The 72,089-nt window shown below is 40.2% G+C and overlaps 1 protein-coding gene and 1 pseudogene across 4 annotated transcripts; one reads left to right on the top strand and one right to left on the bottom strand.

Moving 5' to 3' along the window:
• Positions 1 to 16,542: 16,542 nt before the first annotated feature.
• On the bottom strand, positions 16,543 to 57,706 carry LOC129767361 (dynein beta chain, ciliary-like). 4 transcript variants are annotated; one of them, XM_055768149.1, is made up of 23 exons: positions 57,313 to 57,706; positions 45,724 to 45,894; positions 41,666 to 41,754; positions 41,265 to 41,601; positions 40,937 to 41,202; positions 40,174 to 40,872; positions 39,821 to 40,115; positions 38,806 to 39,760; positions 37,489 to 38,750; positions 33,717 to 33,746; positions 32,022 to 33,404; positions 31,694 to 31,960; positions 31,461 to 31,496; positions 24,505 to 24,837; positions 23,724 to 24,436; positions 21,468 to 23,589; positions 20,682 to 21,407; positions 20,121 to 20,624; positions 19,901 to 20,067; positions 18,779 to 19,837; positions 18,457 to 18,721; positions 16,768 to 18,395; positions 16,543 to 16,706 (listed from the first exon to the last, which is right to left on the bottom strand). In XM_055768149.1, the coding sequence occupies exons 1-23, from the start codon at positions 57,613 to 57,615 to the stop codon at positions 16,607 to 16,609; spliced, it is 13,710 nt and encodes a 4,569-aa protein (XP_055624124.1). In that variant the 5' UTR covers positions 57,616 to 57,706; the 3' UTR covers positions 16,543 to 16,606. The 4 variants fall into 4 exon arrangements, with proteins under 4 accessions (XP_055624124.1, XP_055624132.1, XP_055624142.1 ...); XM_055768157.1 differs by lacking the exon at positions 33,717 to 33,746; XM_055768167.1 differs by lacking the exon at positions 31,461 to 31,496.
• Positions 57,707 to 60,042: 2,336 nt separating this feature from the next.
• Positions 60,043 to 60,114, top strand: LOC129763803 (U4 spliceosomal RNA; annotated as a pseudogene).
• Positions 60,115 to 72,089: the final 11,975 nt, after the last annotated feature.

Genomic DNA, 72,089 nt, shown 5'->3' on the forward strand with positions numbered 1-72,089 from the left:
TTCTTCTCATCCTGCCCTCTCGGGGTGGTCTCGCCCTTACCGCTCGAGTCCCATCGATGTCAAAACACTAATATTTTCACAGTTTCTCGCTAATCGAATCCAGCTATTACAAAACCGGCCCCACTTCGGATCAATAAATCTCCCCCAGCCATCAGTATAAAATCGTCATTCTCCGGCCACCAAGTTACGCGCGGCCGTAGCGGCTGACCACGGGGGGTCAATAAAATGAGCTCCCATTCAGTCGCAGAGCCGCGGAAGGATCAAACGAATGTGGGTGCAGCGTTGTCGCGCCATCTCCGATTTATTGCGGGTCATAAAAACGGACAAGATGCAACACGGCTGCACCACGCCAGAAGAATCCTGAATCTTGGTTGCATTGTAAAAATATACGACGTTTCGTTCTTAATTTCCTTCAGTTTTTTTTTTTGTTGTTGTCATCTCTAATGCTGTGATTGATGGCGAGACTAAAACTGTTCGGCTCAGGTGTCATTCGCACTTCTGCGCCGTCAAACGGGAGGCATAATTAAGTGATGCTTCATTCATTAGGTTCTGTAGTGGGAAAAAAGTTGTTGTTGTTGTTTTGTGATTAATTGTCACGTCTTTCGTAATAAACGCCGCTGTCGATCCGAGGTAGCAATATCTGTGAATGACCGCGCGTAGAATGAAGGTGAAACTTGGTCTTAGTCTAAAACGCCTTACACATGCGGGATTTTGGAGTGGTTTATAGATTGAGTATGATTCATTACGTCTTTCAATTCTGTACGGAGGTGTAATTTCAAAGTTTCGAAAACGAGAGCGTTACGCCGGACCAAGAAGATTTTGAGCGTTAACACTACCTAATCAACTGAACGAAATGGTATGATAACCACTTCATTCTCAACATAAAATGTCGACGCGTTATACGTTATACCTGTTAATTATTGTTCCAAAAACTTGTTTCAATAGCTTAAAAATTGCGTTGAAAACAGGCTATTTATGATTTCTGATTTCACACAAATCTGTATATAAGGAAATCCAATCAAATACAAGTGCCAAGTCACTAAAACAAAATAGAAAACTAAATATTCAATTTGAAGTCAAAATTATAGCAAAACTAGGTTCAGTAACGACAGACAACAAAGTTGGAAAGCGAATGCTGCTGTATATCTTATAAACAAATAACAAATATGTAAATCCATGAAAATGTACAATAAAATCAGTTATTAAGTAAGTTTGTAAGGAGTCCACTCAGTTATAATTCTACATCGGTTAGAGCATGTAAACGCTGCTACAAGATTAATGTGGCGAAGCTAATTCGTTCATCAAGAAAGCGCTGATGAACAGTTCACCATCAAGCCTACCTACCTCCCCGTAGCTACCGAGGAGTAAAAAAACAACAACCGCTGCCCCAAAAAATAAAACTCATACTTGCTGCTGTGAAGAAGGTGACCAGCAGCTGTCCGAAAGTAAAAATTAGCTAAATTTTCGGAAATTAATAAAATTATTGTCCCGTGTTTTTATCAATCTGTACCGTACTTTGAGTATAAAAAGAGAAATATTATGTCATGTTGTACTATGCGATTTGTCCGAAAACCCTGCCTCAAACTATAGTTGCTTTTTACCTGAGAACGGTTAGTGTCCTTTCAGACATATCTCGGCCTTGCTTTTTCATATATTGGTAATTTTATTAGAACTCTTCAACGCGAAAGGGGAGAAGTATTTTTGACTAGCGAGGTGCAAACTGTTCTTTAAACTCTAGTTGATTCTGGTGAAATATAGTACGCTAAATTTATTGAAACCGTGGAAAAATTTTCGATGCTGAATAGAATAATGAACCATTCTATTGACGAATTTCATGCCAACTCGTCTTAGGAGTTGGCAACAGCATCTCAGATAGCAGTGAAACGTTGTGGGTGTAAAGACATGGGTCATTTAAGCAACTTTGCATACTTGAAATATTCGAAAAAGAATTAGACTACTTTTTGGAAAAAGCCAAATTTTTTTTCTTAATTTTTTTACAAAAAATATAACTTAAAAACTATGATACCTACGAAATTCTTGTCAAAGGATGAAATTGTTTCCATAAAAAATACCAAAAATTTTTAGGAAAAAAATTTCCCTGACAAAAAAGTTATTTAAAAAATTAAAATTCATTTTTCTCAAAAACGTTTTTTTTAATTCCCAAAAATATATATATATATATGAATAGGCCTTACAATTTCCAACAAGTCGTCCATACATCGGAAGATGGGCACTTTTACAGGGAAAAAGTTTTTCGAACAACAACTTTTTCATATTTTCTTTGAAAAAAATACAACTTATCCTAATTTTGTTTAATATCAAGATGGCAATATAATGTATTCGACAAAGTTTTAGATCTTGTTAAAATATAAACTTTTGTCGAAGACATTAACCTTCTATCTTTTATAGTTTTTGGAATATAAGTCATTTTTGTATAGAGACTCCTGAAAAAAATAAAGTATTGCTTGTAACATTTTAGTGTATAAATTCTCACGTTTGACATATTTTTAATTAGAGAAAAGTAAGCAGAGCATTTAAAATGCGATAATTTATAAATAAAAATGTAACGAATAGAACATAAATAGTATTTTTTGAAAGAAAAACATGAAAAAGTTGTTGTTCGAAAAACTTATTCCATGTAGATGTGTCCATCGTCCGATGTATGGAAAACTTGTTGGAAATTTTAAGGGCTATTTATATTTATTTTTTCAGAATTTTGAAAGCTTATGTTTTCGATAAAAATGAATTTCAATTTTCAAAATGTTTTTTTTCAATGAATTTTTTTTCCAAAAAATTCTTTGGTAATTTTTAATAAAAACCAAAATAATTTCCTACATTCCATTCTTTGACTAAAATTTTGTAGGCCTGATAGATTTTTCTGTAGGTTTCTTTTTAAATTTTGAGTTTATTCAACTTTTTTTCGAAAAATCTTAATTTAAAAACTATAAGATCTACAAAAAAATGTTCAGAGAATGAAATGTAGGAACTTACTTAGGTTTTCATTAAACATTATCAAAGATTTTTTTGGAAAAAGAATTTCATTTTAAAAGAAAAATTTAAAAATTTAAACCCATTTTTCTCGAAAAAATATCCTTTTAAAATTCTGAAAAAATAGATATAAATAGCCCTTAAAATTTTCAACAATTTTTCATACATCGGACGATGGACACATCTACATGGAAAAAGTTTTTCGAACAACAACTTTTTCATGTGTTTCTTTGAAAAAATGCTATTAATGATCTATTCGTTACATTTTTTTGTATAAATTATCGCAATTTGCATGATCTGTTAACTTTTCTCTATTTAGAAACATGTCAAGAACATGTCAAACGTGAGAATTTATTCACAAAAATGTTACGAGCAAATCATAATTTTTTTCAGGAGTCTTCATACAAAAATGACTTATATTCCAAAAACTATAACAGATAGAATATTGACGTCTTCGACAAAAGTTCATATTTTAATAAGATCTATGACTTGTCGAAGACACTATATCGCTATCTTGACTTTAAGCGAAATTAGGATAAGCTGTATTTTTTTTTAAATATGAAAAAGTTGTTGTTCGAAAAACTTTTTCCCTGTGAATACATCTTCCGATGTATGGACGACTTGTTGGAAATTTTAAGGGCTATTCATATATATTTATATAAAAAGTTGTTGGTATTTTTTGTGCAAATTTAAACAATTTCCTACATTTCTTCCTTTGACATGAATGTTGTAGGTATCATAGTTTTTATGTTATAATTTTTTTTTGTAAAAAATTAAGAAAAAAAAATTTGGTTTTTTTCAAAATGTAATCTAATTATTTTTCGAATATTTCAAGTATGCAAAGTTGCTTAAATGACCCATGTCTTTACACCCAAAACGTTTCACTGCTATCTGAAATGGTGCTGCCAACGGTCAGTCGAGTTGGCATGAAATTCGTCTAATGTGTTTAACTCAAAACATGCCCTCACTGATATTTTATGGGAAACTCCTTTCAATTTACCAATGAGAGTGGAGTGGTGCTATGTCGAATTCATCAAAATGAAGATATGAATTTTATGAAATTTCAATCCATTGACGAGTTTCATGCCAACTCGACTGGCCGTTGGCAGCACCATCTCAGATAGCAGTGAAAAGTTGAGGGACATGACTACTTTTTGAAATGAGCTAAAAATTTGTTCTTGATTTGTTACAAAAAAAATTAACTCAAAAACTCCCGCCTCCTGCCCCTGCTTGAACAGAAGGCTTGAACAAGACGAATTATCTGGAAGATTATTTTTCTCAGCATTGAAATCAGTGAACTGATTTTATTTACAGATATAAGATTAAAAAAATTTCAAGTGGTCCAGCAGAGCACAAGCCCAAACTCCAGCCTTGTTTTGGATTGACTATGAATATCCTCATCCAGAGAAATCGAAAAAAATTCCTTTGCGAAAAATTTCTAGTTTAAATATCAAATACCAAATACCATTTTGTTCTTATTTCGCTGAAATTTTTTTAAATAAAAAATCATTTTTCTTGAAAACGTGTTTTTTCAAAATTCAAAAAAAAAACATTATAGGAATAGCCTTTACAATTTCCAACAAGTCGTCCATACATAAAAAGACAGGCACTTCTACAGAGAAAAAGTTTTTTCAAAAAGCATTTTTTCCATGTTCTCTTAAAAAAATAGAACTAATTGTAATTGAAATATATATATATATATATATATATATATATATATATATATATATATATATATATATATATATATATATATATATATATATATATATATATATATATATATATATATATATATATATATATATATATATATATATATATATATATATATATATATATATATATATATATATATATATATATATATAGTATTTTTTTTTTGTATACAAAAATGTTACCAGTAAAACATAATTTTTTCAGGGGTCTCCATACAAAAAAGCGCTATATTCCTGAAACTGTAAAAGATAGAAAGTTGACTTCTACGACAAAAGTTCATATTTTAATAAGAAATAAAACATTATCGAATACTCGCGAATTGACTTTAAACCAAATTAGGATTAGTTGTTTTTTTTCAAAGAAACATGAAAAAGTTGTTGTTGGAAATATTTTTTCCATGTTAAAGTGCTCATCTTCCAATTATACTTGTTGGAAATTGTGAGATCTATTCATATTTTTTTTTTTGAGATTTTTGAAAAAATAAGTTTTTGAGAAAAGTGAATTTTGTTTTTTCAGCGAAATAAAAACAATGTAATTTTTTATGAAAATTATTTCCTACTATTCATCCAATGGCCATAGTTCAGAAGGTATCATAGTTTTTGAGTTATAGATTTTTGTAAAAAAATAAGAAAAAATTGTTTGGCCCTTCTCAATAAGTAATCTAATTTTTTTCGAAGATTTCAAGTACGCAAATTTGTTTCAATAACCCATGTATTTACACTCACTGCTATCTGAGATGGTGTCGCCAACTCATAACACGAGTTGGCATGAAATTCGTCCATTGAGAAATTGATGCCATTTAGGAAAAATAAAAAAAATGGAATGTGTAATTTTTATACGATGTCGGAACCTTAAGCTTGTTTTTCAATCCTTCACAATGAAGACAAATTTACGCGAATTTTTGCGAACTTTTTCCGCCAATAAATCAAAACGAAGCATGGGATCTCTTGCAAAAGATCGAAAAAAGATAGAACTTCCCAAGCTTTTGCTGCGATAAAATACGAATTCGCGTTGCTTTGACAGTTGCCTCTGTCCACATTCTGAAGTTGGCACAAGACAATCAAGATGGGTGCAACAAGATATAAAAAATTTCGTAAGCAATATTCAAGCTTGCTGCAGGAAAATGAATGATTTTCCGAATTTCTATTTATACTGTACTGAATTTTCTAATATTGAATTGTATCGATTTCGAGATATACTTGAACTTACATTTGTGAGTTATATTAATCTGTTTCACCATTCTCGTACAACTTGTTTTCGTTGTAAGGACGATAGTTTGACAGATTCGCATGATTTCGTAATTCGATGTGAATGACTTTAGTGAAAATAGTTCGCAAGAACCAATTTCGCACCTGAAAAATTCGCTCATTCTAGAACAAGGCTTAATCGTGATGTTCAGCAGCAGTATATTCCTTTTTCTATTATTTCACAAAGACTTTTACATGATATGAAATTGATTATATCTCAAGAACGGTTAGTCACGGCAATAAAAATTGTGATTTCGGATAGTTGCTACATGGACTACATAATTATTGCCGGCGAGGACAAGCGTTGCAGAACAAACTTTCATTCTCAGTTTTCACCGAAGAACACAGCTCTCTCTTCTTCTTCTTATATGGCACTAACGTTCCTAGAGGAACTACGCCGTCTCAACGTAGTATTACTTGCGTCATTTTCATTCGTACTTAGTTGAGATTTCTATGCCAAATAACACGCCTTGAATGCATTCTGAGTGGCAAGCTCTAGAATACGCATGACCACAGTGCAAGTCGGAGGAAATTTCTTTGACGAAAAATTCCCCCGACCAGAACGGGAATCGAACCCGAACACCCGGCATGTTAGGTTTGACGCTAACCACTCGGCCACGGGAACACAGCTCTCTACCTTCATTAGATCCGACTTAAAATACGCTGCACTTTGAAGCCACTTGTAACCCGGAAACAACACACAGCATTCTCTGCGTTTTTCATTTTGCAAGATGCCAACCTCTTGCTCCGCCTGAAGCTTCCAAAATTTCTTCCAACTTCGAGACGATACGCTGCACTATTGACGCCACTTTAACCCGGAAACAAATGCTTGAGTTCCCCACAATTGAATGATCGATCGGAAAAATTCACCAATAAGTCCGATCACACTCTTGAATTTGCAAAAACTTTTTCTTGGCAAAAAAAGGAGCACTCTCACCAGACGACATGAAAGCCAACCCGGTGGTTCCATCGAACAAAATTGCATTTGCCCGTTTTTATTTCGGAACTATTTGGTCAGCCTATCGTGGGAAGACTAACAATCAGGAAAAAATAACCAATATAAATATAAATGATCAAAACATCTGGGTGTTATGCCTAGAAATTAATTTAACAGTGGAATAAAGTTCAATGTAAATGATATGATTTTGATTCATTCATACAAACTGTAAACATCATTTTATCATCAAAATTGAAAACAGAATCAAACTTTCTTTTTCAATTTCAAATAGGACAGACTCTTGTATCAACAAAAACAGCCTTGGTATCGTTCCAGAAGCAGCAATTCATTCGAATGTTATTACTCACAACACGATGATTCATCATCATGCGGCATCTTCCCGTGCGTTCAGTTGTTTATGTTGTTATTTAGGTAGCCTCGAAGATTAATCTGAAGCAAGCTATGAGAGCACACTCGAGATAACCTCTCTTCCAGGAGTGACGCGCTGAAGCTGAGCCCAGCTCAAGTACGATACACTGTATCGCTGTGATCACCACCTTTTGTGGGTCCGCTCGAGACCTCCCGCATGGACTGGTCCGCAAATCTCATAGGCACGAGTCTTGCGAACCCCTAATCAATAAAATTGTGTGTTTGTTGGAAAATTTTCACACTTTTCGCACACTTTCAATCCAAAGTGAAATTTAAAATCACGAGTCTCGAATCTCGCAGAATTCCTTCTCGTTTGTTGATTGTTAATATGCGTTCGCCCATGTCATCGAGGACAGGGTACACAGGAACGGGAGTGGGTAAGTATCACTTTGAGTACCTTCGGTGTTTGCCAAATACAATCGTGGCTATTGATTCGTTGGTTTGTTGGAAAGACCTGCGACGCAAGGTACGTTTCCCTCGTATCTCATTCATCGTCTTGGGTGGTTAGCTGAAATCGGGTGCAAAAAGTTATCTGCTGTCTGAGAACAACCCTAGTGGCTTCCCTCGAGGTGAGAGTTGAAATTCGCATGTAATAGCGAAACGCGCAAATTAATTGAATTGCTACCCGATAATGGGACGGCTCACGTTTCCTTGGGATTCACTGCGGCACAAGCGATAACTTTTACTGTTAATCATGAAAGATGTTCTTTATGTTCAAATCGGTATAGGCGCGGTGTCAACCTACTGTTCCGCTTTCCAAGAACCATTATTTTTCCCCCAATGGGACCACCCAAGTCGTGCGGTTAAATGTCTTCTCGTTGCGTAGGATTAAATATAAAATTTCAAGTAGTCACATCAATTTACTGGATGGTACTTGAAAACTCGACCAAAACTTTTTGTTCGCCCTTGGGGGAAGACTCTTCTAGCCCAGCCGATTGAGAACTGACTGATACGAATCATGCTGCCTCAGAGCAACACATTTTGCACCATCATCAGAAGAAAATCTCCAGAAGTGGGCACCGGTTTCGGATCAAATGTGCCGACGAGTGGACCTGTAAGCGGATCAGGTGGCGCATACTCGGCTTCATAGAATTTGGAACATGTTTAGCCTTATTGTGTTGATCAATACGGGTGTCTTGTGGAACGTACAGTTTGCTTTGTTCTGTTAATTAAATTAAACGTTTAACATTTCGGTAATACAATGAAGGTCAAACAGGAAGATTAGGTGGTCCTCGCCCCTAACGATTATTATTAGTTTCTAAATTTGAAACGATTGCTCCTGGGGCAGAAATTCATGCGCCGTGAAACCGTCTCTCCAAAAAGGAATACTGGGTTAATATCCCTCATTGGACAATACGAAACAGTTAAGGTTAAGGTGCGTAAGTAAATCGAAATGGAAGACAGGCACTAGACTATTTCGGTGCATTAATTAATTCATACACTGAAACAACTTCAATTTTATTATCTGGTCTGGCAACAACATTCTCATATCTCATTGGAATAACTCGAGTATGGTTCGATTCCACACTGAATATTCGCACTCGATCTAGCGGCAGTTTTAGAAATATCGATGTGGTTAGTGTCTTAGCTGAATCATGACACCTATCTCAAATACCAGCAATAGATTTCAATACCAAAGAAGCCAGATATAAAACCATGTTATCATTTTAAAGCCATTTCAAATAATGAGAAGACATTAATGGACTTTTCAAAATTATGTGACATCCTAAGAAAATAATCAGAGAAGTATCGATAATGTTGTTGAGTTCCGCATGTTGGCGCTATTACTTCGGAACTCGATTCTTGATAGCAAAATATGAATGTAGCTTCGTGCTTTGTGGAGTTTTTTCTAAAAATCACCTGGCATCCTTGCTTATTACCTCCTGGTATGCCACTGTTTACTGAAAGTTCCACCAGAGCAAAGTGATGCATTTCGATCGTTCGTGTCGAATGTCAAGGCTTTCTCATACTGAGCAATTAGGGGAAGGTCGGGAATGACGGACAGGGCGGGTCATCTATGTATAATTGATAGAATTAATTTTTATTTTTACATTTTAATTATGTCCAAACTTGCAATACAGTGCATCAATTGATTTGACACTCACTGTGTACACTGCTGGCCGTCTGTTAATATTGTGAATATACACATAAAAGTGATCTGCAAAGAACAATTCGGCGTAAGTCTGCAGATAATAATTAATTTCCAACAAGTAATTTTTTGGAAATTTTTCGTTACGTGAGTGTATAGCTTGACTTTCCTTCCATTTCATCGATTCAGCGGTAAGCTTTCTCATTTTTACACCAGAAATATTTAAAAAAAAATACTAATCAAGTTGGGTAAGACCGAAACTTCAATTTGTTGACGTAGGACTACGTCTAACCGGAAGATATAGGGGGGTGAAATGGAAATCTAGGCACTGAACAAGTAGGAAAAAATGCAAGATTTGGAACGCTTATAACTCGAGCATTTCTCAATAGATCGCAAAGGTTTTTGCATCAATTGATAGGAAATATATCCACGCATCTATCATAACGAATAACATTTCATTTTTCTTGAGATAAATAATTGAATAATTTTGAAATATCAAGCATTGTCCAAATGCACTATGTGCCCATTTTTGATTGGTCCATTTTGTGCTCCTCAAATCGTACCGACCAAAACGGGCAACCAGAGCAGCAGCGAAATAGAATGAAGCACGATTGGAAAGGAAAAAGAAAAGAAAAAGGAACGAAACATTGGTCGCAGTCTCACACATGCGTAATTCTCGAGCCAGCCAATCAGCTTAAAAATCCCCGCTCCGCTGCCGTAACGATCTTTCAGCCCTCTTTTTCAGCCATTCTTTGTGTGGACACCGACTGGACAACATCGTTGCTGGACGAGCTGGACGGCGAGGGATCGAATGCCTTTCTCAAGGCAAGAGAGCGGAGGTGTTAGCGCTAGAGTAGAGTAGTAGAGTAGAGTAGAGTTTTCAAAGGGCCTTTCTCAAGGCTAGAGACGAATGAACTACAAAAGTTTAAAGTCTCTATAATACAAAACCTTCCTTCCTTCCGTAACGATCATTCTCATCCAAACCGTACACCACATCGGTTCGCATCACAACACATCAACAAACCAACCCAAGCAGCCATGTCTGGACATGGTAAAGGAGGAGAAGTGAAGGGAAAGGCAAAATCCCACTCGAACCGTGTTGATCTGGAGTTCCCCGCAAGGGTAGCTAGGCCGAGCGCGTTAGTACCAGTGCACCAGTCCACCTAGCCGGCGTTATATAGTTTCGGCCGCCGAAGTGATCGAGTTAGCTGTCAAAGCTGCTCGCGACGATAAGAAAACCCACATTCGGAACAGAACACGTTCGGTTCGGTGGACATCAAGACAACAGGCAGTTGCAGCGAATGGCGAGTGGCAAACGCAATCGCAAAACAGCAGCTGGTAGCAGAAGAAAAAAGTTTGTTCTTTATACAAACTGCTTTGGTGGCAAATCCAGAACAAGGCGGCATCGAGGGCGTTCGAAATGGTTTTTTTTTTAAAACCACGAGTACTAAGTTTTCTGAATTGGAACCATTCCATAAAACACGGCGCTTATCAGGGCCATAAAACCTTTCAAAAAAGAGTTTATGAAATACAGTTCAATGCTTTCTAAAATAATATCCAAAATAATAATAAAACACAAATTGATTTTTTCATAATTTGTTTGCCAGGATCTGATGAGTATGTGAATTTGGCAGTTGTTCTGAGCTTATTAATAGTTGGGGACTTTCCTGAAAATTCAATTTTGACAAATTCTTAAATTGTTTCCAGATTGAAAGTACAGTAATTTACAATTAGTTCGACATTTAACTAATAGGACGGACATGTAATGCGACATATTTAGTTGGAGATTTTTGTAAACATAGAGCTCCAAATTATGACCCCACATTGAAAGTCGACACTGTACCACTGTCATCGCAAATGTTCAATTACAGGTTAAAATCGCCTCCAATGCGACACTGAGTGGTGCTTCGGCACGTCGCATTGAATGTAATTTACTGTACAACATGTCACAAAGCTGGATGAGAAGAAATTTTCCACCTGTGAAAGCTGTGGCGAGTGGCAACAAATCGCTAAACAGAAAGGTTTAGCCGAACAAGATGGGGATATCGAGTGATAAGTGAGTGAGTGCATGTGAATCCAACGAGCGAACAAATCGTAATGAATGTATTTTTCTTTCTTTCTTTCTTTGTTTTTAAGAGGCTTTAAACTTTGAAGTTCATTCGCCTCTAGCCCAGTGGAGAGCCACAATAAAACCAGCCCAGAGGGGACTGTCGAATGGGAAACCAAAAAACGCAAAAACACAACACCAAAGGTTCTTTTCAGAACCACCAACATGTTCATAAAGAGTAAACAGTACACTAATCCATTTTTCAGGTAGATAGGTAGGTATTGACGTAGGAGAAGAAAATAAAACAATATATTTGAAATATATATTTAACAAGAGCTGTCCCATTTGTATAGTCCTACGTCACTCCAGTTATGTCCCCGACATTACCCACCTGTCTTTTTTGAAAATAATTTGATTTTCTTCTCCTAATTTTTTTAACAAATGCCCACTAACTACTAGAGACGTCGGTTAATCGATCGATCAATTCAAATAATCGAATATCTGCAATTATATTATCCAACAGCGACCATCTAACATCCGATAAACAACGCGACCAGAATGACACCGTAATGCAAAAAATCATGAAATGGTAAATTTATCAATATACTGAAATACCATTTCATTCCAAAACCATTATTCTGCTCCATGTTTATTTTTTAATTATATTAAATTTAAAATTAATATTATATTACTTTCAAAATTATGGTTTATTTTTTTTTATTATCAATGTCTGTTCATTATTATTACAAGAAATAAATATTAGATCGATTAATCGAACACTGAAAAACAATTATTCGAATGAATCGAATATTTAAAATTGGCCCTACTATTAATCGAAAATCGAATAAACGAAACATTTAGACATCTCTACTACCTACGTTTGCAAGAGCAACCAGATATCATGGACGAATAAGCCGAACGGTTTTTGAAACGTAATTCGTATCCGTCATTCTGAATGCCGGAAGCTATTTTAGACATGAAAAAATGAAAAAAATTACAAGCTCTTCTTGGTGATTTTAGTCAAATCTTTTTCGATCATTTTTAAGGCTTATTTGAAGTTCTCCGAAACTTATCGAGTACATAAACTTGAACAAACCGTCTTTCCCGACTTTTTCTTATTTTTTTCAAAGGACACATTAATTTTCTACGTCAACAATGTGGTTGGACATAACCCCCTATAATTTTTTTCAAAGTTATTGAAAAAAATAATGTTCTCGGACCGATTAGGTCAGCGTTTGTTATGATTTCACGAACAAGAAAAAGTAAACAAAGACGCGGATTCTGTTATGGCAGTATTCTAGTCTTTGAATAAATCAAAAAAATGTAAGGGGTTGTATCTAGGACACGACCGCATATTTTCGACGTAGAACTACGCAATTACATTATGCAATCCACTTGTTTACCACTTCGAATATTATGTTGAATATTATGTTGAATTCCGAAAATTTTGTAATAGATTATGTTCTTCGTTACAAATAAATTTGATGAACGTCCTTTTATGGTTGATATGATGCCTAGGACTACCAAAATATCTGAACGGAAAAATTGTCAAACGATCTTTGTATTCTACATTCCCCTCTGAAATTATTGCACATCTCATGTTTACGTAGTTCTCGAACCGCGAAAGTTCAATCGCCTCTAGCACCTGAAATGACGATTTTCCCAGGCTTCTCAGTTTAAAAGTACTTTTTAAGGAAACATATTCCGGTCTGCACAACGACAAGCGAGTACAAAAGTACTCAACACCACAAAAATACTCCCGACTTGCATGTATTTGCTAAGCGGATTCCCCCAGGTACATTTTGAAGTTCATGTTAAGGAAAAACAGCTCTGTAGGAACAAAAATACCCCTGACTGTAATGTATATTCGCAAAGCGGATTTCCATAGGTACATCGATTTTGAAGTTTGTGTTGGGGAAACCGTAAATCGGGCCAATCAAAACTTGGCAGTTAGGGCGTTTAGATAACGCCCTAACTGCCATATTACAGTTATTCAATTGTTCATCTCAAGAAAAAAAACATTTTATTAATTGTGATAGACGCGTAGAAATATTTCCTATCAATTGATGCAAACATCTTTCCGATCTGTTTAGAAATGTTCGAGTTATAAGCAGTCGAAATACGGGTAGGGTTAGCACACAAATCAGCAGAAACTTTTTTGAGCCCCCTCACTTCATTAGCTTGTAACTATTGTATATATGAATATTTTTTTCCGTTAATTTTTGGTTTTATTGTTAAAAGATAGATAAACAAGTAAAGATATAATGGATAGTAAACATATTCTTTGTTTTATTTTTTCAGAGCTCCAAAAACGTCTGAAACATGTGCCCTTACACTAGAATATCCCCTTAGGGCATTCCAATAGTCTGGTAATGGCTGTCATGAGTTGGGTTAAAAGTTAATGTTTATTAAACAATTATAGGAGGTTGTGCCCAAGATACGACCGCATTGTTGACGTAGAACTACGCTGTTATTTTATATAAGTCGCTTGTTTATACCTTGGGATATTATTCTATAATGCTGTGAAATTTTAGAAACAACTGCTTAGTAAAAAATCTCTGAAATGGTTTTTCCATTGTAGAATCAGTTCACGATAATTGATTGATGATTCATTCTTGTCCTCGCAAAACAATACACTAGCTGATCGTATGTCGCAATTTATTTCATGTCAATGCATTGAAAATTTACCTCGAACGCTATTCCAGTGGCCTTTTTCGCAATTTTCATATACTCGGCTACAGTCGATTATATACATGTTGCACCAGCACCATTATTCCACATCTCATAACTACATCAATAGATCTTTGGCAACGCATGGAAACAACAACAATGACAATACTTGCAAGTATGAAATATCATGCTATATGTTATTTGGAATCGCACCTCTAGGCATCGTTCGAGACAAGCGCCGCTGTCATCCTTAGTGGAGACTGTCATGCTACTGTCAAGCGAAACCAAATCACATACAAAATACCAGAACGACATTTACTTCCTTGGTGACTCCATAAATGAAATGAACTCTTTCTGTTAACCACATTAACCTCGAAAAGAGAAGCAGTGCTTCATTGTGATCGAGATTAGTGCAAATGCAATCCTAGTTGAAGGGAGTTTTGCGACTGGCACGCGAACCCAAATAACTTATAACATTCCAGTAAGACATTCAAGATGCTTGGTATTCCCCAAATAATTTTTTGGCGCACAACCTTAACGCCTGCTTCGTCATAACGTCAGTTTAATGCATTGATGCATTCTCAAAGGCACCAATGAAGCCCTCATGATGACGGAAAACAAACAATGTTTACTGCTTGAAAAAAAACTGAGTTATGCCACACAGCTTATACTCTGCTGTAACACCCATCGATGCGAATTCGCTGATGAGTTTGTCAAGAGCGACCGTCTTCATCACCAGCGGGGGGAGCTTGATTTTGGTTGCTGTCTGGGTAACGGCGTTTACATTTTCGATCGACGCGCCGAAGTCGCCTACTTCGCTGTTGTTCGAAGCGGTGTCACACTCGCGAAGGCTCGGTTCAGTGTGAGCCCTTTTCACTGCACCAACATCGCGTGCATCATTAGATGACGCTTGCCTCGAAATTTTATTGCCCCTGGCAATGCGTTCGTTTTTTGCTGGGCTCGAGCCTGCCTTCCTCTTCTTCTTGCTTATCACATACTACGCGAAGCGTCCAATTTATGACGCCGAAAGAAAAATACACGATACGAATAATGCCAAAAACGAACAGAAAAACCAAACGACGATATCCAAGTTGGATTACCACTGGTGGGGTCCAATCTTAGATCGAAGCGCAGCAAAAGCAAAGTGAACTGGATTGCTCAACAGTCCGATACCGAATGAAAGTTTGCCTCAACGAGATCCACTGTTTATACTCTAGGCAAGTATTCCCCTCTATTCTTCTACTTTTCCTTTGTTCACGGAGACTTCAACTCCTACGATTTCCCCTTCGTTGGTCTTCGATAAGTTGCTCGTAATTGACAGCTCTGTTCGGGACAGCACATAAATGGACAGAACAAATGTATGGGAAAATGGAAACGCCTAAAGTTTCCATGAATTTTAACCATTTACAAACCTGGGGATTCTGATGTCTAGTATATTAAATAAATCTTAGGGAATTTCCGATTCGTTTGGTATGTAAAACGCCAAAATCCGTTCACGGCAAAAGTAGTTATTAACGTTAACTTTATTTCATAAAAACGTGATCTGTTTTCTGATTTGGCACCCTTAATGAAAGACGTAATTCTACGTCAAAAAATACATCACGTCAATCCACATTCCTAGTAAACGTTATGGCTTCCGTTTTTTTACTGTTAGTCCCTGTCAGTCAGCGCTTTCTCACCAAAAAGCTCAATGTCAGATCCTAGGGAACGAAACGGGGCTCAGTGGATAATGAGTGTAACAACGAAGAACAGAACACGAGCTTGGTGATAATCGGTAATGCAGAGCAATGCAAAGAAATACATCGAAATTAGAGCTTTCGCTGGAAAGTTTCTTGCTATGATCGAGATAGAATAGCTTTTCCTAAAACATAGAAATTCGAAGTTCGATATGGTTTAGATAAAGCTAAGGATGAAATTAGAGAATGCACATACTACTTGTATGTTATCTAATGTTTGTGATGGTCTAATGTTTTCGAAAAAAATGATTCGTAAAAATAATTATCAATTTTCTCAAAATAAAGTTATAATGAGCTTTACAAAAAAGTAATTTGCAATTTTTTATGTTCACTGAGCTGACCCTCACAAATATTTATTTGAGCCACTACCCTTTTATTTCATTTTCTGGTATTGTATTAGGAAAAGATGCTTCGAAATAAAAAAAAGTTCCTCACTTCCATAAACATATAACACGATTGAGATCAATTATGGTTTTTTCATTTGATAGAGAGATTAATACTGTTGGATGAATGATAACGAATAGTGATTTCATTTGTTATATTAAAACTTTTAAACTTCGGCTCTATTAAAACTCATCATTCCCAACAACTGAAACAATTCTCAAACATCGAAACTTTGGAAAAAGAAAGATATTATTATGATTACAACTTACGATCGAACTAAAATAAAACAACGATCGTCAAGCAAATTCGAATTTATAATTCTTCACAGCAAAAATCACTAACAATCAAAACATGATAAGGCTAAACCTGAAGCAATAAACAAACGCCTCCCAAAGTCCATTTAGCCGGCTTCTCTTTCGATTTCAAATTGAACGTCCACACGTAGGTGGGTCCACGATCCCTGGAAAACGAAACGATAATTACTCAAAAGAATAAATTTAGGACCACTCGTTCATACAGACCTTGTCTTATAAACGGGACATTCGTAAATATTTTTTGTTTCCTGCTTATCCTGGGTAATCGCCTTGATAAATATAACCGGCATTTGGGGGAACAACTCCTTCAATCGCGAGCTGGCGATCGACCCGATGTTTGTGTCCCAGCGAGCTCCTTCCATATACAGCCCAGTAACATAAGCACCCTCTCGCGGTGGCGCACTGATATCCTCCTTCCACTTCTTGGTTACGTCGCAACTCAAACACATCTTATCCAGTGGCCATTCATTTTTCCGAGCGGTCTGTTGCATAATCGCCGTCAGGAAACTCTGCGGGTTGAAGAAGCCGGCCAACCAAACGGTAGAGGGCAGATTGAAATCGTTGGACCATGCTTCGAGCTCCTTAATCCGAATCGTAAGGTCCGCGAACCAAGACTGCAACCCGAACATCGACGGGTAGGCGCGCCTTGTCCAGCTATCGGGAACATGGTCGAAAAAGAGCGAAGCCTCGAGGTCTTCCATGTCCGAGGTGATGGTGAGTTCTCCCTTAAGACCAAGCATCAGCTCCCGAAGAGATCGTTTCATCTCTCGCACTAGAATATTCATTCGTTCACACTCCTGGAAGGCAACAATCACGAACGGGGTTCGATCTTCAACCCGCGCCATAAGTTCGGCCATATTAAATTCCTCGGGCAGTTTGTCCGTGAAGTCTTCGATGGTCGTTTTGACAACATCCTCACGACTCACGGTGGAACCACTAGTGGCTCCAGAATCTCGCGGTTGAAGCTCGAAGATTGTTTTGAACAGCTGCTCCGAGAGGGTCGTTAGAAAGCCGATTTCTGCATTCGGATGGAGACCGTACAGATAAGGCGATTCAACCGGTAGGTTGTCATCGATGTAGTTGTGGTAGCCAACGTAGTCGAGGTTCGGAGGAGCTGGAAAACCAGCGCAAAGATTGAGATCTCCATCCACCAGTTCGGGTTGCATCAACTCCTCCAAATAGGTCCGACACAAGCGTCGATCCCAGTCGTCCGTAATGTGACCTCCGTACATGATTTCTCCGAAGAGATAACGCAGATCCTCCCACGGTACGCGGTTGTTAGCTTCCAAGTAATTGAACAGTACGTAGACACTGATGGTGAGGTCTCCCACGTTGAATGGATAAACCCGGTTCCAGCCTTGAGGACCGAATTTTCTGCGTTCCGCAACCACGGCGTGGAAGTAGCATAGCGAGAACAGAATAGCTTTGAACTCGGCCTCCTTGCCACACATCTCCAGTGTTTCCTGGTTGAAGTTGTCCAGTGCTTTGTGGATGTTAGCCAGCATACCGGTCGGAGGCTCGTTTGTGATTTTGATAGCCGATTCCAAGATTCCCTGCGGGATGATGTGATACTCTGCTGACATGGCCGGTTCTGCGCTAATGAACAGTCGATAGTTATCGTGAGAGTCTTCCAAAGTTGCTTCCATTTTTTTCTCCAGTGTTGGGAGCCATTTTGCCACCAAATGAATATTTTGGAGAATAACCCAATGACCTTCCTTCGAGGCAACGTCGATAGCGGACTCGGCAACCACCTCTTGGCCTTGACCAAGCGATACGTTGTAGAAGTTACCGTGATCGGTCGAAAAGCGCATCTTTTTGCCCAATTTTTCTACGTCCTGGAATGTTTATGTTGTGTCTATATATATAGAAAATTTGAAGACTTATGTGTTATCCTACCTTCAGAGGATCGACTCCCGGTGAAAGGATGAAGAATACTGGCGTTGACGAGCTGGTTTCTTGGAAAGATTTATCAAATTCGACCATGCGAGCCTCAACAAACTTTGCGCCCAATTTTTCCTCCACGAACGCTCGCACCGCGTAGGTCATTCGATCTGGCCTTAGACACCGCACAATACAGAGCCTCTGTAGAGCGTTCTTGTTCTTCCATTCGCCGGGCATTTTTTCTCGCTCCGGACATTCGGATTCGACCAATTTTCGCCATCTGTGTAATAGGAAAACAATGAATAACCGCATTGTTTGGTCATTCGATTATTGTTACCTTTTAGCGGAACCTTCGATGTCTTTGTCCAGAGACCTGAACTCGTCCATATTCGACAACGCCTTGATACCACCCCATCCCGCGTTGGTTAAGAAGTCGAATGGCGATGTCAAGTTAGGCGTGAAGGGGAACCTCAATAGGAAGTCCAATTCCGCTGGGTCAATCTCCTTCGCCTGAAGCAATATCTGAATCGCCATCTGCGCCATGAAGATCAGCTTGTCCCTCTCAAACAGGCCCCTACTTGTGTACATGTGGACGGCAAAGGTAATCGAATCGATCAGATTGAATACGCGATCTTTGAGCTTCTCAGCCGAAGGCGTTCCAGCGATTGCATCTTTGAAAACAATCGTGAATGCTTTCAGTGAGAACTGGTATATGGGATTGATCTTGTGGAGGTCGTTCAGGATGAAGTACAGGATCGAAGCCCGCTCCGCAGCTGGTCGGTAACTTTCACGAGCCACGTCAATTTGCTCCGAGGTCTTCTTACCTTCGCGGACCTTAACCTCGACCTCGGCGGCTGTTTTCTTGGTCTTCTCCAAATTGAGCACTAGGCTGGCGTCTTCCAATACGTTCTCACCAGCCGAGGAGAGTCGGCTTAGCAGGTCATCTTCAAGCATTTTCAGCGTTATTTTGAATGTGTTTTGTTGCATTGTAAGATCCGCTTTTTGCTGTTCAAGATCCGGTCGTTCGGCTTTGACTACTTCTGCAAGAAGCTGCTCTTCCAAACCGTCACGCGTCACGGTGAAATTTATCAACGTGGTCTGCGCTTGCATCTCTGGTTTGTAGTGGGGATTAGCGAGCTTGGTCTGCAATATCAGCTGGAAATTGGGGTTGTAGTCGATTTCTTTTTCACCCATCCGAAGACATTTGCCCTTTTTAACCAACATTCGCCCCAACAGAGGGTCGAGAACGGCATCAATAGTTTCGCCGATGTTTTCGATCAACAGGATACTCCCATTGGAAACGCATCTTTCGATGACGTCCAGGTATCCCTTGGCGGTGAGTCGTAGCACTGTCAAGTCATTGCCGTACTTTTGCTTGATCCATTTGATTCCTTGTCTATTGGAAAGGTTGCATTTGAGCGACTCTACAAATTGTTGTTCTTAGCTATATGTTACTTACAGTTGAGGGTCAATCATCAACGGCCAGCGAGCTGAGTATGTGAGTATAGCTGCATTCTCTGACGACATCCTGTCCGATGGGAGGCCCTCGTTGTTCCACGAGGCGATAACGGCGTCGTCCACGATTAGATTCAGTGGATCTACGCCCTCGGTGAATGGGATCGCCGGCTGTTGATAAAACAAATTCACTCATTGGTCATAGTTTGAAATACTTCAATCACCTTAGAAAGCCGAAACGTCGGAATCCACATGTTCTCCTGCAGCTCGACTCGGTACCGTCTGGTGAAGCAACCGACATAGCTGATAAAGCAGGCAATCAATAGCACATCGCCGGGTAGAGTCACGGTTTGGCTCTTCAGCAGCGCTATCGATTCCCGCCAGCGTACATTTTCCGAGGCCAGTCCGTTCACCAGACGGTGCGCGAGGTCAATCGTGAAAGCTGTTTTGTCCGCCTCGTCCTGACACTTTTGCTTCTCCGCGAGGGCATCGTTGAATTCGGCTTGGATCACCCCCAGTCGCTCCTCCAGCTCGTTGATCATGTTCGTCAGATCCATCAGCTTGTCCTGGGCCGCCTTCAGCTCGGCCTGAGCTTCGTTCAGAGCTCGCTGCTTAGGCTCTACCACCTGATAGACCTGATAGAACTTGTGAATGTTGATGACCCAAGCACACAACCCAGCTGCTGCCGCCGACTTGGAACGGATCTTCTCGGGATCGAAATCCGGGTCCTGTAATGTTTGAGTGATTAACAAAATCTAGGGGTGAAGCCACCAATATCATTGCACCTTTAGATATTCCTGCAATGCCTTGATAACATCCGGTTGTATATGCTCCTTGTCGTAGTATATCAAGTCGTTCAGAAAAACGTCCACCTTGTTCATCATTAATTTGCAAGATTTCCAGCTGCGATCCTTCGGTATCCTTCCCTTGGGCGAAAACAGTACAAGCACCGCCGCACAAACCTTGACCACCAACTCTGGTGGGGATCCAAAAGATTTCAACTCCGTTAGGTTGTTCTTATCCAGCGTATCGAGAGCTGCCTGAGCCGCCAGTAATGCTGGCTCGGCCTTTCTTAAATCCTCCTCACAAATTTTGGCCTTTGCGCTGACATCTTCCTCAATAACTCGCACTTTTTTCTCTTCTTCCGCCGCAAAGTTCTTCTCCTTTTGTACCTTTTCGTTTTCGGCACCGACCACTTTGATCAGCTTGTCCGCTTCCTGGTTCTTCTTCTTCAGAACCACTTCTTGCTCTACCAGCTGAACCTGCAGCGAATCCACCTGATCCGCGCATTCGGCCAACTTGAGGATACCACTCTCCAAACGCTGGACCCGATCGTTCAGTTCGGTGTGCTTTGCCTTGACAAACTTCGAATATAAAGCAATAAGCTCCAGGAAGGATTTGGGTGTTGTGTAATTATAGCGTCGTTCGTTTTGAAGATATATTTGGGACATTTCGTTCACCGTTCCATGAACATAGGCCATGAACACAGCTACCGGTTCGACTAGCTCGCGCTGAAAGGGGAAAGATTCGAGATTGGGATCTACGAGACTTATTCAAGGCATGAAACTTACTGGCATGACATCCACATAGGCAAGGAATCTGTTGGACACCGATTCCAGCGCCGTCTTGGGCCACTCATGGAACCAATTGATCGCGGTGCAATTAACCAGCGCAGGGAACTTCCTCGCTCGAATTCTCAGCGTTGATCCCACCGGCGAAAAGCAGAGTACAATCTTCAGCGACTTACGTACCTTATCGATGAAATACTTCCAGCAGTTCTCTTTAGTGTCTAGCATTCCCAACTGCTTAACCTCATTCCGCAGTGCGTTCACAATATTATCGATCTCATCCTCCGGGAATAATTCAGGAATTTCACCGGAAGCAAGTAAATCATTTATTAACACCAGGAAAGCTTCTTCCGCAACCTGAGCGTCCGTCATCAGAAACATACACGGCACATTCTTGACACCTGTTTTCATGTACAGAACCGCTAAATCCGCCTTCAAATCGGCGATTCCATAGCCTTTCCTGAGCTGAATCTGCGAGACCTCTAGTCCTGAGATAAATGCGGCCAATCTTGAGAGCGACTGTTTGCCGGAACCTCCAACCCCGATAAGTAACGCATTGCCCCTCGGTCCTTCCAAGATCCTACTAATCCTGCACACATGACTCATCGCGTCTTCAAACAGTACCAAATTCATTGCTCCAATCATGTCGTTGTAATTTGCTTGGGCTTCCTCCAGGGTCTTGTTTAAGCTCTCCCAGTTGGCCACGGGCATGTATTTGGGATCAACCAGACCCTCCGCAAAGTGGCAATAGATGATGGGTGACGAAAAGACCTTCCCCTCGTCAAACTCCTCGAACGATTTCTTCACAACATCTGCACGTAGCTTGCGGTATGTTTCGATATCGCGGTCTTCCACCAACTTGTCACTGTAGACACGGGTTGCTTCGTGAACCCACAGCCGGATCAGGGAGTTGGGGTCCGGACAGGTTTCCCCATTTGCAAACAACATTCCCTGGAAAATGTTGGCGAGATCACGTAGATTGAAAACGTAGTGGAATTTGATGGCCGTCGGAAGGAATGTTTGTCCCATCCGGAGGTGGAGTGTGAGCGCACAGGAAACCAACGAGGCGCAAATCTTCTGCGTGGGTAGGGTGAATTTATTCAGCGGATTTGCGAGATGCTGCGAGAGGATCGAGTAATAGATGTGGTAGAGCGGATCGCCTGCTGGGAAACTCACGGCGAACACGCAGAAGTGCCGCTGCAGCCGGGGATCAATGGTGAACGAACCGGCCGTTGGGTTCATGCAGGACACGAACTGACAGTTGTGAATGTCTTTCAAGGTTAGTTTGGTACGGTCGTACCAATGTCGGTAGTCCATAAACTGACGGATTAGGGTATGGGGCTGGACAGTGCCGTAGGTATCAACCTCGGGCATGTTCATATCGTCGACGAAGTAGACCATGGTTTTGCTTCCAGGTGGGCCGTAGTTTCGGCCGGCTTTCTTCTCCAATGGTTTCTCCAGAACGCGCTGTAACATTTCCGAAGTGGTATAGAAGTTGAACGGTACGTTCGTGACGGCATAATTGTACGAGAGATTGTTCAGCTTATCGGCGACGATGACACTTTTGCCGGAACCCGCCCCACCGATGAGCATTACGGGATGTTTTGCTTCGATGAGAATGTCCATGAACCACCGCAGCCGTGTGGTTTCCGCTGTTGGTACTAGGGTCGATTGAAGGGGTATATCTGTGTCCAGATCGAAGCTCGGTACAAGATCAGTCCACGGGTTGAACTTTTTTGTTTCCGGATCGATGTAGTAGTTAAAGACAGTTCCTCCCGGCGGGAAACGAATGGCTTTGAACTCGTTGATCCACCACTTGTGGAACTCATTGCGCCAGTCGACCATCTGATCCTGGAACATCGATGATCCGAAGCCCCAGATGACCGCGAACACGTAGTATATTTCGTACCACTCTTTCGGACTGTCCGGTGGCAGGTTTTGAGGGGTTAGAAGGCAGTCCAGTAGGTGACAGGTCATCTGGATCATCGCAATCTCCGAGATGGGAGTGATTTTCTTGAATCGCTTCTGGGCGTCGATCAGTGGAGGGATGTATTTGTCGAACAGGACCGAGAGGATGCTTTTTTCGGCCTGCGTTTCACGGGAGTCAATCCATGATGCTACAAACCTAAAATTAAGAACAAATTACGAGTAATATCAATAAATGAACATGAAATGAAAATTTCCAGTTCTCTGAATCTCCGCATCTGAATCAAATCGTATAAAATTTCTTATTATGCACTGCATATATACGATACTCACGGGTTCCATCCAAGATCCTGTGGATTTATATAGAGAATACCAGCCCGCGATACGGTTGCTGGAGTGGCCGTTCTCAAATTGGAGATCTCAAACAAAAGCCGCATTTCTTTGGTGAGTGCAATCCGTTCATTACTTGCCAGCGTCAACACCTTGTTGTCGTCCATGACCGTGTTCAAGCTTTCAATCCACATCGGATCGATGTCTCCGTCGAGAACAATCCACTTGGGTCCAGTGCCGCCCATGTTGGCCTGATCACGCATGATTACTGAGAACAAACCATCCTTCCACTCTCGTGTTGCTGGATTGATAATGCCGAACAACTCATCATTGGTAACCGCCTTCGGATCAAGATCATTGAAATGGGGTTTCCTTTTCTGGTTTTGGTACGTTCTGAACAGTGTCTTCCAAACTTGGGTTTTACCAGTGCCAGCGAATCCGACAATGAAGACCGAATGACGCACGGCAAACAATTCCTCCAATTGAACAACTTTCAGGATAAAGCTATCCTCCGGTTGGAGCTTCAGCTCGGTTGCCGACTTACGGATCAGTCGCTCGAACTCCGGAGAGCGCTTGCGGGGAACGTCCAACGCCGGGAAGAGATCCCCTATGAGCCCCATAAAGACCGGTACATCATCGGTTACAATCTTAGGTACGTTAAAGTCACGCAGTGCACGCATCAGAACCTGGTCCTCTGGACGCTCTCTGTCTCCTCTCTACAGGTAAACGGCGAAACATGGTTATGACAAAAAATAATATTATTGGTAGAATAACTATATCCCACCTTCAACGCGCCGGCCACCACCAACACCGATTTGATCGCCCGCAGGCCCCAATCGTAGTGGTCCTGCTTGGACAGTAGCTCCTTGCACAGCGTGTACAGCGTGATGAATTTCCGTGCCAGCAGGCGCGCCTCTTGGAAGCCTTCCGCCACCAGCATAATTTCACAAATCAGCTCAAAATCCGGCACCACCATTGCACATGGCCTGAACAGGGCTTTGAGATTTTCCGGCAGCTCCGTCCGGCCAGCGTAGCCCGGATTCATCGTGATGAAGATGCCCACCGTCGGGATGAGCGAGATGATTTCGCCCATAAAATTGAATTTCTCCTTCTTGCCCTATTTATATGCAAATTCAATTATTACACTTTTTTCCCCGTTGTTGCTGACGTTGTGCTTTGTCTTACATGAACCGTTGATTACAGTCATATGAACGGGGAGGAAACTCTGGAGGAATGGGGTCTCGCTAAAACTACGATGGGCTGATCGTATATATGTGCTGATGAGCGGATGGGAAGCAAGGAATTGACGAGTTTAATGGTGCATGGCCTAGAGGCGCTGGCTAATTGTAGCCGGTACTGCGCAAGGAAGCATGCCTTCAACAACAAAGCAACGAACAAATGCACAATATCCGGCAAATGTTGGGATGCCGGATAAGTCGTTACGCTATATTTGTTTAAGAGGTTATGCGGGCCTAATCCTATAATATTCTATTGATTTTAGGTGATTTTTGGTGAACAATAAAAATAAAAAAAAACATCACAAACATAGCTGTTGAAGTCAAACCTGGATTTCGCTAGATTTCGTATTTGTGGATGCATGCAAATAAAGGACTTGTGAGCAATTCCACTCTAAATGAAGCGAACTTTTTAATAGCATCTGTTGCAGAGATATTTTGAGTTAATTTTTATTCCAAAACTAGGCTTTGCCTATTTCAATTCTTCCAGTTCATATTTACATGCGGAATGCGAAAAAAAACATATTTTTTTCTAGTCTTTTAGTGTTACTTTTCTATAGTAAAAATTGTTTTCCGTGTGTATTTTTTCTCAAAGCTTCATCACTTCTCTACAACCCATTGTTGAATATATTTTGTATATATCCATAGGTTTTCAAGCTGTACAATCATAACTATTTTTTCCTTTTTTCTAGTTTCAAATCAGGATTGGCGTTTTTTTTATTTATATACGTTTGGGCTTAGATTATTTTAGTTTAGAACATCGATGCGAGACGATTTCGGCAAAAAATATTGAAGTATTTATTGAAGTCCTTTAGGCCATTTATACCAAAATTCCTAATACCTAAAGTTTTCACTCGATGCCTTTTTTGTTCGCGCGGAGCAAACATGAAATCGTATAATACTGCATATTCTAAGTATAAGTATATGAGGGGCTCAGAATGCAAGGGGTGTAAGTGACTTGATCCATTTCTTTTCGTCAACTTTTTCTTTGATTAATAACTCAACTGCAAAAACGATCCAATTTGAGTTTGCTATAGAATCTGATAGATGAGGTTCTGACCTACCTTCCACATTGTCAAATACAGCTGGGAATGAGTTTGCAGCTAAGTTATGACCAAAAGAGAGAGAATCGATTTAGAGAAATCGATCAAATCACTTACACCCCTTTCATTCTAAGCCCCTCATATAACATCGGGTCGAATTGAAATCGTGTATGAGGGGCTTAAAATGAAAGGGGTGTAAGTGATTTGATCGATTTCTCTACATCGACTCTCTCTTTTGGTCATACCTTAGCTGCAAATACATTTCCAGCTGTATTTGACAATGTGGAAGATAAGTCAGAACCTCATCTATCAGATTCTATAGCAAACTTGGAACGTTTTTGCAGTTGAGTTATTAACTAAATAAAAAGTTGATGAAGAGAAATCGATCAAGTCACTTACATCCCTTGCATTCTGAGCCCCTCACATATAATATTGGGTTGGGGGAAAAGAAATGTCGTATATTGTCAATATATGGCAACACTTCAACATATCTTGTGTTGTACTTATCGCATCGGGTCATATTATACGGCTATTTAAAGACGACAATTTGTGCTACAAGTTGTTGTGATTGTCCTTTTCAGTCTTAAGTTATAGCGCGTCAAAGATGGGATCCACCAAGCAAGAAATTCGCCATATTTTACGTTTTTACTACCTGCGAGGTAAAACTGCAACGAAGGCGGCCGAAAAAATTCGTGTAGTTTATGGACCCGATACTGTAACGTTTCGCACAGCACAACGTTGGTTTGATCGAATTCGTTCTGGTGTAGTGGCTGTCGAAGATACACCCCGTACTGGTAGGCCAATCGTCGTGGAAACCGATAAAATCGTTGAAATCATCCAAGTAGACTTGCATGTGAGCACTCGCTCGACTGGCCAGGAACTGGGTATAGACCATAAAACCGTTTGGAACCATTTGCAGAAGATTGGATTCCAAAAAAAGCTGGATGTATGGGTGCCACACGAGTTGACGAGTTGCTGTGTGTTTGGTGGGATTGGAAGGGAATCATCCACTATGAGCTGCTCAACTATGGCCAGACCCTCAACTCGGTTCTCTACTGTGAGCAGCTTGACTGTTTGAAGCAGGCGATTGACCAGAAGCGGCCAGAAATGATCAATAGGAATGGTATTTTTTTCCACTAGGACAACGCTCGGCCTCACACATCTTTGATGACCCGCCAGAAGCTACAACAGCTCGGATGGGATGTCCTATTGCACCCACCGTATAGTCCGGACCTGGCTTCAAGTGATTATCATCTCTTCCGGTCCATGCAAAACGCTCTTGGTGATACTAAGTTGGCCTCAAAAGAGGCTCGCGAAAACTGGCTGTCTGATTTTTTTTGTAAATAGGGAGGGGGGGGGGGGTGGGTTTTATAAGGGGGGTGATAATGAAGTTGCCTTCTAAAAGGCAACAAGTTTTCGAACAAAACGGCGCATATTTGACTTAAATTGGATAATCTTAAGTATGTTAAATAAAGCGTCAAATTTCGATCAGAAATACGACATTTATATATATATATATATATATATATATATATATATATATATATATATATATATATATATATATATATATATATATATATATATATATATATATATATATATATATATATATATATATATATTGTGTACATCTAAAATTGTATAAAATGCGAAATCCTCGATATTATTTATCACTACAGATTAAGTCTCAATTTCAATGTAGCCCGCATATAAATTCGTATCAGATTACAATAGTATAAAATATCAATCAAAGTGTATCCGAAATCGTATTAAATGCAAAAACTCGATTTTCTATATCATTGATCTATATAACGATTATCCTAGTATTGCGACATGCAGAAATACATACGCCATATTATATTCATTTTATATAGCATTGTCGGGTCAGATTGCATATCAGTGTAAAAAGCATCGTATTTCGTTATATACGGCTTTCTGTGCGTATAAAAAATGGTATATACGTATATCTCCCCCACTTTTGCGTATATATGCCAGTCATATGCATCATATATCATCCAAATGTGTCTTGGATGTATGTATATCGCCTCCAATTATGGCTATTCATACGATTGAATGTTTACTGGGTCACCACTACTCATTTTCAATATTTCCCTCCCACTAGAAGTCATTTGAATAATTCCTATTTTTAGGAACATAAATGTTGTGATATATACAAATGGCCATGCATGTGGTTAAAAAAATAACTATAACCTCACGAACATTTTCCGCTATTCGCTTTTTTGATTACCTGTAGTAAATTGCATATACGTATGATAATAGCCGTACTAGACGCACGTGTAAATCGTATATTCATCCAAAATAAATCGTAATAAATTGTCATGTATGTATATTGCATGTATATGTGATTCAGGCGCTTCGTATACCACATATATCCCATATTTTGGGTTGTATATGATGCGCCTGACTAGCAAAAGCGATAGATATCTTGCACGACTATCTCGTACATATTCTCGATGAAACTCGTACATAGGATACGAAAAAGATGCAATAGGATACGTCATTCCTGGTCGTCTATTGTATTTTTGTGGAAATGTCTTGAAATTATAAGAATAGCCAAGTGAGGTTTAGTGCTACGAATTTTAAAAAGTGTATCACGAAAAAAACGCTGTAGAAAGTTATACATTGGGTAATGACCCCCAGATATTTGAAGCTATGCACTCTTTCGATGGGTACATTTGAAATCTGGGGATCTGGACATGTTGTTATTTTCTTTCTAGGTGAATGGAAAAATATGTATTTGGTCTTCGGCAGGTTGAGTGACAATAGATTTGCCTGAAAGTAATCCCCAAGGAGATCCAGATCATACTCTATATGTGACACTATGGTTCCCGAATCCGGGCTTGAGTTAAACAGTGCTGTATCGTCAGCAAACAGTTTTTCCTTCCCTTTTAGAGGTAGATTGCCAATGTCGTTCACATTCAATAAAAATAATAGGGGTCCAATATTGCTGCCCTAAGGTACCCCTATATTTATGTAACACAATGTGCTTTTGGCATTATTTACTGCAACATATTGCTGCCTATTAGTTCAGTAAATGTGCACTAAATCATTAGCTATACCTCGGATTCCGTAAGTGTTCAGCTTATTCAATAGTATATTATGATAGATTGTGTCAAAGGCTTTTTTAAGGTCTAAAAATAGTGCGCCTACCATCATTTTTCGATTAATTCCACTGATGATTTCATCTACAAGCTCTGTGTCTGCTGTTGTTGTACTACAGCCTCATCTGAAATCGTACTGAAATTTATAGAAGACTTTATTTATATCGAGGAATTCGCACAATCTGTTCATAAGCGTTCTTTCAAAAATCTTGTTGAGTACAGGAAGCGTAGAAATCGGTCGATACTTGCATGGATTCCAAGATTCACCGGATTTGAAGACTGGTACTACTTTGGCCATTTTGAGACAATTCGGATAACTACCTGTGGTCAGTATTCCATTGAATATGTCTGAACAGATCTTAGCGAAAGTCGACGAGTTCTCTTTTATGAAATGTACCAGAACGTTGTCAAAACCGCAAGTTTTTTTACTGTTCAGTTTTTCACATTTTCGCGCCAGAGTCAGTGAAATTTCTGATATTTGTGTAGATCGTCCTATCAATTGATTAATTGTCTTCCACATTTTGGATTGACTTGAGTAGTTCAACACTTGTTGGAATTATACTTTCTTACATCTTTGTTTTTCAGAGAGAACCCTGCTTGTTGCGTGTGTTGACATCTCTTTCAAGTGTGAGTTTGATGTTCCGGAGCTTGCCAAGAAATACATGATTTTGTAAGCGATCTGCTCTTGTGACAAACGGAGTGCGCCGTTTGTGACTACCGGGTCTCTAAACGGCCAGATCCACATCAAAGAGCGTCTGGTTCTTCTGTTGAAGCAACACAAGGGCCCTACGATCTTCTGGCCTGATCTAGCTTCATGCCACTATTCAAAGGATATCCTGGAGTGATACGAAGCCAACGGGGTAACGTTTGTACCCACGAACATATACCTCAAAAATATGGGACATATGATGCTGTATATACGCTAGTTATACGATTTAATGTTTACTGGGATGATGCCGTTTAGATGGATATTACGTTAGTGTATATCATGAAACCGATACTTGTTATGCCGAATTACGGCTCAACCTGTATTGATTAATAAAATCGGGGTTTCGCTTTGAATACGATTTTAGATATAGACGGTGTATACTTTGATTGGCATTGTGTATCGTTGGGATTCGATCCCACTTTGTATACGCCTTAGAATATACAAGTTATACGATTTTTGTTGGGGTATTACTTGTGTAATTTTCTATCAATACTTGATTGAAATTTTCCATCACGTCTTCATTACCTGGATGGAACATCCTGGAATATGCCTGCACCAATGCAAGCTCACTTTTTTTACGGAAGCTCCCCAGCCTGAAGGGGAATTGAAGATTTGGACTGCAGACGAAGCTCTTGCGTTTCACATGTTCAACCAATCAACAAATCAACAAAAACAACTTACAATTGAACACACGGATCAATATCAATAAAAACCTTCAAGGTTGCTATAAAAATTGCTGGCTAGTTTTTTTTCTCATAATTCGGCCAATTGAGCATGCAATTAATTCGGGTTTTCCGGTGTTTCGCTTTCAGGTAGAATTCGCATCAAAAGTGGGACCGGTTTAATCGAATGGTGTTCGGTTTCCATCCATAAAAGGCCAATTAATAGGCTTATTGAGTCGATTGCATGCTGGCGTAAAACAGCATACCTCGATATGACAATTGTAATCGTTATTACGTTGCTTGAAATTGATACTGGTATTCTTTTTTGTGCCATCATATCCAATCTGTTCAATAGGTCTATTAACATGCTCTCTTTTTCCCTATTAAATGAAATTTGAATCCACCAAGAATAAAGATGAGGCCGCAATCGATACTAAAAGTCATTCCAAAATACCCATAGCGATCGAATGAGAATCGAATTTTTGTGTTCGCTTCCGGGTACAATATTGTTTAACGTGTGAACTGCAATGAATATATAGCATGATTCGAAAACATCGCATAGCTGATTCTAGGCCCTCTACAAAATATAAGGCTGATGATTAGGCATGCCATATAGAGCAGCATTATTTGTGCTGTTTCGAGTACGAAATTGATATTTTTTTATCAACTTCAACATTAAATTTATAGCAGAATAAGTCCACTTTCACATGAAGCCGACTAAACACAGAATAGAAAAAAAAACAACCTACACATGGCGGCAGCATGAATGCATGGCATGCAAACGTGCAAATAACGTTTACGAGAGATGAATTTCAATGAGTACACATAGAGTATGGATATCCTGAGAGGATCCCGTGGCAAAGCATACGGTATACAATACCACATAGCCAAGCTTTGGCAATCTTGACATAAGTACTTCTGAAGTAAACAACATTTGGAATTTGTTTTTCGTCGCCTGTTTTTTACCTTGATATCACTAAGGGTTGCATATCTCTGTTCCCCCTTCGTTTTTACGCCCACAAGCACACGTACACAGACACACCGTGAACAATACCAGACGGGTAGAGGATAAAAAGTAGAAAATACGATAAACAATCATCACACACAGATTTACACCCGGCTCCGCACAGACTAGCTCTGCGCATTTGGATCTAAACATACATCGGAGGAGAGAGGGGTGTTGGACTGAACTCAGTTACCTTGATTGCGTCTTGGATTGATTTCACCTGGACGGCCACCACCGACAGGACCTCCACCGAGATTCGATTGAACTCATCAAAACAACCCCAGGCACCGGTTTGCGACAGACCTTTGTAAATGTTCCCGCAAGATTTGTAGTCCATCTGCTCCGAGCAGTTAAATACGTACACCATGATACCCAGCGCCCGGCCCAAATCCTTGGTGGTTTCCGTTTTCCCAGTACCAGCCGGTCCGGCGGGGGCACCTCCCATGATCAGATGAAGAGACTGAAAGTGAGCAATGTTGTTAAAGGAAGTTGTACACAACGTGGCGAGGCGAACCACTTACTTGCGTCAATGTGATATAGCAACGGTCCGTTAAAGGTGTAATCACCAGCCGAGGAGTGTTCCCAAGATATTCATAGTCGTACCTAAATTGGGCGTCACAAATGTTGGCGAAGCAGTCCCCAATCTGATCGTCCCAACGGTGTCGCAGCTGACTCTGCCACTGGAACGCTTGACCCGTTTCGACCTTCTGCTGGATCATCTTGGCAACGACGTCACGCGAGTGAACGTCAATGGTACAAATCGTCATGATCTTCTGTCGATCTCCTTGACTCAAGTCACCACACAGAAGCACAATCAGTGCGTTCAGCTGCAGGATCTGTTTCTTCTGATAATCCTTCAGTGCATTCTCGTATCCCTCCTCCAGTCTAGCGAACGCCACGTTCACTTCAGTAGTCCACCAGATTTGAGTCGCACACAATGCCGGTTGGGCTGGCCAGTCGAAGATCCAATGATCCCGTGGTTTCTCCTCGTAGGCTATCACGGCTTGCTCGAAAAGGTTGTGCAGTGTAACACGCATAGAATCCGTCACTCGGTTCAACCAGATTTCCACCTTTCCACTGCAATCGCAGTTGTTTTTGAATGCCACGTACTCCTCGTTCTCTTTGGAGATCATTCCCACGGCACTTTTCTTGGAGAGCTTTGAAAACACCAATTTAGCGAGGGAATCGTATAATTTCGTCAAATGTTTTGCCACCAGTTCCGGCTGGTTGCCATTGCTGAGAATATCCAACAAATCGGCGGATGACACGAAGTAGAACCTTGGGTAAGCCAACCGCTTCGTTTCCAAATAATCGTTCAGCGCCTTCTCACAGAGCACCAGCTCCGTCAGCAGTGTTTCCAGTTTCTCGTACAGCCCCTGCTTGTTGGTGGCCTTCACTATATTCGGATTCGCCACAATCTCTTCCAGTAGTTTCTTAAACTCCCGATCGATCCCATCGAACCGCTTCGAGTCCTCCGGGAGCTGACTTCGGATATCTTCCGAGCCGATGAAAATACTCTCCAGATACATCCACTTCCGTTGCACTTCAAACCATGCCGTTATCACCTGGTCCGCGTTCGATAGCGCCAGTTGCCACTTGGAAACTTCCGCCAAGAAAAAGGCAATATATTTGGATGACATCAGATTCTGCAGTTGCACCTGGTTCTCCTCCAACATTTCGATAACCTCCTCGGAAACTTTTATCAGTCGCAGTCCGGTGCGCTCGTGTTGCTCGTCCTCGAACGCCAGATCCCTCCATGCCACCTCCAAATCCCGCAGGACCTTCTCCATGCCCATCTCCTTGACCGATTTGTCCACGATTGTTTTCACCTCCTCCTCGTAGTTGTGCAGGTTCAGCTCCAGCAAGTCGGCCAGGGTCGTCGAGTCGTCCATCCGGAAGCGCACCTGAGCAGGTGTCGGGGGGTGTTTAAAAGTTCAGCGTAAAAGTCAGAAGTAGTAGTAAATCAGTTAGGGAAGTTATGCAATTTGTAATATCATCCTGAAACACCCGTATCAGAGAGTAAAAACAAAACAACAAAAATCGAGGGAATGGTGCGAACTGGTTTGGTGGTTGAAATTACGAGAAAAAGTGCATGGAAACGGGTTTGTTGGTTTCCCAGTCAGTCAGCCGGCTATTATACGTGTAATATAGTATCAAATAGTGTAACTACGGTGCAGTCAGTGTAGAAAAATATATACAAAATGCAGCACACAAACCAACATTTCCCTTCCATAAGTTTTCAACAGCTTAATTGCAGCCAGACAAGTGTGGTGAGTTAGGGTGGCGGTCCGGTAGGCAGCATAATGGCGGAGGAAACGTAGAAAAAGAGAGGAAAACAAAAACAAACAAAAAAAAAACGAACGTTTCTGTATAAACATGTTTGCACTCGAGAAACTTTGTATGCACAGCCCAAAGGGGGACGCTTGCTCTGCACTGAGGAAATTGCTTTTGGATATCCATTTGTCGGATGAAATTAAATTCTAAATAGTTTAACGAGAACAAAACCGAGCGGAAAGCGTTGGGAAAGTTTTGGCGACAAACTCCGCTTCGTTGTTACGATTGTTTTTGGTACTGTTGCTGGAACCTTTCCCCAGGAACGAACGACTCAATGAGCGGTACAATTTTGCCGAAAACTCAAAAATTGATTTGGTGGAATCCTGATTTTGGGTACTTTCGTTCGCTTTGAGAAGCTGTATTTTCAGTATCTTGTTGAATAAAAAAGTTTGCATCATTCAATCAGAACATTCTGAGAAAAGGATTCCAGTTCGCGGTTCCATGTTAGCAAAAAAAAAAAAACAAGAACACAAATCACCAAATAGAGGAACTGGTGGTAATGGCCACAATCGCCGTTTTTCAAAAAATATTGTAGTTTACATGATTGTTGTTCCATTGTTTGTTGATAGCAAACGGTTTTTATGAGAAAAAATAGTACATATTTCCCTATAAAACAAAAGTTCTAAAATCGATTCTTTTAGTGTTTGGTTGGAGTGGACAACTGTTGTGGTTGAAATTTACACTTGCACATATCATGCAAATTGGGAATTATTTATTCGTTGTTTCTTGTACAAATTTGCTTAAACCGGTCAGTCTTATAAATATGTAGAAATCCTCAGGGTGTTGGTTTTACTTTGATTTCCCCTACATGTATGACATACGCTGGGCTTTCCCCTTTGAGTCGTACTTGGGAATCACTCATACAGTGATAGGCATAAAAAACCCCACCTTGGATGTTTAGAAACTTTTCTCAATTTATGCACTAATTTATCTCTAATTGATCACTACTACCATATTTTTTTAGAATTGTTTGATAACTATTACTATTTCAAGTAATTAACAAGTTTTACAATTATTGTTAGATTTCGTGTACTCCTTTATTCCCTTTTGTTTCCAGGGCACCTTTACATGACATCTTTAATGTGTGCGAATATGCTTTGACAAAAATAAAATCCGACCCCAAAAATAATATTAAAATCACTCAAAACCTTTGAGTAATCCCTCATTTCTTCATGTTATAACAGTAAGAGCTGTGTGATATTGTTAGCAATTGATATTGAGGCGATATAAACAAAGTTTTGTATACATTGTATTAAACACAGCATTATATAACGATTTTCTAAATTTTGTTCGAATAAATAACAATTTTGTGAAGTAAAAACAGCCCGCAAATAACGTTCTTGAAATTCTTCATCATCCTTCCACCACTTTCTTTCGCGTCGCTTCTGTTGCAAACCTCTAATATCGATTCGTCAAGCCAAAGTACATACTTTTCTCCAAAAGTCTTTGGGTAAATTCCAACCGTTCCAGTTTATTCTTCTTGCTGATAAACGGTCGTTTTTTTGTGAATCTGCTTCTGAGTTCACACTAAGCTAGTCTGCGAAGTACGGTTCTAGCCGATACTGCCAACGAGAGGTTTTCCTTTGACTGTTGATTCGTTGATCCGACCGGCTATCGATCTCCCGACGACGGTCTCTTCCGGATCTGTCAACAAACGAACCGTAAGCTTTGTGCTTGTGCTCCACCATTCACGGAATCCTTCCCGGCTTATTCCGAACTTCTGTGCAATTTTCCGTTGTGAAATCTGCTGCAAATGATCCTAAACAACAAGATCTCGGACTTGTATGCCGATTTTTTTCACCCATTTTGATTTTGTTGAAAACTCTTTGTGTAGACAACATCAATCGACTTTTCTCCAACGTAAACAACGTAAACAACGTGCCAACGTAAACAATTTTTTGTTCATATCGCGTTAACTAAATAACTGAAAGGTTGTAAACAATATCGCACAGCCCTGCCCTAGCGATCATAACATGTGGAAACGATGGGTTATCCAAAGGTTTTGGATGATTCAAATATTATTTTTTTGGGGTGGGCTTTCATTTTTGTCATCGGGTATTTGCACACTTGATAGATGTTATGTAAGGAAGTTAACAAATCTAACAAAAATGACAAAACTCGTCAATTGCTTAAAGAAAAAAAAAAAGTTATTAAAAAATATTTAAAGATGTGTTTTTTATGCATATTGCTGTACGCCAAAACCTGGTGAGATACACACAACGCTTCGCATGATGAACCTTTTCACAAACAAGCCAAACAAGCCCAAGCACAGTACATATTGAGCAGTAACTCCCGCGGAAGGGCAGTATGTGATGGTTAAGAAAAATGTCGACCGTTTCCAACACTGGGCAACTCTTCATTGAAAAAATATACCGTTTTTACTCATATTCCGAGCAGACTCAAATTCCGCATACTTCGTTTCAAAAACTAAATTTCCTGAACATCAATTTTATAAATCATTGACCCTTTCATTATGACAGTGTGCTTCGTCGGAGTGCTACCCCTGTACGAAGCACTGCGCCGAAAAGTATACACATCGTGCTGGTGTGATCGAAGAGCAGTATGAATTTCATGTCGTCTAAAGACGACGCTCGTACACACAGGACGTCGCGCGGATGTCGTCTATAGACGACGCTCGTAACGAAAGGGTTAAATAATGAAAACCTCGATATTTTTTAGAAAATACCCTTTCGTATAATAACATTTATAGGTACCGTCATTTGGGGTCAAAATGAGTCTGTAGGGTGAGATAGGGTCAAATACGAATATAGTAGTCCAATATTCGGAATATTGTTAAAATGTGTGAACAGTTTAGAAAGATTCATATTTTCACTACTTCCATTGCATTATACTCAACTGTAGTACACATAGTTATTGTGCAATACATCATAAAAGTTTGATAAGTAAATATCCATCAAATAACAGAAAACAAGAAGCGGATTATATCTGTGAAAAAAACCGCAGGTAGACCTTGGACTGGAATGTCAATAACTTGTTTGAAGTTGCACAGTAAGTTGCACAATACTGAAATGGCGAAATAGTCTACTAATTACCTACTTTTGCGTAGTATTGACTGGAATACCGAAAAATTGGAAAAAATTTCAATATTGGACTACTTTGATTTCGAATGGAGGTGGATTTTCACCATAGTTATGCAACAGACAATTCGCATAATTTTTCTTCAGACCCATTCTCACCCCCAACGACGGTATTAAAACAATATTAATGTTCATTAAATTTAGTTTTTGAAAAAAGGGGTTCAGAATTTTAGTCATAATGATAATTGTGCAATTCTTTTCCAAATTGTTCTACTCTCAAACTTTGTGATTCGTTTTACGATTTGAACTTCTGAAAAGAGATTGTTGGAAATCGGACTTACTTCTAGTACATTCCAATCGGAATCGAATGATAAACGTTTAAAAACGCATAAGAGGATTACAATTAAGAAATATTACGATCATATTCAGCGGATATGACTATTTCCATAGTGGAATCAAAAAATAAAGCATTTAACCTGATCTCCAACAACAAGTGTCGAAGGAAAAGAATGCAAATTCCCCTGCTGAAGGTTTCTGCAAGTATAACATTCTCAAGGGAACAAATCAAATCTCTTGTTGTAGCAATCATTTGTTCATCAACTCTCAACCAACCTACCTTGGTAGCCTGCATCAGCTCGATCCAGTGCCGCTCGCGAATCGCCGGATTCTGCAGTTCGGTGATCGCACGAAGCGACGTCAGCAGATTTTTTAGCACGGCCTCCACGTGCACGTAAGGATTCCACGTGCGCATATCCTTGTCCAGCTGGCGGATCTGCTTGCCGTAGTTCTTGCATTCCATCTCCATCGCCTCGACGTCGATCTTCTTCCACGGTGTTTTCTTCCAGTCGTTCACACACGACTCGACCGCATACACAAAGTCCCAAATCTGCTTGACCATGCGGATCTCCTTCCGGCACAACCGAAGCTTGTTATCGTCCGGTGGGTTCAGCTCGAATAGTGCCGCCGAGTCGCACAGATTCTTCATCTGCGTCTCCATAATGTTCAGCTCCAGGTTGACCTGATTGCACATCTGGTACACGTTTTCACAGGGAACCTTGAAGAAGGCCAGCTTCTTGAAACCCTCCCTGTACAACTTGGAACGGATGTCGAACAATGTGATTCGTTTACGGATCAGGTCCACCTGGTAGGCTTGAGCTGGAGCAATCTTCTCGCGCACTTTCGTAGCTGTTTTTTTGATGTGCAGCCACCGCTCCGGCAGTTCGGCAAACTGCTTGTAGACGATTTCATCGAACTCAACATTGTAACCCTTGAGGAGATCAACGGTTGCTTTCAGTGGTTCAAACATGTTGTCATACATGTTCTCCCGCTCTTTCAGTTTGTTCAGTGCGGAAAGAATCTTCAACAGCGTGGGGAAGTCTTCTTCGGCCGCTTCGAGAATGAATATTTCATCGCACTCGTTCGCGAACTCTTGCAGTTCATTCAGGCTGTCTACCACCCGATCGATCAGGTGTTTCTTGAACAGATTCGACCACTTGCTAATCTCGAGCAGTAGCACCGTCTTGAAGTGCCGCAAATCGATCGATAGCCAAACGTCGAACGTCTTGGCGATGTCCATGTTCACAAAAATCTGGTCGTACAGATCGTAGTAGCTGTCGATTTGAACCTTGAATTGATCGAGCGAAGGGGCAACCTCACGCAATGGAGTTTCTGCAGAGAGAAGCATCTCCATCTCGTCCGGAGTTAGCGGTCGACCGTATTTCAGGAACTGTTCCAGGACGCTGTGCCTATCATCCAGCCAGAGATAGTTGTAGTCGTCAAAGCGTTGGATGTACTCTTCTGCTTCGCGGATCGTCTCGATCACCCGATTGATGATGCTGTCCTTCATGTGTTCGATCTCCTGCTGGCTCTCGAGGTGATCTGAAATTGTTCTACGTAGTAGGAGATCTCAGGATTGAGTGTGGAGGTTACTTACCAAGATAAGTTGCCAGAATGATTTCCCCATATTCATCCCTTGGATCGTTGTCTGGAGGTTGGGCTACCCTTGGGATGGTACACATGCAGTAGATGTCGGTCAGCAGTCCTTCGACCAGTGCGAGAAATCCATTGGAATCGAATGCATCAAGCGTTGGGACGAATCGCGTTCTCGGCGGGTGCAGCTCATACTTGATTTCAAAAATTGGAGCATTATGATCCAAACGATTTTCCATCTCAAACTTAATATAGCGAACGCTTGTACGAATCGAATCCAGAATCTCGCTGGACACTATTGAATCAACGTATTCTTGGTAGGGACGATACAGCGCTAGCTGTGAGGGAGTGCGTACAAACTCGAGTACTTGCTCCAGAGAGGGAACCTTCTCTTCAGTGTCCTCAGTGGCTTGAGAGGATTCACCTCCATCCTCTAGTCTCTCTTCTAGCGATCGACCCACCTGAGGAAGCGATTCGCGTGTTTCTTCCTTCTTTATCGACATACTGGAGATCAATTCTTGAGATTCCACGAACAAGTTGAAAAAATATCGGAAGTTTTGCTCCATTGCGATGTCGATCTTCTTCTTCGTGTCGAAGCAACCCTCCAACCGACGTTGCACCTTTCCCGAGCGATCGTCGATGTCTAGCAAACCCGTGGAACCTCCATCCTTACGTTGGTACAGTGGAACCTGTCCCCAACTGCGAATACTGTCTACGATTTTCTTTATATTGTTCTGGGCCTTCAATACTCTGGTGTGCAAATTTTTCAACCTATCGTAGAACTCATCGATGTACACGGGATCGTAATTGTTCCAATCGATTCTACCAGAGCATGCCATCTCGATTATTTTGTCAACTTGGGCTACCTCCTTCTGGATGAGCTCTCGCTCACAAGGCACGCTGGTCTCCACTATCTCGTTGTACCACTCGACGATCCTCATCAGCTTCAGTCGGGCTTGCTGAAAGAATCGAATAATGTCAGTTTAATGATTGAATTCATAATTCTTGATGAAACGAACCCAGAGGGCTTCCTCCAAATCGGAAAAATTCAACGCCTTGTCCGGAATGTTCGATAGTCCCATCCGCTTCATGTAGCGAATCTCGAGCAAGATCATCACCAACGTTTGGTTGAAATTCATCTCCAAAAGCTGCTTGTCGTTTCGGATTAAAAGGGCTTTACCCATGTGGGTTGATATTTTTTTCGAAACACCCGAAGACCACTCCTTGAACAGCGTAGCCTCGAAGGTGTCCAGATATTTCATCATCTCGTGGTAGTTTTTCATAACAATTTCGTCGTTCTCGTTTTTGAAGAGTCTGGCGGTGATTTTCGGTGAATAAATTTTTCGAAGTCTGGAGAAGGGACTATACTTACGGGTACTCCACCATGCTAAGATCATTGATGGGCTTCGAAATGCGATCACGCAGCTTGTGGACCCACAATATTGCTCCTGCCACCGGAGGAAATCCCGTATCGATGGGCATCCCTTCCAAACCATGTTTCTCATATGCCGCGCGTCCCTCGTCGAATATTTTCTTCACAATGTTCAGGTCGTTGTTGTACAGATGCACAATATTGCTAATTTTCCGATGTATATCGGGCAGAATCAGCGATCTACTGATCAGCGTGCCCATGATTTGAACCAACTTCATCAGCTGCTCCACATTGTAGCACTCATCGAAGGCCAACACAAATTGGGCCGCTAGCTTCCTCTCCAGAACGTCAGTTTTCTGCTGATACCTAGCCCGGTCACGTTCGAAGCTCTTCTCAGCCGGATCCGGATCCAGAGGGTCGTACTGGATCGAGCCCCAGCGAAGGTACAGTTTGTTGAAGTCTTCGAACACTTCCTGGATTTTTCGGCTTATGCCCCGGCCACGTAGACCCCCAATTTCGACCTTTTCTAACTTGCGAAACTCTGTCGCCGTGTAAAAAATGTCCTTCACATGGTCTAGCCGGGCCAGGTAAAGGTCCAACCGGTCGAAGATGGCCTGCGGTCTGAAGGTCCAGTTGGTCGGTTGAGAGCCTAACTGTCGGAAGTTGTCCAGTTGACCTCGGAAGTCGTGGAATTGTTCCCTGAAAAAAAAGGTACACGGAAGCTGTCATAGTTGGTGACAACGGGGTTTGATGGTAATTTAACTTGTAATAGACTATATTGTCGATGACGGTGTTGATTTTTAACAAACACTCATCCGGCTCCCCTTGGAACAATGATCCCGGATCCAAGCATTTGCTTGCCTCGGTGATCATCATGTTGCTTATCATTTTGAAAAGTATCATTATGCGTGCGTTGCTTCCGTAGTAGAACGAATGGGCCCACAAGAGGCAGACGCAGTGTAGCATTGGGGCGATCAGTTCCATCGCGTCCGTGAACTCCGTACTCTCGAAGGTTTCGAAGTGTTTTTTCTGCGAAAGGAAACATTTTGTTTTGGTTGGCAAAACTTCAATCATTCTCGAGTTCACGCTACCAGTGGCATAAGGAACAGCGTGACATCATCCGCCTCGTGGACAGCCTGAACCACGCTTTGAAAGGTGGACTTGAAGGAGGAATAGTACACGGAATCGATTCCCTCCAAGATGACCCCAATCTGGTGCACTCTGGGCTCCAGCAGCTGAGAGTAGATGTTGCGCAGATTGCTTTGACGGGCATCCCAGAAGGAAATCTCCTCCAGTGGTGAGGGGTGATGCCCATCCTTGAATATGGTGGTGGAGTCCTCCTTGAGGACGTCATTGATTTGATAGGCCCACTTAATGACGATGCCTTCGAGAGAATTTTTCATCTTGAGCGTGCAGCCATCGATGTTGCTGGAAGAGAGCATGATATTTGCGTAGTAAATATTAACATCGAGCATTTAAAATAGCCACTTACCCTTCGGAAATTTGTTGTCCCACGCTCTCCACCTCCCCAATAGATATGGGCATAGGCAGCAGTGTCTGATTAATTATGTTTCCTTTTACCTGTAATTCACGGAGCAGAAAACCAAAAACAGGAAGTGGGTTATATCTATGGTATAACCGCAATGGTGACGTAGGACTATCGTTGATTCAGTGATTATTTGTTTGAAGTTGAATCTGAATCCATTCTGAATGAATGACTAAATGAATATTTGAGGCACTTCGAAAACGAGAGCTCTTTCGCTTGCATGTTATTTTCAATTCCAAGGGGAACTGACAGATTATTTTTCAGCAACGATCACTTCTTTCCGGATTCTTCTCGATAATCAGCAAACGTAAAAAGTTGCGCGCGTGTATGTGTGTGTATGTGTGTGACGGATGCTCCGATGTCTCAAGCGGAACCAATTTTCGATGCTGGTATTCTCTCGGTCGTTTTCTCTTCTCTTAATGATAATGAATCCCTTGATCCCTCTCCGTCCAGCTCGTCCAGCTCGTTCAACTCGTTCAGTAACGATGTTGTCTTGTCGATGTCCTCACGAAAAATGAATGCGTTTCACCACCACAATATCGCTTAAGTATGCTTTTTGTCCGTGACTGAATCGAAAGAAGGTGTGGTTTACGATGGAAATTTGGAAGGCAAACTAGAGGCGAATGAACTCTTTGAGTTTGAAACTTTCGGCGACTGAGCAATAATTGAAAATTATATGATTATCGCGATGCGAAACATTTTCCATTGCGCGCGCGAACTGTATTCGATACGAAAATATTCTACTGATGGGGGAGAATAATCTTCAGAAGCTTTCCTGCTAATTAGTTGCACTTGATTGAAAAATCACAAAACCAAATGTATTCGATCGCAGCAGTACTATGTGGATAGAAAACATTAAAATAAACTCTTCCGCTTGAACATAATTTTCAATTCCAAGGGAACTGGCAGATTATTTAGCAGTAACGATGACATCATTCCGGATTCTTCTCGAAGTCCACCACCAGTGGTTAATGCTAACTTGATAACCACCTGTTAATTGCACTTGATTGAAAAATCACAAAACCAACTGTATTTGGTCGCAGTTTTACATGGATAGGAAACATTAAAATAAACTTTTTCACGTGAATGTATTTTTCAATTCCCAGGGAAACTGGCAGATTATTTTTCAGCAACGATTGAATCTTTCCGGAATTTTCTCGATGCTGAATGGCATCCAAACGAAAAAAAATCCGTGCGTGTATGTGTGTGTGGCGGCTGCTTCGATGTCTTCCCGGGGAACCGTTTTTCGATGCTGATACTCTATCTTGGTCACCTTCTCTTCTCCTCCTGCCTCCTGCCTTCTGCCTTTTCTGCCCTCCCTCACAGTTCCAAACAAACTGCATGTCTTTCAGGTCAGGTCAGGCTAGGTAATGAATCCCTCGATCCCTTGATTCCTCGCCGAAAAAGAATAATTTTCAGAAGCTTTCCTGTTAATTGCGATCGATTGAAAAATCACAAAACCAAATGTAAAGGGTGTGTCACATCAAATTGCATCACGGAAAAAACGCTGTAGAAATTAAATTTTTAGGAATTATATCTTCAGCTTTCGCTTATAATCAGATAAGAGTGTATAGATCACGTTGGCCATGCTTCACTGTCAATTTTTCGTAAATTTGGAAAAATGTCGTCGGACGAAAAAGAGCGTCGTGAATTAATCCTGTGCACTCATTTCGAGAATCCGGAGTTGTCACATCGGGACATCGGTAAGATGCTGGGAATCGTCCAATCCACGGTCAGCAGAGTACTAAAACGATACTTCGAGAACCTAACCATCGACCGGAAGGTGAAGAACGGCAAAAATGGATGCTCCGTCAGTGAAAAAGATCACAAGCGCGTAGTTAAGCAGTTTAGACGTGATCCGAAAAGTTCGGTCCGAGATGTCGCCAATAAGCTGAATTTGTCAAGTTCATTCGTTCAGCGGACCAAGCAGCGGGAGGGTCTGCGTACATACAAGGTTCAGAAGGCTCCTAACCGCGACGAAAGGCAAAACATGGTGGGGAAGACGCGAGCCCGGAAGCTGTACACCGAAATGCTGACAAAGCCGCATTGCCTGGTAATGGACGACGAAACCTACGTCAAAGCGGACTTTCGTCAGCTGCCGGGCCTGTTGTTCTTCTCCGCAGAGGACAAATTCAGCGTTCCGGAGGAGATTCGCAAGCAGAAACTATCCAAGTTTGCCAAAAAGTACATGGTGTGGCAAGCGATCTGCTCTTCCGGAAAGCGGAGCGCCCCCTTCGTGATGACCGGCACGGTAAACGGGCAGGTTTACCTTAAGGAGTGCCTACAGAAGCGCTTACTACCGCTATTGAAGCAGCACGAGGGCCCGACCATCTTCTGGCCGGACCTCGCTTCGTGCCACTATTCAAAGGACGTGTTGGAGTGGTACGAAGTCAACGGGGTCACCTTCGTGCCAAAGGAAATGAACCCGCCCAACGCGCTGGAGCTTCGCCCAATAGAGAAATATTGGGCGATTATGAAGCAGGCCCTCCGGAAGAACCCAAAAGTTGTCAAATCGGAGGCGGACTTCAAGAGAAAATGGATTTCTGTTCAAAAAAACTACAACCTGACGTTGTACAGAACCTTATGGACGGGGTAAAGAGGAAGGTGCGAGCATACGGGCTTGGGCTCGAAGTATGAATAAAAAGAAAATGCCAAAAGTTGTTTAATAGTTTTTATTTTACTGTCTAAAATTTTCAAAAGGATCGGTCTACTGGGCGAATTTCTACAGCGTTTTTTTCGTGATGCAGCACCCTTTATTTGGTTGCATTGTTATATGGATAGAAAACATTAAAATAAACTCTTTCTCATCAATGTATTTTTCAATTCCCAGGGGAACTGACAGAGTATTTTTCAGCAACGATTAGTTCTTTCCCGATTTTCCTCGATACTCGAAGCCCACCAGTGGTTAATGCTAACTCGATAACCACCTGTTAATAGCACTTAATTGAAAAATATTTGGTCACAGTGTTACATGGATAGAAAACATTAAAATGAACTCTTTCGCATGAATATAGTTTTCAGTTTTCAGGGGAACTGGCAGATTATTTTTTAACAACGATTGAATCTTTCCGGTAATTTCTCGATGCTGAATGGCATCCAAACGAAAATAGTTCCGCGCGTGTATGTGTGTGTGTTGGCTGCTCCCATGTTTCAAGCGGAACCGTTTGTGGCATCACTCTCCTCCTGATGGATTCCCTTTCGGCCTAAGGTGCACAAACAGGCTCTTGGTGACACCGTTCATCCGCGCTTTCATGATATCATGAAAGAACATGATAAACGAAGAGCTTCACCACAACATCGACAGCATGCTCCAATCGCTGTTCAATTATAACTGAGTGAATTTCCGAGTGGCGCTCGCTTATATACCGATTGGTGATTTCAATAGCCTGTTTTGAAAGCAATTTTAAGACTATTGAAACAAGTTTTTGGATCAAAAAGTAACAAGTATATAACGCGTAGACATTTTATCTTTCGAATGAAGTGTTAATCATACCATTTCGTTCAGTTGTTTAGGAGCTATTAATGCTCAAAATCTCGTTCTCCGGCGTAACGCTTTCGTTTTCGAAACTTTGATTTTACACCCCGGTATAGAAATGAAAGACGTAGTCCTACGTCAAAAAATAAAATCATTTAAATAAGCGAGTGATTTAGTGACGACCCAAAACAGCAGGCGAGAATTCGCATGCAAAGCCAGCCGTTGGCGGCAATTTTTTTTTCCCAAAATCCAACCAACAAACGACGCGGGGCTCATTATTATCAGCCACAAGGCACCGATAGAGTGTGAGCTCGGCCTAATGTGCCTCTTGCACGAATTCAACACACGACAAGGATTCGCTCAAGCCGACATTAACGACAGTAAATTCGCACCTCCTTTTTGTTGTGTGGGGGGAAGGGGGGGGTTTGAAATCGGTGGTTTTGCGCTAAGCGAGCTGAGTGGTGGGGAACGATAACAATTCGGAAGTAATGATGTGCCTCTCCACACGAAGGCCTTAGACCGTGATTACCTCCGTTATGATGTTCCGCAGATCCTGAAAGTGACTGTCGACGTCCTTCTTGATTACGTCCGGCCAGCCTTCCTGGTTCCGCGGGTTGCTAATTATCGGGTAAAATATCTCGTCCACTATCACCGCAAGGTCATCGATCGGGTTCGCCGACAGGTCGCCGTACATGATTTGCTGTGGAAAAAAAGGACAGAGAGGGCAGCTTTAGATGTGAATCGTTTTGCTTAGCTATGCTAGGACGCCAATGTGAGGTTCAAGGAGGTCTTTTACTACAACACATTTTTCACATTTCCCGGGGTTTTATGTGAAAATGATTGTTGTTTCGGTTTTATTATAATTAGGTTGTTCCACGTACATGATAACGAAAACTTATTGTTATGCTAAACGAAACAACTGTAGGAACAGCGCTTTAACGTCGTTCAATGTGATGGTTTGATGTTTGCTTCACAACATTTTTCTCAAATATGATAGCTATGAAAAAATCCAATTGTTATGCCAAACCGATATATTGGTTCTCAGATTTTCGTGTAAATTTGAAATTTTGTTCCTTATCGCTAAATATTAAATCCATTTTCTATTCTTTCATTAGGGTGCCCATTTCCATTAAAGGATGGTGCGAAAAATAAACTTTTTAATTTTTCCCAAAAAAAACTTTTTTCATAACTTTTGAATTATTGGACTTTGTTTTCGTAGTTACAGATTTTTTAACATGGTTACATGGATTACATGGTTAAAAATGGAGGGCGTTTTTTCTTTTTTTTCAAGTTGAGTTTTTTTGAACTTAGGGGTTGTCCACACGTGGACAGAAAAAGCACGATTTTCGGTTCCTCCTTGACAAGCATGGACATTTCTCATACTCCTACCTCCATTGTCCACGTGGACATTCTATTTTTTTGGAAAAATGCCAAGAAAAAATTATAATTTCATTTGAATTTTATTTGAAGCTTGTTTCTATTTTCAGCCATTACCACTCTTTTCTTCTATATATTTAATTATGCAAAAGTGGACAAGGAGTCATCATTTATCAGTGCATTTTTGAACACAAGCCTAAATAGGTTAGATCTACATAGACATAAACCTGAGTCTGATAAATCTATAACTACAGAAATATGTGGATAAAAATTTTCTCCTACGTTGACACGCTGTCCGGACCATTGTGGATTTTAATACATTTATAGCCAGGTGATGTATATTAAGAATACTATGACCATGAGTGCTCTCTTGGGAAGTTCGTGTAACTGCTGTAGTGAATTGATCTTATCGGGTGCTAAGTTTTGCTATAAGGAAGCTAGGGAAGGGAATTTAAAACGGACAAGTGAGTTCAGGAAAGTGAAGCAGGTAAAATAATAACATAATTACTTCTAAGGAAGAAATATATGGGTAACATAATGTTAAGATCACGACTACTTAAGCTATCATGATCGGACATATGTGAGTAAACCCTTTCTAACTTCTAAATCAGCAGTCATTTGAATTCTTTAATTGTATTTTTTAAATTACCAAGCGACATGCTCGATATCATGTTATCATGTAGACCACAATTACATAAATATTTAGTAGCAAGAACTACATGATAAAAACGCATATTGAACACGAATTGATTGTATAACAACCTAAACATTAATCGAATAAAATCTGTATCAACGTTTAGCCTATAGAGCCAGACTCTCGCCAAATAATTAGGGAGAATAGAGTATCATCTACCATTTCATTCCAAGATCATCCCTTCATTTATGCTGCCAACTGGTAAACGTCTATAACCGGCAAATGGAGAAGTTCATAATACGCATCGACTTACATTGTGAGCTAACGCCAGTATGTAGGCAACTAGACTGCTCGTCGCGTTGTGAGGAAAAACTATATGAATATACCATACAACTACTAACAAATCACTCATACATCGGAAAATGAATATTTTTACAGGGAACAAACTTTTTCATGTTTTCTATGAAACAAATACAACCAACCCTAATTTGTTTAAAGTCAAGATAGCGAGATTTTGGTATGGAATCTCCTGAAAAAATAAAGTAAATTCTCATGTTACACATGCTCCTGAAATGTTTCTAAATAAAAAAACAGGAAGTGGGTTATATCTATGGTATAACCGCAAGGGTGACGTAGGACTATCGTTGATTTAGAGATCATTTGTTTGAAGTTGAATCTGAATTCATTCTGAATGAATGAATATTTGGGGGACTTCGAAAACGAGAGCGTTACGTTGGAGGCACAAGGTTTTATGCATCCAATATTGGATACGGAAATATCCTACTGATGGGGAAGAATAATCTTCAGAAGCTATCCTGTTAATTGCGATTGATTGAAAAATCACAAAACCAAATGTATTTGGTCACAGTGTTACATGGATAGAAAACATTAAAATAAACTTTTTCACATGAATGTAATTTTAAATTCCCAGAGGAACTGGCAGTTTATTTTCCGGATCTTTCTCGATGCTGAATGGCATCCAAACGGAAAGAATTCCGCGCGTGTGTGTGTGTGTGTGTGTGTGTGTGTAGCGGCTGCTTCGAGATCTTCCCGGGGAACCGTTTGTGGCATCACTCTCCTCCCTTCTGGCCTAAGGTGCACAAACAGGCTCTTGGTGACACCGTTCATTCGCGCTTTCATGATAAACGAAGAGCTTCACCACAATAGCGACAACATGCTCCAATCGCTGTTCAATTTGAACTGAGTGGATTTCCGAGCGGCGCTCGCTTATATACCGATTGGTGATTTCAATAGCCTGTTTTGAAAGCAATTTTAAGACTATTGATACAAGTTTTTGGATCAGAAAGTAACAAGTATAAAACGCGTAGACATTTTATCTTTCGAATGAAGTGTTTATCATACCATGTCGTTCAGTTGTTTAGGAGCTATTAACGCTTAAAATCTCGGTCTCCGGCGTAACGCTTTCGTTTTCGAAACTTTGATTTTACACCCCGGTATAGAAATGAAAGACGTAGTCCTACGTCAAAAAGTTTACAGAACATGTTTTTTTTATCCCATTTATTTATTTAAGGCTCATCAGCATTTTAGCTGTAACAGAGCCGAATTTTAATCGTGTATATGTCACATGGTTATCATATAACTATAATTAGCACATTACACAGTTGCCATTCGCCATTATTCCTTCTATACCATTACATATGGTACATTCACACAGTAGCCATTTAGGCGTAAGAGTATTCTTTCTGTTCTTCCATTATTCAGTTGGACCACCGGACAGCGGAGACAGTTGATTGATCATTGTTGAGTTATTTATAGAACATCAGCCCGATGTGTCTTGCAGAGTAGAGCAGTTGTATGGATGAATCGATCTTATTTCGACCGTGGATCGATCTCCATCACTGATGATTGTTGCGTGGACGTAGCTATTCTGTAACAACACAAAGATGGTCAATGAGGGTCCTGAGTTTTGAACTCACGATCGATCGCTTAGACCCCCATACAGAACATGTTAATTGAGATAATTTACACACAATAGTGTTGTAACATTAGTTGAACATTAGTAGTATTTTTTCAAAGAAAGTATGAAAAAGATGTTGTTGGCAAAACTATTTCCCAGTAGCAGTGCCTTGTGGGTAATTATATTGGCTATTCATATAATTGTTTTTCATAATTTTATAAAATATATTTGAAAAATTCAATTTTTTGATTTTTTGATTTTTTGATTTTTTTAAAATTTGTTTGATTTTTTTTAAATGAAAATTCAAATAATTTTCTACATTAAGTTCTTGAGCTCTTGAGTTTTTTCAACGTTTTTTGAAAAAATCGTAACGCAAAGCTAAAAGATTTAGAAAGCTTTGATTAAAGAATGGAATGCAGAAAATGCATTATTTATTCTCAAAAACATGTTTTTTTTCTAATAAGTATTAAGTACTAAATGACAAAATCTGTTTGGTAATTAAATAATAAATAATAATAAAACATATAATATTTTATCATTTTTCTCAACATCTTGTTTTATGGAGTTAATCATTTTGGCAATTGAAGCATCCATATATAAAAATGGATTTCTGTCTTATTGTCTGTCTGTCTGATTCTTATGGACTCGGAAACTACTGAACCGATCGATATAAAAATTGATATGTAGTGGTTTTTGGGGTCGGGGAAGGTCCTTATGATACTGTGAGACCCCTCACCCCTCTCTAAGGGGGGCTGCCATGCAAATGAAACACAAATTTCTGCATTACTCGAGAACTAATCAAGCAAATGGAACCAAATTTGGCATATGTAGGTTTTAGGGAGCAATAAATGTTTTATAGTGGTTTGACACTCCTTTTCTCCTCTCTACCGAGCGGGGTAGGGGGTGCAGAACAACTCTAGAACTAATCAAACAAATGGAACCAAACTTAGCATATAGAGGTTTAGGGATCGATAAACGTTTCTATAGTGTTTCGACACACCTACCCCCTCTCTAAGGGCATGGGGGCTGCCATACAAATGAAACACAAATTTCTGCATTACTCGAGAATTAATCAAGCAAATGAAACCAAATTAGGCATATGGAGGTTATAGGGTGCAATAAATGTTTCTATGGTGGTTAGACTCTCCACTTCCCATCTTTAAGGGGGGGCTGCCATAAAAATGGAACACAAATTTCTGCATAGCTCGAGAATTAATCAAGCAAATGAAACCAAATTTTGCATGTGAAGGTTTTAGGGTGCAATAAATGTTTCTACGGTGGTTAGACACTCCACCCCCTCTCTAAGGGTGAGCTGCCATACAAATGGAACATAGATTTCTGCATAATTCAAGAAATAATCAAGCAAAGTGAACCAAATTTGGCATGTGGAGGTTTTAGAGGGTTAAGAAACATTTCTAAAGTGGTTCAGCACCCCTCCCACCTTTTTGAGAGGAGGAGGGGGGGCTGTCATAAAAATGGAACACAAATTTCTGCATAACTCGAGATCTAATCAAGCAAATGGAACCAAATTAGGCCTATGGAGGGTTTAGGGTACAATCAATGTTTCTCCACTCCCATCTCTCTACTCCACTCCACTCCCATCTCTAAGAGGAGGCTGCCATACAAATTAAACACAAATTACAGGGGGCACACAAACACAAACTTCTGCATAACTCGAGAACTAATCAAGCACAATTTGGGATGTGAGGGTTTTTGGGTATGAGAAATGTTTCTATGATGGTATGACACCCCTCCCTCCTCTGGAATGGAGAGGGAGCGAAATTGATCTTTGTTCGAAAATGGAAATGGATTTTAATGTGATGAAACGCACTCCTATATCTTCTTCTATCTATACCAATAAAAGAGCATCGCCGAATGTGTTGATAAGAGCAGAACTTGAGAAAGGAATTTCCGATTTGGAGCTGTCTTTATTCTATCATATTTTCTATATAAAACATTTACTCCATGTAACGGAGAAACATGTTATTTGCAAATGGTTGAAAAATCTTGAACGAGAATTGTGTCTGAAAATAATCTGATATTATAATGAGTTTTGTTAGAAATACAGGTCGGGCTCGATTATCCGGAGACTCGATTATCCGGGATTCGATTATCCGGAGTATTTTATTTTTGATTTTCGGAAATTTTGAATAATTTGTAAAATAATTCCATATTGAATAGCTAATATGGGTATCAAACGAAAGGGCTTGACTAGTAGAACACAGTTATTTATGAAAAATGCAAATTCAAGATGGCGGCCCTTACAAAATGGCGGATTGTATATTTTCTCAGAACTCCATCAATATGGGTATTAAATGAAAGGGCTTGACTAGTAGAACACAGTTATTTATGAAAAATGCAAAACTAAGATGGTGGCCACTAGAAAATGGCGGATTACATATTTTCTCAGAACCCCATCAATATGGGTATCCAATGAAAGGGCTTGACTAGTAGAACACAGCTATTCATGAAAAATGCCCAAAAATGTATCAAAAGAAAGTTCTCGACTAGTAGAACATAGCAGATAATGAAAAATCCTATTTCAAGATGGTCGCAGTCCCCAAACAACTAATTACTTTTTGAATGGTTTCATTCAGCTTGACCTGTTTCTATGTATGTTTGAATGTTTGTTGGGTTGTCCCACATTAATAGAAAATTGACCCCGCTCATGTTGAATGATTGATCTGAAATATGGAACATACATTTAATTCTACTGTCATTATAAAACTGCGTATTCCATAATCTTGAAAAATTCAATTTGGCCGCCGCAAAAAAAATGGCTGAATGGCTTGATTTGGAGAATACACTACACTTTGAACAACATAAATTCGAAAAGGTCGCCGCCACAAAATGGTCGACTATGTATTTTTTGCAATCCCCTCAATATTGGTATCAAATGAAATGTTTTGACTAATAGAATACAGTACAGGTCGGACTCGATTATATACAGACTGGATTATATACAATTTTGGACTCGATTATATTCAGTTTGGATTTTTTTTTTTATATTTCAAATATGGCTTATTTCATGAAGAAATGTAACCTTTCAACGTTATGGTGAAGTTTAAGTGGCTATTCCATGTACAGTGGGGTGAGAATTTGTGCCTCCAAGAAGAAATTGTGGAGTGGTTAAAGAACTTCATTTTAATTGATAGAAACAATCTTGTTTAATATAATTTTTTAGGATAAAATTAATAATAACACATTAAAAATTATTAACTTTTAAGTGTTTCACTTCCAAAATGTTATTAAAATTCACTAGTTTATTTGTTCCACTACTATATCCTGTACTAAATTATCTCATCTTTCAAATGAAAGCATCAGAATCGTCTTTGAAGCAACAGAGTCCGAAACAAAAAAAAAAGTTCTGTAAATCTGTCATTGTTGAAATTCGAACATATGCGTAGGAGGATTTTTTTCATCAAATATGATTGTCTATCACCTCCTGAGGGAATCTGGATAAATTATTTTTTTTTTCATTTGAGAAAGGTGTTTTCTGACTTTAAGGGGATGAATCAAAAATCAAATTCCTCTTTTATTTTCAAAAAACGAAAAATACATGCAAAAAAAAACAAATAAAGAAAAAAAAAGACGGGTGGGTAATGTCGGGGACATAACCGGAGTGACGTAGGACTATACAAAGGGGACAGCTTTTGTTAAATGTATATTTTAAATATATTGTTTTATTTTCTTCTCCTACGTGAATACCTACCTATCTACTTGAAAAATGGATTAGTTTACTGTTTACTCTTTATGAACATGTTGGTGGTTCTGAAAAGAACCTTTGGTGTTGTGTTTTTGTTATCACTCGATATTCCCATCTTGTTCGGTTAAACCTTCCTGTTTAGCTAATGCGTTTGCCACTCGCCACAGCTATCACAGTTGGAAAATTTCTTCCCATCCAGCTTGTGACATGTTGTTCAGTAAATTACATTTAATGCGACGTGCCGGTGAAACACTTTGCCACTCACTGAAACTAATTGTTGCCTTGATAAGCGCCGAACCGAAGCTGCTCTGTTCTTGATGCGGGTTTTCTGATTGTCGTGAGCAGCTTTGCAAGCCAACTCGAGCACTCCGACGGCCGAAACTCTATAATCGCTGTTAGGTATACTGGTGCTCCGGCACCAATCCGTTCGGCCTAGTTACCCTTGCGGAGTAATCAGTGAATGCGACCAACAGGGAACTGGAGACCTGCACGGTTCGAGTGAGACTTTGCCTTTCCCTTAATTTGTCCTCCTTTGTTACGTCCACGATGCCGATGCCGTACAACCACACGGGTTTACGGTTCGAAAGAAAATAAGATATTTTTTTGAGGTCCGCGTGTTTTATACTCTTGCGGTACACACTCACAGGATAGAGACAAATCAGCAGACTCAGCCAGAGGGGCGAGTCCAACGAGACGAACGAATGAGCGTTAAAAGGGAGCGATGGCAAAAAAATACATTCATTACGATTTGTTCGCTCGTTGGATTCACATGCAGGCTAAAACGGGTCCTTTTCAGGATCACAAAAATATCTTCAATCTAAAGAGTTTATTGTTTTGTTATCACTCGATATTCCCATCTTGTTCAGCTAAACCTTCCTGTTTAGCGATTTGTTGCCACTCGCCACAGCTTTCACAGTTGGAAAATTTCATCCCATCCAGCTTTGTGACATGTTGTACAGTAAATTACATTCAATGCGACGTGTCGAAGCGCCACTCAGTGTCGCATTGGAGGCGATTTTAACCTGTAATTGAACATTTGCGATAACAGTGGTACAGTGTCGACTTTCAATGTGGGGTCATAATTTGGATCTCTATGTTTACAAAAATGTCCAACTAAATAAGTCGCATTACATGTCCGTCCAATTAGCTAAATGTCGAACTAATTGTAAATTACTGTACTTTCAATCTGGAAACAATTTAAGAATTGGTGAAAATTGAATAATCAGGAAATTCCCTAACTATCAATAAGCTCAGAACAACTGCCAAATTCACATACTCATCAGATCCTGGCAAACAAATTATGAAAAAATCAATTTGTGTTTTATTATTATTTTGGATAATGTTTTAGAAAGCATTGAACTGTATTTCCTAAACTCTTTTTTGGAAGATTTAATGGCCCTGAAAAGCGCCTTGTTTTACGGAATGGTTCCAATTTAGAAAACTTAGTACTCGTGGTTTTGAAAAAAACCATTTCGAACGCCCTCGATGCCGCCTTGTTCTGGATTTGCCACCAAAGCAGTTTGTATAAAGAACAAACTTTTTTCTTCTGCTACCTGATGTCGTTTTGCGATTGCGTTTGCCACTCGCCACTCGCTGCAACTGCCTGTTGTCTTGATGTCCACCGAACCGAATGTGTTCTGTTCCGAATGCGGGTTTTCTTATCGTCGCGAGCAGCTTTACCAGCTAACTCGATCACTTCGGCGGCCGAAACTATATAACGCCGGCTAGGTGGACTGGTGCACTGGTACTAACGCGCTCGGCCTAGCTACCCTTGCGGGGAACTCCAGATCAACACGGTTCGAGCGAGATTTTGCCTTTCCCTTCACTTTTCCTCCTTTACCATGTCCAGACATGGCTGCTTGGGTTGGTTTGTTGATGTGTTGTGATGCGAACCGATGTGGTGTACGGTTTGAATGAGAATGATCGTTACGGAAGGAAGGAAGGTCTTGTATTATAGAGACTTTAAACTTTTGCAGTTCATTCGTCTCTAGCCTTGAGAAAGGCCCTTCGAAAACTCTACTCTATTTACTCCAGCGCAACCACCTCCACCCTCTTGCCTTGAGAAAAGCACTCGATCCCTCGCCGTCCAGCTCGTCCAGCAACGATGTTGTCCAGTCGGTGTCCACACAAAGAATGATCGTTACAGTAGCGGAGCGGGGATTTTTAAGCTGACTGGCTGGTTCGAGAATTACGCATGTGTGAGACTGCGACCAATGTTTCCCTCATTTTTTTTCTTTTTCCTTTCCAGTCGTGCTTCATTCTATTTCGCTGCTGCTCTGGTTGCCCGTTTTGGTCGGTACGATTTGAGGAGCACAAAATGGACCAATCAAAAATGGGCACATAGTGCATTTGGACAATGCTTGATATTTCACAATTATTCAATTATTTATCTCAAGAAAAATGAAATGTTATTCGTTATGATAGATGCGTAGATATATTTCCTATCAATTGATGCAAAAACCTTTGCGATCTATTGAGAAATGCTCGAGTTATAAGCGTTCCAAATCTTGCATTTTTTCCTACTTGTTCAGTGCCTAGATTTCCATTTCACCCCCTATATCTTCCGGTTAGACGTAGTCCTACGTCAAAAATTGTTTTGACTCGATTATCCGGAGGATTCGGTTATCCGGAGTGAAAAAAAATCAATACTCCGGATAATCGAGTTACAAGTCGGACTCGATTATCCGGAGTATTGATTTTTATAGTAAAAGGTAAATTCAACGGGGTAGATTAGAAGATCAATCAATGAACAGTTCTGCGATTGGACCCATGAACTTGCTCATAGTAAGAAAACGTGAATGTTTGAAGGTATTGATAACAAAAAAACAAATGTTGTGCGGGACGAAGTTTGCCGGGTCAGCTAGTTGAAAATAAAAGAAGAATTTATTTTTTAATTCATCCCCTTGAAATCTAACATCACAGCCTTCCTCGCATGAAACAATTTTTTTTTTTCCATAATCTCTCATTAGATAATAGATGATCATATTTGATGAGAAAAATTCTTCTACGCGTATGTTCGAATTGCAACAATGACCGAGTTATAGAACTTGTTTTTTGTATCGGACTCTGATGCCCCAAACTGGATTGTTTCTATCAATCAAATTAAAGCTCTTAAATCACTCTACAATTTGTTCTTTGACACCCCACTTTCTTGATTTCGCTGCAATATCGATATAACAATTCCTGGTGAAAATTCAAGCAAAATATTCAAAAATCGAGATTTTTACCCCCCTGTATTTATACAGCCACTTCAATTTCACCTTAACGTTGAAAGGTTACATTTTTTCTTGAAATAAGTCATATTTGAATGATAAAAAAATATTTGTTTTCAAACTGTATATAATCGAGTCCAAAATTGTATATAATCGAATCATATATAACCGAGTCTATATATAATCGAGTCTGTATATAATCGATTCCAACATGTATATCGTTATCTTGACTTCAAAAACCATTAAGATTAGTTATATTTTTAAAAAAAGAAAACATGAAAAAGTTGTTGTTAGAAAAACTTTTCCTCTGTAAAGATGCTATTCTTCCGATGTATAGGTCACTTGTTGGTAATTGTATGGAATATTCAAACTTTTTTTTTCTTGAGAATTTAAAATAAATACATGTTTTAGGAAAAACGAATTTAACATATTTTTTTAAAGTGTAATTTTTTTGACAAAAAGTTCTCGGTATATTTTTATGAAAATTTAATTGATTCCTTACAGATCATTTAATGACCAAAATTTAGTAGGTCTTATAGTTTATGAGTTATACATTTTTGGAAAAGATTAAGATGAAAACTTTGCCCTTTTCAAATAGCAGTTAATTTTTTTTGGGATTTGAAGGACTATAATTTGCTTAAATGACCAATGTCTTTACACCCACAACGTTGTACTGCAATTTGGGATGGTGCTGCCAATGGCCAGTCGAGTTGACATGTAATTTGTCCAATGTCAAATAGCAACATCAGTTTATTTCACTGATTACAAAATTCAATGAAATTATTGGATTCGTGCCATAATGTACACTTCATAGTATTTTAATCACACCAGTCACTATCATAGTGCCTAGTTTGCTTACAAAACAGCATGAGAATGCTGTTGCGTGATGAACATAAACTCATAAATATGTAATAAAACCTGCGGCTAAAACAAACTCTGCAGCTCCTGATCGTGGAGCATTTGCAGTGTGACCGCAAAACCACAACACCCATCAGAAGCGTCATCATTAGCATGAGTGGTAGACACAATTTGCTTTGCACCTGGTCACGTTGCGTCTGTTATCGAGTGGAAATATGATGTAGTGTCAGATTGTATATATGTACACACATACGGCACGATTGTAGCATTCAGCATAGGTCGACGAATGATTTATGCACTTCACTTTCGTCTCGATTTAGCACACGCAGCATATAACAGTCGCTTAATCAAGCCGTCAGTGACGGGACACTTTATGATGCCGATAATGTCTCCTACGGACACAGAGAGCTTACCTCCCGGATGTTGTCAATGTCTAGCACCGTCTCCTTCACCTTCACGAAGAAGCATCGCTTGCCCTTGCCGGCGGTGGGGAAAAAGTGCGTCGGAATGAGTGCTCCGGCATTATTTAGCGTGACGATTAGCCGCCGGACGTTGGCCCGTTTAACCCATTCCATCACGATCACCTTGAACTCTTCGTTCCCCATCAGTTTCTGCCATTTCTCGTCCTTCAGCCGCATAGTCTTGAGCACATAGCTTCCCACGAACGCGGCACACGGATCTTCCTTTTCCTCTTTTTTCTTTTTGTCATCTCCCATGCTTGAAAATCTTCAAAAAAAATCAGAAATTAAACGGAAAAGATCTTCCTTTTACTGACAGCCGACGAAAGGAAAAAAACGTCTAGCCACAACCAACTACTCAAGCGAAATGAGTGTTGGTCCGAAGTTTAATTTCCCTCAACGCCTGCTTGGAATCGATCATACAACGAACTATTTGCCTACCGGAAAGGCCCCTATGGTAACTAACGCGATTTCAAATGTGGAAAGCAAAAAACCAACCGTCAAACTTTCCCACTCAACCAATTGCAGAGTGCACACAGACACCCACACGAAAACAGCGCCATCCTTTGAAAGTGAATTATTTCTACACATCACTGTAACTTGTTAATTGGAATACCATAGCCGTGGAGGATTCGAACGGAGCCCATCCCTGCAGCAGCAACAGCAGCAATAAGTCGCCGAGCGCCAATTTCACCCCAATCAAACGGCGGGCTTCAATATGGTTACGCGATTCGAATCACCTGCTGGAAGGAAGGAAGCCAGGGGTTCACCTCCGGTGTTTCGTCCTCGTCCGCGCGGTACCGTGTGATGAGTAAGGCAATTGAAAACAATCAAGCCACCGGAACCAACCGAGAAAAGCGGTGTGCGAATGGGTCGGACGGCCCAATACTGTTTGATCATGCCGTACCGTTGTTTGCAAACGTTGACTGGTTTGATTTGGAGCCCTGGTTGTTTTTGGTAAATATTGGAATGACGCTATGTAATTAAAATTCGGCACCTTGTTCAAGTGTTTCAGCTTGATGTTATGTTGTGGATGCAAAATTTACGGGCACAGAACGTCCCGGAACATTTTTCCGCAGGTCTTCTTGTGAGAATAGATGGGTATCTTGAAATTGATTATACACCGTAGCAACTAATTAATTATATTCGAAACAATGTTGCTTATGTTGCTATTGTTATTTGTCCTTGCTGTTTAGGACCGTCGGAGAAGGCACAGTCTTGGGCGTATATGGGACATAACTTGAGCTGGCTTTCTTCTTTTCCCTTATCCGTCACAGGCTTCAACTTTCTGGTGAACGTCAACGTTTGCGTCACTCGAATACGCGTTAAATCCCTTTGTACTGCACGTCTTGAGGTTCGTATCTTAAGGCAGTATTCTAGTCCAGAAATTAAAAATTAAAAAAAATTCTTCATATTTCTGTTGTTAAGACATTCAAGAACATATTCTAGAAAGGACATATCGGAAATCCTATTATTTACCGTGTGAGAGCCATTTTAGTGATGCGTTATCTAGCCTGGTACGGCCAAAACAATGAACATTAAACGTATTTTCCTCGAAACCTCCTGTGTTCGCTTTTCCCAGCAGTTTCTCTGTCAACATACAGATCAAACATCATTCGGGTGCTTTCGTTGCTATCTGTTTTTACTCCGTCCGTGTTTATTTCATATTTCACCATAAAATGAGCTTCGCGGCATATTTTAATGACTCCGCTCTGAGACTGAATTCGTTTCTCTCTCTCTCTCTCGTTTACAAATTGTACATGAGTTCACAGTGGTTAAGGTAGTAGCCCGGTGTGACTGGTTCAAAAAATCGATTTTGACATAGGACTACGTCTTTCATTTCTATACTGGGGTGTAAGTTCAAAGTTTCGAAAACGAAAGCGTTACGCCGGAGAACGAAATTTTGAGCGTTAATAGCTCCAAAATAACTGAACGAAATGGTATGATGTACACTTCATTCGAAAGATAAAGTGTCTACGCGTTCTATGGTTGTTACTTTTTGATCCAAAAACTTGTTTCAATAGCCTTAAAAATGCTTTCAAAACAGGCTATTGAAATCACACCAATCGGTATAAAAGCGAGTGTCGCTCGGAAATCCAGTCAGTTATGATTGCGCAACGATTGAGGTACCATCGCTGGAATGAATGGATGTTTCCCTAACACAGACTTGAAATCCATGGAGCCAGGGGAAACTGGCATTGCAAATTAGATGCAAGCCGCGGGCACTTTTGTACTCGTTTGCGTTTTTGCAAATCGGAATATATCGCTAACACGGATTTCAAAACCATAGAGGTGGGAAATTAGCATTGCAAATGAGATGCATGCTGCGGGTACTTTTGCACTCGCTTGTATTTTTGCAAACCGGAATGTGTTGTCCCAACACAGATTCCGAAACCAATAAGTTGGGAAAATCGACATTGCAGATCTTGGCAGTACATTATACTCCCATTCATTTTTACACTCGGGAATTCATTTTGCTAACACGGTCTACAAAAGCGGGTAGAACTTCTACGCTTACCGTGTACCGTGTGATGATTAGGTAAAAAGTTGATACCTATTTGCTGCGATAACCACTACCATAATACATGAATTGACCTAAAAAGAGATTTGTTTGCAATTGAATTCGCAAATTGTTGCATTCATTCACTAGTTTAATCAATAATTTAATCAATACATACAAAAGGTAGCTCTACGCAGCAGAGATATCGTACCCAATGAGGAACATCCGAGGTGCGATTATTGCTAATTGAAAAAACACGAATGATTACTAAGCCAACGGCAGTCCTACGTCAACCTTGCGATTATATCATAGGTATAACCCATCCATTGTTTTTTTTACATTTTTCGGTAGAAAAACATCTTAAAAATATACTCAAAAAAATCAGACCGAAATTTTAAATATTTTCAAAATTATAGCTAGTATAAGAGAGCGCGCCCGTGGTCGAGTGGTTAGCGTCTCACATTATCATGCCGGGTGTTCGGGTTCGATTCCCGTTCTGGCCGGGGGATTTTTCGTCAGAGAAATTTCCTTCGACTCGCACTGTGGTCACGCGTATTCCGAAGGGCATGCTCCCCCTCGGAATACATTCAAGGCATGTTATTTGGCTTAAGAAATCTCAACTTAGTATTAATAAATGCCACTAGTTAATACATACGTTGAGACGGCCAAAGTTCCACAGGGAACGTTAACGCCATTCAAGAAGAAGAAGAGAGCGCGCCGTAGTGTATGAAAGCGTGTGACAAAACTTTAATCGCGTTTTTCTCAAAACCATGTTTTCGAAATTTCGGGAAAGCATTGACTAAAAACTATTCAACCGATTTGGCTAAAATAGAGCGAAAATAACTGATGAACGAACCATGTTTGGCAGCGAATACGTTCATTGAGACCTAATAACAAGAGAGAGGAAGATTTTTATGGAAATTATGGTGATGCTATTGCTCGAAACGAAGCGTCTGGGAGGAAAATTAATTTTGATGTTTCGTTTCCGGAAACGTTGTACATTGGTCAGACTTATTCATTGAATTTATTAGTTACAAAGAATTTTACTTACGAAGTAAATATCTTGAATTCAGTTGAATTCGGAAATTATAAAGAGCGTTGCGCTTTAACATTCTGTCAAATATATACCGGGAATTTGTAATATTAAATATTCTCGTTGACCATTTTTCAAATTTTTTTCTGTGACATTCACGTCAAACAACACGATTTGTTTTTTTCGAGGAGTAAGATAGGAAGAACACATGAGTCAGTGCTCGCATTTTTTTTTATCCCATTTATTTATTTCAGGCTCATTAGCATTTTAGCTGTAAACAGAGCCGAATTTTAATCGTGTACATGTCACATGGTTATCATATCTATAATTATAGCACATTACATTACACAGTTGCCATTCGCCAGTATTCCTTCTATACCATTTGCATATGGTACATTTACACAGTAGCCATTTAGGCGTAAGAGTATTCTGTATTGTATTTTTCTTCCATTATCCAGTTAGACCACCGGACAGCGGAGAAAGTTGATTGATCATTGTTGAGCTATTTATAGAACAGCAGCCCGATGTGTCTTGCAGAGCAGAGCAGTTGTATGGATGAATCGATCTAATTTCGACCGTGGATCGATCTCCATCGCTGATGATTGTTGCGTGGACGTAGCTATTCTGTAACAACACAAAGATGGTCAATGAGGGTCCTGAGTTTTGAACTCACGATCGATCGCTTACTAAGCGAATGCGCAGCCAATGTGGCTACGGAGACGCTCGCATTGATGCCATCGAATGTTGACCACGGGAGTTTGTTGGGAAACTAACACTAACAGAGAGGAATATGACTGGAATGATTGTGAAAGATTTTCAATACGATGCTTTCAACATTAACTGAACATTTGTTGAATCACTTCGTACGCCGCTTCAAAGTGTCAATTTCGGAGAAGAGGAATTTTCAAAAATAGAAAATTCGTAGATAGACAATAGATTAAACTTGACAGACACGACATGAAACAATGTGCTCTATACAACGGTAACATTTGAGATTTGAACTTGTGCTCACAAGATAATGAAACAAGAAATGTTTTCAAAAACGATGTTCATCCCTATCCGTTGTAGGGAAAATCATAACAGCGCAACGGCCAATTCATACATCGAACCCGTGGTTAATCATTCTGAGCTTCCCCGTTAAATTTCGAAAACGAACCAAGCACGGATATTGTTCCGTTTTCTAACATTCTCCTCATCCAAGCACCCCCAAAATGAACAGCCCAACAAGCGTCCCGAAAATGTAATGTTACCTCGTTAATAGATTCTTTCCCGGCATTCGCCAGCCAGGCCGACCGGCGCGGCGTAACCGCACAGCCCCAATTTAAACAAAAATATATTTCTGTATATGTGAGCAGCAACCGAAACAGATGGGTGGTAGGACTCGATCCGCCGCCGCCGTTGGTGCCGGGAGTAGACACAAGGATAGAAAGCAACAACTCGGTCCTAACTCAACTGAAACGCAGTTATTCTTGTTTACAGGTTATCCCTTTTTCGGCACCTGCTGGTGATGATTGTTGTTTTGTCTAGTGTCGGCGTTGCGGTCGGTTGGTGGGGAAGGTTCCTTCAGTGTTCAGTGTGCTACCGGATGGGGATGGGAAGCGACTCGATTGGATAGTTGATTTTTCTGTTTACTAGTGTTAGACTAAAAAAATCGGAGCCTTTTTAGGTCGGTAACCAATTTTCAAAACTCCAACGCCTCTGGGAGATTATTCTTAGATTAAAATTAACAATTTTCGAACTTCTCATAATATTATAACAGAGCGGTCATAGTTGATTAAAGAGAAAACTGAACGGAGCACAACGAGATGACCACAGACCGGATGGTTCATTTAGAGCAAAAAAACATCATAGAACGAAAACGGATCAGGATCATTTCATAATACACTGCATTTCACAACTATAGAACCACTCATTTTGACGTAGAACTACGTCTTTCAGGAAGAGTACCAAATCAGAAAACAGGTCACATTTTTATGAAATAAAGTTAACGTTAATAACTATTTTCACTGTGAACGAATTCTCATGATTTGCATACAAATCGAATCGGAAATTCTCTAGAATTTGTTTGGTATGCTTGATCTGTTAAACAAGATGACCAGTTCAGAATCTGAAGCCCTTATTCATCGAACCATGCCAGGACTTTCCGGATGTCATGAATTGATGTCAAATTACCCAATTATTACATTGTTTTTGATGTGAAAACAGCAGTCAATCGAAGTACTTCGTTCAAAACCCTACCAAGAACTTATGAGGAGTGATCGTACGAATAGTAGAAGCAGCATACAAGCAGTATGAGTGATTTGAAGAGCTTCAACGAGCAGTATCCTCTGCGTAGAACGAGATATACACTACAACATGGCGCAACTTGGTCAAAACCACCCCAAATGGGTTATTTGAACTGATTGAGAACTAAAGATGAGTGGCCCACAGGTTCTCACTTGGGTTGATATCAACACTTTGTAGTGACCATTCAAGGGGTTTTCTTTTGCGTGAACGGGAATAGGCTTTGGCCGTCTAAGCAGTATGCTTCGGATCGTTGTCCTGCCTTTTCGTAGGCCAGTTTTTCGTCGATTCGTTGTCCTTAAGGGGGTATTCTAGTGTAGAGACACGAATTTCGGACGTTTTTTCGAGCTCCGTAAAAATAAAACAAAAAATATTTTTATTATCTATTGAAACTCTAACAACTTAGAATCCAAAAAGTAGTCAATTGGTGAACATAATAGGTGCATAGGACATTTCTGGCCTCATCTGAATATGCCCCCACATCCTTGTTTTCCCCCTTGGTACCGCAGAGGTAGCCATTTGTGGTTTCCAACGACCTTGTTCAATATTGAAAAAAAAATTATTCAAGTAATTGATGCATTTTCAAATAATATTAAAACAATATTTCAATTCATGATAAACAATATTGTATTCGGAAATATTTTGTCACAAGTTTATTCATCCAAACATATCTGCAGCGCAGCATTACGAACTTTCTGAGGTGCAGAATATCAGTCATCTCGAAGTGTTTATCTTCAGCCCATTCGATTACCCGAGCCAGTTCTTGAGCGACTTGGTGGGTTCGGGACAATGCTGGACCTGGAGGTACAATGTCCCCCAAACTCGAATCTTCGTCTCCATGCTCATCATTTCCTTCTTCCTCTATGCCGTCACAGCCTTTGTCAGCCTTATTCAGTACTATAGCGATAATTTTAGCGTCTGAGTATTCATTAACGCAAAATTCTTCCTCGGGGTATTCCATTGTTTCAACTGTGTCGATGTCCATCTGGGTATTGAACAATATACGCAACGTCGTCTTCGTGCATCAGCTTCGTTCCAACTTTATGCTATAGGCTCCATATAGGCTGGAATTTTTCCAACATCGTTGAATCACTGTTTCGAAGACATCCATCCATGCTTCATGCAGCCAAAAAAAAGCGTCTTTAAGGTCGATTTTCTTAATCCGTTGCTTAAAGTCAGACTCATTGGCAACTTAGAGATGCAGTTTGTCTCGGTACCTCGTTTTGGTAATTTGAAGAAACTGTTGGTCCATGGGCTGCAGAGGTCACATTTTGCGGTAGAAACTTTACCTCTATCAAGCCGTCATTCGAAAGAAGCTCATGTTGGAAATGATGGGCCGTACAATTGTCAAGAAGGAGAGCGGCCTTTGATTCGATTCCCATTCTACTGGAAAATTTTCAAAAAAAAGTTTGGTACGAAAAACTCGTGAAACCACTTCTGAAATATGGTGTGAGTCATCCATGCATTGTTTGATGTAGCATATTCAACAGGAATTTGAACGTTTTTAAAAGTCCTTGGGTTCTTAGCTTTTCCAATAATAAACATCGGCAATTTGTGGGTACCCGTAGCATTTGCACATAGCATAAAGGTAACTCCAGCTTTTGCCATCTTTAGCCCCAGAGCAGTAGACTCTTCAGTGTACATCAAAGTTTACCTGAAGAAAGCTTTATAAAAAAGGGCCGATTCATCGACATTATACACTTGTTCAGCAGTAAATCTTCGCTCTTGCACGTTAGATAAAAAAATATCATACTCTTTCATACTCTTTGATAAAAGTTCTGGCTCTTGCAATATTATTTCTGGCTTTTACATATATTTTTTTTTATTTCATTCATATTAAACGGGAGGGGAGAGGGTGGTGTGTGTTGAAAAAATTGAAATATTCGCGACATTTTCGATTGATCCCAACATATTTACAAGTAAAATGTTCAAAAAAAAAAAAAAAAAAAACCTTCGTTTTTGGCACTGTTCGATTTTGGCAACACAAAATATACGGGCGTGTTGCCAAAATCGAACGGGGTCTGTAGTTAAGAGCTGATGAAGTGAGAGGGTTAACAAAAAGTTGTGCCATGGCGCACACGATTCCAGCCCTTCTGGTTACCTAAAACGAAAAAATCGAACAGATTCTGAATCAGTAAAGATGCCGCTATCGGATGAACCTCGGACAAGTCAAAAACATCATTTTTGACAAAATGGCTTGAAAAACAAAAAGTGGTTTAAAACGTTTTCTTACGCATCCCAATTTTTTAAAAATAGTGAAATTAAAAAAAAATATCATTTTTTTAGAGGTTCATGCGATAGAGAGATGCCTGCAGATTGTATCCATATAAATTCGACATGAATCGGTTCAGTAGGGCTTGAGATATCGTGTACGCCAGTTTGAAAAAAAACTAGTTTCGAGGAAAACACGTTTGATGTTCATTGTTTTGGCTGTACCAGGGTAGATACCGCATCACTAAAATAGCTCTAACTCGGTAAATAAAAGGATTTTCGATATGACCTTTCTAGCGTATATTCTTGAATGCCTAAAATACAGAAATATGAAGGAAAAAAATATGTTTTTCAAATTTCTAGACTAGAATCCTGCCTTAAGGATGTCAATGTAAACATTTGCTGTCATGATTTCGTGAATTCGCACCAGATTTCCCACACCAGCCCAGGGAAAAGTATCCCCCACATCATTACATTGCCTCCTTCGCGCTTGACTGTAGTCTGCAGATGACTTTCCTGCAATCCTTCATCGCCCTTCCGCCACACTCTTCCAAGCCGCTTCTTGTAGAAAAGTTCAAATTTCGAATGGTCAGTCCAAAGTTTTTTTTTACGTAGGACTACGTCTTACATTAAGGGTGCCAAATCAGAAAACAGGTCACGTTTTTATGAAATAAAGTTAACGCTAATAACTATTTTTGCTGTGAATGGATTTTAACGATTTGCACACTAATCAAATCGGAATTTTTCAAAGATTTGTTTGATATACATTACAATCCCATAGTCTGCATATGGTTTAAATTGATGAAAATTGGAAGCATTCCCATTTCCCCATACATTTGTTCTGTTCATTTGTGTGCTTTCCCGAACAGAGCTGTCAATAACGGGCAACTTATGCAACCGCTAGAGTAGAAACAGCGAGGGAGGATAGCGAAAAGACAATATTCGTGTGTGTTGCTTGTTTTCGTTGCGCGAAACATAGAACTTGTTCATTTCCTGTACATGTGAATAACACACCTTCGATACTTTTAGTTGCCATTAGTAATCCCCGATTTTTGGAATTATTCGTTCATCAGCTAATCGAATAGTTTTCAGCAGTTTGTTTTTCGATACGATTAATCGACTCGAATAATCGATTAATCGATTAATCGCAACACTGAGAGAAATAATCCGTTAGACTAATATTTCTCATTTGCTAGAAAGCCATATGGAATCAAAAAAAAAGTTCATTCCGCCTGAAAATCAATTACGCTCCCCTAAAGTCGTTGACGACATTGAGCTTCGTTTATGAACTTAAGGGAGCGTCAAAGATAATGATTGATTTTCAGCATAAAACTGCAGCGGCCGTACGTTTTTTTCTCTCTGCGTTTGGATCGATTAATCGACGTAAATTATTCGTTCGCTTCGATTATTGGTTGTGCAGTATTCGTTCGATCAAAAATCGATTTCTGTAGGAAGTCTTCGATTAATCGATTAATCGAACGATTATCGGAGATCACTAGTTACCATTCGTATTTGCTCTCGTGCACATCGGCTCTGTTCTGATGCAACAAGCTCCGAGCTTTGTTGACGGTGTTGACCGAGAGTCGTGTAACGATTTTTCATAAACGGTCATTCTCACGATGTTCCATTTTTATCGCTACCACTGTGTGCATCGGTAAGATGCGTGTTTGATGCTTGTTGAATGGCGATGCACGGAAGATGCCTCCCGTTAAATACTCAGTGTAATGCGTGCATTGATATAAAGAAATAAATTGTGACACATGATCAATTAGTGTATTGTTCTCGCAATGGCAGGGAATAATCGATGCTTCTCGAAATTATTCTACAAAACCACGCAAGCCTTTAAACTTTTTCAGGATCCCCGGAACTTTTTACTAGCTTGGAGACGATCTGGCGTAGTGGTAACATCCATGCCTCTCACGCTAAAGGTCACGAGTTCAATTCTCACTCTCGACATTCTTCCAAAAATGGAAGTAAAAAGTGACGAACCAGCCAAATGAGTTGAAAATCACTATAATACAGATAATAAAAACCCTTTTTACTCAAGAGTTATTTATGAAATTTCGACATACTCGCAAATGATATCCGAAAAGATAAATTTAAAAAAAAAGATTGCGTAGTCCTACGTCCTAAGCAGTCGTTTCTCGGATACAACCTCTTGATATTTTTTTTTTCAAACGTCTTTGGGTTTGTCAACATGTTTCCGCGCAAATTTCAACCGTTTCAGTTTATTTTTCTTGCTGATAAACGGACGTTTTTTTGTGAATCGGCTCATTCTCAGCTAGTCTCCGGAGTACGTCAACCGTCAACGATACCGACAACAAGAGGTTTTCTTATATGACTTTGACTGATACTTTTGGAGATTTCTTCACATCCCGGATGATTCGTTGATCCTCCCGGTTCTCGGGTTTCCGACGACGGCCTTTTCCGGATCTGTCGGCAAGCTAAGCTTTGTGCTTATGCACAAATTCACGGACTGCTTCCGGCTTATTTCGAATTTCTCTGCAATCTTCCGCTGTGAAATCAGCTGTCAATGACCATGAACAACAAGATTTCGGACTGACATGCTGATTTTCTTTCTACCCATTTTGATTTTGTTCAACAACAATCGACTTTTATGCGCCAACGTAAACAACACTTTGTTTATATCGCGTCAACTGAATCACTGAAAGGTTGTACATAATATCGCGCAGCCCTAGCTGTCATTACATGAGGGAACGATGGGTTACTCAAAGGTCTTGAGTGATTTTAATATTATATTTTGGGGGTGGGCTTTTATTTTTGTCAACGAATATTTGTACACTTTTAAAGAAGTAAACAAAATCTAACAAAAATTGCAAAACTTGTTAATAACATGAAAGAGTGACAGCTTGTATACAATTCCATGAAATTACTGTAGTAGTTTTTGATGAAATAGTGCAGAAATTGAGAAAAGTTTTTGAATATGCAAGGTGGGCTCTTTCACGCTTATCACTGTATGTTTTTTCGGCTGTATGTCCTCGGCATTAACCAAAGGTCTTTTTTATTAGTGTTATGAAGAAGGTGTCATAAATGACTAAATCGAACCTGCAACAATACCAGTATACGTTGCTTCGTCATTTTCATCAATGAAAAATTCTGGATTCGCCAGAATCCTCCTTTTAACAGTAGCAACAACCTTCGAATATCGAGCTGTTCCCGAGCGACCTGTAGATACCTTTACAGAACGCAAATTAATTCTCGAACTCTTTCCATGGTCCATCGGGAAGCTCTAACGGCGTCGGAATCACGTACTTATTATCGAAAACGAGTCACAGGTATTACAGCGCAGAGAAGATTAAATTCCAACCGAGCAATGCAACGGACAATGCAATGGTCACACTGGCCAGGGGCGAATTCCCCGCCGCTGTGAAAGTTATTTGCTGTGTTCGTCCACTTTCCCGCCCCCTCTTCTTCGCTCGATTCAAACGAAACCCACTCGAGGTTGAAATAATGATGCAAAGTACTTGTTAAAGTTATTCGTCTCAACTTTACAGCCCCCGGGTAAGGACAAATGTTGGTTAAAGACAATGCCGCCGGAAAGCGGAAAGGATTCTTGGTTTCTATGGGCTTCCGGGGGGCCACTCTCTCCGCAAGCAAGCAGCGCTCGGAATCCGCATATTGTGAACTAGTAAGCATGAATAATTCATACGGAGAGTAATTTCATCAACTCGCAGAGCAATGGAGGAAAATGAATATGATGTAATATGCAAAACAAGTTTTCCGTGAGTTATTGTTGGAAGTAAATTGCATCGTGACGGGAAATGTTGTCGATGGGTGAAGTGTTCGTGGACGACGAAGACAAACTTTTGCGGGAAAGTGAAGACCGAGGCTGGGATCGTGAAATCGGATGGAATAGATATGAATATTTTTTATTTGTTGTGGACTCGAATTTAATGAGTGGATTCCCTCTCACAAAGGGAACGGCTTAATTGCATATAAATTTTCGAGAGCTGATTCTGATTCTGATGTTTGTGTTGTGCCCCATTCGGATGCCATGATTTAACTGTTCCTTGTATTGTTGGCATAATTCACGAGTTATGTTTCTCCGTCGATTCGCTGCCCTAATGACTGTGAACTTGAGTGGGCATCGGAACAGATAATTTCCCAATCGGCGCTTGTCCCCGCTGCCAAGAACGCACAGAGCGAGTCGCCTTGGCGAGTATGAATATTTATGAAGATTTGTTTCTCTTAATTTTATTGCCCTTTTCCTAAGCCTATTATCACTGACCCAGATTGTTGCACTCCGATTATCGATTGAATGTTTCTTCCACTCGCACATTTTGGTGTCGGGGGAGAATTATGTTTATAAATAACGATTGCGTTATCAACGGAGTAGATCCACGGTCAAACGAATCCACCTGCTGTCGAGAGGGGGACTACCTTGTGCAATCCAGCGTGCCGAACTTTCACTGGAGGCTCTGACCTCGGCCAAAAGCAGACTTCCACCCTCGTCTCGTATTCCGGACACTCTTTATCGTGCAACCATCGAGCGCGGCCGACGAAGAAAAGGACGACGGTAGGACTTTGATGCACATACGGAGCGCTCGGAAGTCAGCCAGTCAGTCAACCAGAGTGCCGTATTATAAGGTGAAATTTTCTCCGGATACGTTTTTATTGGTACGTGGCGAGTGGCTGGGGGAAAATCCGGTGAGTTACTCCGCTAGAAGCTGCAATATCCGGACAAAGCTGTGCGGTCCCCTGCAGACGCGTGTCCTTACCCTAGATTCGAGAATTACTACCGCTCGAATTATCCTCTGCTCACGAGAGGATGGCTGGTGGCGAATAATTTATGGGATTATGGATTTTTTGAATGGTTCGGTGGAACGCTGAGAATTTTAAAAGCTTTCAAGCGGTGGTTTTAGTGCGGCTTTGGTACACTTTGATATCGCTGTCGATTGAAGTTCTGATAATGCGTTTTCCTACCTTCAGTGCTTTGTGACGTTAGAATGATGTTTCGAGCACCTCGTGATGATGGCTGTCTGGGAATTTTGTTGGAACGATGATTCGTGACAATGTTCAATGCTAAAATTTGCTTGCTCGAATCAGTCACTCACTCGGATGGCGATGTCGAAAGGGAACGATAAACCTTTGTCTTATCGTGGATACCGGACGAAACTAAGCGGTGATTCATACAGAATTACAATCCAGCTGTTTGCTGCTCGCTTTGGAGCTACAGTTCTTAAGGCCTTGGGGATGGGGGTGGTATTCATGTTTACAGCGCACTATCGACATAATCCACCATGTCTGCGTTTGAAAGCGGTGGGTAATCTGTTGAATGCCCGCGATGATAATCCGGCAAGTCATCACCTTGATTCGGGTTTGATGTTTATTATTTAGTAAAAAAAATCAAATTGAGCGTAATTCATTTTCCACATAGAGTCAAATGTATTTCATCGAAATTCAGGGTCAAACCGGAACCCGGAGCGTATATTTATGTGCGTCTCGCAGCGCAGCCCCCTCGGAATTGATGATTTCCGCTCGATTCTCGATTCAGTTCTTCCACTAACCAAATTATGTTCCGACTCAAACAAACACCGGGAGGTTCCAGCGAAGGCAGGAATTTTCGCCCCAGCAGGAGCCGGCTCCGGGTGTAAAGTTTATCCTCAGCCGGAATCGTACACTATTTTTGCTTCGATTTATATGAGTTGTTTCCATCTGTTCCACTTTCGAAAAGGGGCCCAACCCATTTCGTTGGTGGCGAATCCCCCGTGCTGGGAAATCGTCCTGGCAAAAGTTTGCATTTTTTTTTTCTCATTCCCAGAACTATTTCAACGGGCAATTTTGAGCGCACACGTTGGTAGATGCTGTTTTAGCAGTTGGCTGTGAGAGCTGTTGCTTGTTTTTCCTTCCTCTTGCAGAACTTTTATTGTTGGAAGCAGTTTCTGTTGCTGTTGTCGAAGGGTCGACGTTATATGCTCTCTCCGTGATAAACATAATTTAGTTCGGGAATTCTCGATGGCAGGTGGGTGGTCCTTGGATCACCGATTCGGTACTGAAAACTGATATCATCAGCTGTCGTACAAATGGAATGTTGATTCAAGCGTGTATATCAAGTTGAAAAGTTTTTCGGGACGGTTTCAGACGGTTTTGACCAGTGAGCTCCTGGGCGTTCATGTTTGTGGGAGTGATGGTCAGTTGTCTACAGTAGACAAAAAAATAATAATAGAGGAACAGAGTGTGAAGTCGAAGTTATTAGGTAATTTTGGAAATACTATAACTTTGTGAAGAATAAACGCATGAAAATGGAATATTTTACTCCTGTGAACGTTTCTAATTGATACGTTAAGCCGCTTCCCTAAGCCGATCGATCAAAGTTTGGAGTAAATTAGAGGAACACTTCAACTGTACCAAAACTACAAAATGCTATGCGTACCTTCGGAATGAACGATTCGTAACTTTCCTTTTCATGCATTTGTAGGTATGATGATTGCAAGCAGTGATGAAACTCACACATGTACAGAGATGCCAACCTTCCCGGTTTTTCAGGATTTCCCAGACTTTTTGGCACACTCCCTGATATCCTGACGATCACTCGATTTGGCCTGATTTTACTGGAATGATCCTGATTCTTTCTGTTTTTTTGTGCTTTTTTTAAATGAAAATTAATCGTATTAAATACAGTGGATTCCCTGCCAACATTTTTCAAATTTAGAACTATTATAATAGCATACATAAAATAAATAT

Source organism: Toxorhynchites rutilus, chromosome 1 (assembly GCF_029784135.1).
Source record: "Toxorhynchites rutilus septentrionalis strain SRP chromosome 1, ASM2978413v1, whole genome shotgun sequence".
In the NCBI taxonomy this organism is placed as follows: domain Eukaryota; kingdom Metazoa; phylum Arthropoda; class Insecta; order Diptera; family Culicidae; genus Toxorhynchites; species Toxorhynchites rutilus.

Excerpts from the sequence above, each read along its gene's own strand:
- LOC129767361 (XM_055768149.1), bottom strand. The coding sequence starts at position 57,615 with ATGGGAGATGACAAAAAGAAAAAAGAGGAAAAGGAAGATCCGTGTGCC. Across the intron at positions 45,895-57,312 it reads ACATTGACAACATCCGGGAG|CAAATCATGTACGGCGACCT; the intron begins GTAAGCTCTCTG and ends TTTTTTCCACAG. Across the intron at positions 40,873-40,936 it reads GACAATATAGTCTATTACAA|GGAACAATTCCACGACTTCC; the intron begins GTTAAATTACCA and ends CTTTTTTTTCAG.